The sequence below is a fragment of the Triticum aestivum genome, chromosome 1A, assembly GCF_018294505.1.
Source record: "Triticum aestivum cultivar Chinese Spring chromosome 1A, IWGSC CS RefSeq v2.1, whole genome shotgun sequence".
NCBI classification, from domain to species: Eukaryota; Viridiplantae; Streptophyta; class Magnoliopsida; order Poales; family Poaceae; genus Triticum; species Triticum aestivum.
Genome location: NC_057794.1, coordinates 432,595,213 through 432,667,301, shown reverse-complemented (window position 1 = coordinate 432,667,301; position 72,089 = coordinate 432,595,213).

Genomic DNA, 72,089 nt, shown 5'->3' with positions numbered 1-72,089 from the left:
CCGGACATTATGCCAATGAATGTCCTGAATCCCAGAATGGAAATGGCAATGGAAGATCTGGGAAGAAGCCGAACCCTTTCAACATGGGACAGGTGAACCACGTTAACGTGGAGGAGGTTGAAGAGCAGCCGGATGCAGTAATCGGTAAGTTTTTGGTTAAGTCATTTACTGCACTCGTTCTTTTCGATACTGGTGCATCGCATTCATACATATCAAGGGGATTTGTGGATAAGTATAAACTGCCAACCCAAGCCCTTAGGTCACCCATGTTAGTAACTTCGCCTGGAGCAGAATATATGGCTAGTCTATGGTGTGATCGGTTACCATTAAGAATTGGTAACCATGTTTTTCCCTCAGACCTAATAGTGTTGGAATCCCAGGGATTGGATGTGATATTAGGCATGGATTGGTTGTCAAAGTATGAAGGGAATATTGAATGCGCCAGTAAGTCAATTTTGCTTACCACCCCAGAAGGGAGAAGGATCAAGTATGTATCCCAACATGTGCCAAAGAGGACGCAAGTAAATTGTTTAACCGGAGTTGTGCAGGAGGAAGTACCAATAGTGAAGGATTTCCCCGAAGGAAAGTACAATTCATGAGCTCAGCAGAAGCCACGATTTACCCCTAGGCCGGGACGACATTTTCAGCATACCCATGGAGGAGGTAGCTCACACAATCACAATGGCCCCGAGAATGGTAATGGGAATGGAGGAAGCAACGGCCAGAACCGCACCAACCCATCAACCCCAGCCAAGAAAGACCTGAGCCAAGTCACTTGTTTTAAGTGCCAGAAGACCGGACATTATGCCAATGAATGTCTTGAATCCCAGAATGGAAATGGCAATGGAAGCTCTGGGAAGAAGCCGAACCCTTTCAACAGGGGACATGTGAACCACGTTAACGTGGAGGAGGTTGAAGAGCAGCCGGATGCAGTAATCGGTAAGTTTTTGGTTAAGTCATTTACTGCACTCATTCTTTTCGATACTGGTGCATCGCATTCATACATATCAAGGGCATTTGTGGATAAGTATGAACTGCCAACCCAAGCCCTTAGGTCACCCATGTTAGTAACTTCGCCTGGAGCAGAGTATATGGCTAGTCTATGGTGTGATCGGTTACCATTAAGAATTGGTAACTATGTTTTTCCCTCAGACCTAATAGTGTTGGAATCCTAGGGATTGGATGTGATATTAGGCATGGATTGGTTGTCAAAGTATGAAGGGAATATTGAATGCGCCAGTAAGTCAATTTTGCTTACCACCCCAGAAGGGAGAAGGATCAAGTATGTATCCCAACATGTGCCAAAGAGGACTCAAGTAAATTGTTTAACCGGAGTTGTGCAGGAGGAAGTACCAGTAGTGAAGGATTTCCCCGAAGGAAACTACAATTCATGAGCTCAGCAGAAGGCACGATTTACCCCTAGGCCGGGAGGACATTTCCAGCATACCCATGGAGGAGGTAGCTCACACAATCACAATGGCCCCGAGAATGGTAATGGGAATGGAGGAAGCAACGGCCAGAACCGCACCAACCCATCAACCCCAGCCAAGAAAGACCTGAGCCAAGTCACTTGTTTTAAGTGCCAGAAGACCGGACATTATGCCAATGAATGTCCTGAATCCCAGAATGGAAATGGCAATGGAAGCTCTGGGAAGAAGCCGAACCCTTTCAACAGGGGACAGGTGAACCACATTAACGTGGAGGAGGTTGAAGAGCAGCCGGATGCAGTAATCGGTAAGTTTTTGGTTAAGTCATTTACTGCACTCGTTCTTTTCAATACTGGTGCATCGCATTCATACATATCAAGGGGATTTGTGGATAAGTATAAACTTCCAACCCAAGCCCTTAGGTCACTCATGTTAGTAACTTCGCCTGGAGCAGAATATATGGCTAGTCTATGGTGTGATCAGTTACCATTAAGAATTGGTAACTATGTTTTTCCCTCAGACCTAATAGTGTTGGAATCCCAGGGATTGGATGTGATATTAGGCATGGATTGGTTGTCAAAGTATGAAGGGAATATTGAATGCGCCAGTAAGTCAATTTTGCTTACCACCCCAGAAGGGAGAAGGATCAGGTATGTATCCCAACATGTGCCAAAGAGGACTCAAGTAAATTGTTTAATCGGAGTTGTGCAGGAGGAACTACCAGTAGTGAAGGATTTCCCCGAAGGAAAGTACAATTCATGAGCTCAGCAGAAGCCACTATTTACCCCTAGGCCTGGACGACATTTTCAGCATACCCATGGAGGAGGTAGCTCACACAATCACAATGGCCCCGAGAATGGTAATGGGAATGGAGGAAGCAACGGCCAGAACCGCACCAACCCATCAACCCGAGCCAAGAAAGACCTGAGCCAAGTCACTTGTTTTAAGTGCCAGAAGACCGGACATTATGCCAATGAATGTCCTGAATCCCAGAATGGAAATGGCAACGGAAGCTCTGGGAAGAAGCCGAACCCTTTCAACAGGGGACATGTGAACCACGTTAATGTGGAGGAGGTTGAAGAGCAGCCGGATGCAGTAATCGGTAAGTTTTTGGTTAAGTCATTTACTGCACTCGTTCTTTTCGATACTGGTGCATCGCATTCATACATATCAAGGGCATTTGTGGATAAGTATAAACTGCCAACCCAAGCCCTTAGGTCACCCATGTTAGTAACTTCGCCTGGAGCAGAATATATGGCTAGTCTATGGTGTGATCGGTTACCATTAAGAATTGGTAACTATGTTTTTCCCTCAGACCTAATAGTGTTGGAATCATAGGGATTGGATGTGATATTAGGCATGGATTGGTTGTCAAAGTATGAAGGGAATATTGAATGCACGAGTAAGTCAATTTTGCTTACCACCCCAGAAGGGAGAAGGATCAAGTATGTATCCCAACATGTGCCAAAGAGGACTCAAGTAAATTGTTTAACCGGAGTTGTGCAGGAGGAAGTACCAGTAGTGAAGGATTTCCCCGAAGGAAAGTACAATTCATGAGCTCAGCAGAAGGCACGATTTACCCCTAGGCCGGGAGGACATTTTCAGCATACCCATGGAGGAGGTAGCTCACACAATCACAATGGCCCCGAGAATGGTAATGGGAATGGAGGAAGCAACGGCCAGAACCGCACCAACCCATCAACCCCAGCCAAGAAAGACCTGAGCCAAGTCACTTGTTTTAAGTGCCAGAAGACCGGACATTATGCCAATGAATGTCCTGAATCCCAGAATGGAAATGGCAATGGAAGCTCTGCGAAGAAGCCGAACCCTTTCAACAGGGGACAGGTGAACCACATTAACGTGGAGGAGGTTGAAGAGCAGCCGGATGCAGTAATCGATAAGTTTTTGGTTAAGTCATTTACTGCACTCGTTCTTTTCGATACTGGTGCATCACATTCATACATATCAAGGGGATTTGTGGATAAGTATAAACTTCCAACCCAAGCCCTTAGGTCACTCATGTTAGTAACTTCGCCTGGAGCAGAATATATGGCTAGTCTATGGTGTGATCAGTTACCATTAAGAATTGGTAACTATGTTTTTCCCTCAGACCTAATAGTGTTGGAATCCCAGGGATTGGATGTGATATGAGGCATGGATTGGTTGTCAAAGTATGAAGGGAATATTGAATGCGCTAGTAAGTCAATTTTGCTTACCACCCCAGAAGGGAGAAGGATCAAGTATGTATCCCAACATGTGCCAAAGAGGACTCAAGTAAATTGTTTAACCGGAGTGTGCAGGAGGAAGTACCAGTAGTGAAGGATTTCCCCGAAGGAAAGTACAATTCATGAGCTCAGCAGAAGCCACGATTTACCCCTAGGCCGGGAGGACATTTTCAGCATACCCATGGCGGAGGTAGCTCACACAATCACAATGGCCCCGAGAATGGTAATGGGAATGGAGGAAGCAACGGCCAGAACCGCACCAACCCATCAACCCCAGCCAAGAAAGACCTGAGCCAAGTCACTTGTTTTAAGTGCCAGAAGACCGGACATTATGCCAATGAATGTCCTGTATCCCAGAATGGAAATGGCAATGGAAGATCTGGGAAGAAGCCGAACCCTTTCAACAGGGGACAGGTGAACCACGTTAACGTGGAGCAGGTTGAAGAGCAGCCGGATGCAGTAATCGGTAAGTTTTTGGTTAATTCATTTACTGCACTCGTTCTTTTCGATACTGGTGCATCGCATTCATACATATCAAGGGGATTTGTGGATAAGTATAAACTGCCAACCCAAGCCCTTAGGTCACCCATGTTAGTAAATTCGCCTGGAGCAGAATATATGGCAAGTCTATGGTGTGATCGGTTACCATTAAGAATTGGTAACCATGTTTTTCCCTCAGACCTAATAGTGTTGGAATCCCGGGGATTGGATGTGATATTAGGCATGGATTGGTTGTCAAAGTATGAAGGGAATATTGAATGCGCCGGTAAGTCAATTTTGCTTACCACCCTAGAAGGGAGAAAGATCAGGTATGTATCCCAACATGTGCCAAAGAGGACTCAAGTAAATTGTTTAACCGGAGTTGTGCAGGAGGAAGTACCAGTAGTGAAGGATTTCCCCGAAGGAAAGTACAATTCATGAGCTCAGCAGAAGCCACGATTTACCCCTAGGCCGGGAGGACATTTTCAGCATACCCATGGAGGAGGTAGCTCACACAATCACAATGGCCTCGAGAATGGTAATGGGAATGGAGGAAGCAACGGCCAGAACTGCACCAACCCATCAACCCCACCAAGAAAGACCTGAGCCAAGTCACTTGTTTTAAGTGCCAGAAGACCGGACATTATGCCAATGAATGTCCTGAATCCCAGAATGGAAATGACAATGGAAGATCTGGGAGGAAGCCGAACCCTTTCAACAGGGGACAGGTGAACCACGTTAACGTGGAGCAGGTTGAAGAGCAGCCGGATGCAGTAATCGGTAAGTTTTTGGTTAAGTCATTTACTGCACTCGTTCTTTTCGATACTGGTGCATCGCATTCATACATATCAAGGGGATTTGTGGATAAGTATAAACTGCCAACCCAAGCCCTTAGGTCACCCATGTTAGTAAATTCGCCTGGAGCAGAATATATGGCTAGTCTATGGTGTGATCGGTTACCATTAAGAATTGGTAACCATGTTTTTCCCTCAGACCTAATAGTGTTGGAATCCCGGGGATTGGATGTGATATTAGGCATGGATTGGTTGTCAAAGTATGAAGGATATATTGAATGCGCCAGTAAGTCAATTTTGCTTACCACCCCAGAAGGGAGAAAGATCAGGTATGTATCCCAACATGTGCCAAAGAGGACTCAAGTAAATTGTTTAACCGGAGTTGTGCAGGAGGAAGTACCAGTAGTGAAGGATTTCCCCGAAGGAAAGTACAATTCATGAGCTCAGCAGAAGCCACGATTTACCCCTAGGCCGGGAGGACATTTTCAGCATACCCATGGAGGAGGTAGCTCACACAATCACAATGGCCCCGAGAATGGTAATGGGAATGGAGGAAGCAAGGGCCAGAACCGCACCAACCCATCAACCCCAGCCAAGAAAGACCTGAGCCAAGTCACTTGTTTTAAGTGCCAGAAGACCGGACATTATGCCAATGAATGTCCTGAATCCCAGAATGGAAATGGCAATGGAAGCTTTTGGAAGAAGCCGAACCCTTTCAATAGGGGACAGGTGAACCACGTTAATGTGGAGGAGGTTGAAGAGCAGCCAGATGCAGTAATCGGTAAGTTTTTGGTTAAGTCATTTACTGCACTCGTTCTTTTCGATACTGGTGCATCGCATTCATACATATCAAGGGGATTTGTGGATAAGTATAAACTGCCTACCCAAGCCCTTAGGTCACCCATGTTAGTAACTTCGCCTGGAGCAGAATATATGGCTAGTCTATGGTGTGATCGGTTACCATTAAGAATTGGTAACTATGTTTTTCCCTCAGACCTAATAGTGTTGGAATCCTAGGGATTGGATGTGATATTAGGCATGGATTGGTTGTCAAAGTATGAAGGGAATATTGAATGCGCTAGTAAGTCAATTTTGCTTACCACCCCAGAAGGGAGAAGGATCAAGTATGTATCCCAACATGTGCCAAAGAGGACTCAAGTAAATTGTTTAACCGGAGTGTGCAGGAGGAAGTACCAGTAGTGAAGGATTTCCCCGAAGGAAAGTACAATTCATGAGCTCAGCAGAAGCCACGATTTACCCCTAGGCCGGGAGGACATTTTCAGCATACCCATGGAGGAGGTAGCTCACACAATCACAATGGCCCCGAGAATGGTAATGGGAATGGAGGAAGCAACAGCCAGAACCGCACCAACCCATCAACCCCAGCCAAGAAAGACCTGAGCCAAGTCACTTGTTTTAAGTGCCAGAAGACCGGACATTATGCCAATGAATGTCCTGAATCCCAGAATGGAAATGGCAATGGAAGCTCTGGGAAGAAGACGAACCCTTTCAACAGGGGACAGGTGAACCACGTTAACGTGGAGGAGGTTGAAGAGCAGCCGGATGCAGTAATCGGTAAGTTTTTGGTTAAGTCATTTACTGCACTCATTCTTTTTGATACTGGTGCATCGCATTCATACATATCAAGGGGATTTGTGGATAAGTATAAACTGCCAACCCAAGCCCTTAGGTCACCCATGTTAGTAACTTCGCCTGGAGCAGAATATATGGCTAGTCTATGGTGTGTTCGGTTACCATTAAGAATTGGTAACTATGTTTTTCCCTCAGACCTAATAGTGTTGGAATCCCAGGGATTGGATGTGATATTAGGCATGGATTGGTTGTCAAAGTATGAAGGGAATATTGAATGCGCCAGTAAGTCAGTTTTGCTTACCACCCCAGAAGGGAGAAAGATCAGGTATGTATCCCAACATGTGCCAAAGAGGACTCAAGTAAATTGTTTAACCGGAGTTGTGCAGGAGGAAGTACCAGTAGTGAAGGATTTCCATGAAGGAAAGTACAATTCATGAGCTCAGCAGAAGCCATGATTTACCCCTAGGCCGGGAGGACATTTTCAGCATACCCATGGAGGAGGTAGCTCACACAATCACAATGGCCCCGAGAATGGTAATGGGAATGGAGGAAGCAACGGCCAGAACCGCACCAACCCATCAACCCCACCAAGAAAGACCTGAGCCAAGTCACTTGTTTTAAGTGCCAGAAGACCGGACATTATGCCAATGAATGTCCTGAATCCCAGAATGGAAATGGCAATGGAAGATCTGGGAAGAAGCCGAACCCTTTCAACAGGGGACAGGTGAACCACGTTAACGTGGAGGAGGTTGAAGAGCAGCCGGATGCAGTAATCGGTAAGTTTTTGGTTAAGTCATTAACTGCACTCATTCTTTTCGATACTGGTGCATCGCATTCATACATATCAAGGGGATTTGTGGATAAGTATAAACTGCCAACCCAAGCCCTTAGGTCACCCATGTTAGTAACTTCGCCTGGAGCAGAATATATGGCTAGTCTATGGTGTGATCGGTTACCATTAAGAATTGGTAACTATGTTTTTCCCTCAGACCTAATAGTGTTGGAATCCCAGGGATTGGATGTGATATTAGGCATGGATTGGTTGTCAAAGTATGAAGGGAATATTGAATGCGCCAGTAAGTCAATTTTGTTTACCACCCCAGAAGGGAGAAGGATCAGGTATGTATCCCAACATGTGCCAAAGAGGACTCAAGTAAATTGTTTAACCGGAGTGTGCAGGAGGAAGTACCAGTAGTGAAGGATTTCCCCGAAGGAAAGTACAATTCATGAGCTCAACAGAAGCCACGATTTACCCCTAGGCCGGGAGGAAATTTTCAGCATACCCATGGAGGAGGTAGCTCACACAATCACAATGGCCCCGAGAATGCTAATGGGAATGGAGGAAGCAAGGGGCCAGAACCGCACCAACCCATTAACCCCAGCCAAGAAAGACCTGAGCCAAGTCACTTGTTTTAAGTGCCAGAAGACCGGACATTATGCCAATGAATGTCCTGAATCCCAGAATGGAAATGGCAATGGAAGCTTTTGGAAGAAGCCGAACCCTTTCAACAGGGGACAGGTGAACCACGTTAACGTGGAGGAGGTTGAAGAGCAGCCAGATGCAGTAATCGGTAAGTTTTTGGTTAAGTCATTTACTGCACTCGTTCTTTTCGACACTGGTGCATCGCATTCATACATATCAAGGGGATTTGTGGATAAGTATAAACTGCCAACCCAACCCCTTAGGTCACCCATGTTAGTAACTTCGCCTGGAGCAGAATATATGGCTAGTCTATGGTGTGATCGGTTACCATTAAGAATTGGTAACTATGTTTTTCCCTCGGACCTAATAGTGTTGGAATCCCAGGGATTGGATGTGATATTAGGCATGGATTGGTTGTCAAAGTATGAAGGGAATATTGAATGCGCCAGTAAGTCAATTTTGCTTACCACCCCAGAAGGGAGAAGGATCAAGTATGTATCCCAACATGTGCCAAAGAGGACTCAAGTAAATTGTTTAACCGGAGTTGTGCAGGAGGAAGTACCAGTAGTGAAGGATTTCCCCGAAGGAAAGTACAATTCATGAGCTCAGCAGAAGCCATGATTTACCCCTAGGCCGGGAGGACATTTTCAGCATACCCATGGAGGAGGTAGCTCACACAATCACAATGGCCCCGAGAATGGTAATGGGAATGGAGGAAGCAACGGCCAGAACCGCACCAACCCATCAACCCCACCAAGAAAGACCTGAGCCAAGTCACTTGTTTTAAGTGCCAGAAGACCGGACATTATGCCAATGAATGTCCTGAATCCCAGAATGGAAATGGCAATGGAAGATCTGGGAAGAAGCCGAACCCTTTCAACAGGGGACAGGTGAACCACGTTAACGTGGAGGAGGTTGAAGAGCAGCCGGATGTAGTAATCGGTAAGTTTTTGGTTAAGTCATTTACTGCACTGGTTCTTTTCGATACTGGTGCATCGCCTTCATACATATCAAGGGGATTTGTGGATAAGTATAAACTGCCAACCCAAGCCCTTAGGTCACCCATGTTAGTAACTTCGCCTGGAGCAAAATATATGGCTAGTCTATGGTGTGATCGGTTACCATTAAGAATTGGTAACTATGTTTTTCCCTCAGACCTAATAGTGTTGGAATCCCAGGGATTGGATGTGATATTAGGCATGGATTGGTTGTCAAAGTATGAAGGGAATATTGAATGCGCCAGTAAGTCAATTTTGCTTACCACCCCAGAAGGGAGAAGGATCACGTATGTATCCCAACATGTGCCAAAGAGGACTCAAGTAAATTGTTTAACCGGAGTGTGCAGGAGGAAGTACCAGTAGTGAAGGATTTCCCCGAAGGAAAGTACAATTCATGAGCTCAGCAGAAGCCACGATTTACCCCTAGGCCGGGAGGACATTTTCAGCATACACATGGAGGAGGTAGCTCACACAATAACAATGGCCTCGAGAATGCTAATGGGAATGGAGGAAGCAAGGGCCAGAACCGCACCAACCCATCAACCCCAGCCAAGAAAGACCTGAGCCAAGTCACTTGTTTTAAGTGCCAGAAGACCGGACATTATGCCAATGAATGTCCTGAATTCCAGAATGGAAATGGCAATGGAAGCTTTTGGAAGAAGCCGAACCCTTTCAACAGGGGACAGGTGAACCACGTTAACGTGGAGGAGGTTGAAGAGCAGCCGGATGCAGTAATCGGTAAGTTTTTGGTTAAGTCATTTACTGCACTCGTTCTTTTCGATACTGGTGCACCGCATTCATACATATCAAGGGGATTTGTGGATAAGTATAAACTGCCAACCCAAGCCCTTAGGTCACCCATGTTAGTAACTTCGCCTGGAGTAGAATATATGGCTAGTCTATGGTGTGATCGGTTACCATTAAGAAATGGTAACTATGTTTTTCCCTCAGACCTAATAGTGTTGGAATCCCAGGGATTGGATGTGATATTAGGGATGGATTGGTTGTCGAAGTATGAAGGGAATATTGAATGCGCCAGTAAGTCAATTTTTCTTACCACCCCAGAAGGGAGAAGGATCAAGTATGTATCGCAACATGTGCCAAAGAGGACTCAAGTAAATTGTTTAACCGGAGTTGTGCAGGAGGAAGTACCAGTAGTGAAGGATTTCCCCGAAGGAAAGTACAATTCATGAGCTCAGCAGAAGCCATGATTTACCCCTAGGCCGGGAGGACATTTTCAGCATACCCATGGAGGAGGTAGCTCACACAATCACAATGGCCCCGAGAATGGTAATGGGAATGGAGGAAGCAACAGCCAGAACCGCACCAACCCATCAACCCCAGCCAAGAAAGACCTGAGCCAAGTCACTTGTTTTAAGTGCCAGAAGACCGGACATTATGCCAATGAATGTCCTGAATCCCAGAATGAAAATGGCAATGGAAGCTCTGGGAAGAAGCCGAACCCTTTCAACAGGGGACAGGTGAACCACATTAACGTGGAGGAGGTTGAAGAGCAGCCGGATGCAGTAATCGGTAAGTTTTTGGTTAAGTCATTTACTGCACTCGTTCTTTTCGATACTGGTGCATCGCATTCATACATATCAAGGGGATTTGTGGATAAGTATAAACTGCCAACCCAAGCCCTTAGGTCACCCATGTTAGTAACTTCGCCTGGAGCAGAATATATGGCTAGTCTATGGTGTGATCGGTTACCATTAAGAATTTGTAACTATGTTTTTCCCTCAGACCTAATAGTGTTGGAATCCCAGGGATTGGATGTGATATTAGGCATGGATTGGTTGTCAAAGTATGAAGGGAATATTGAATGCGCCAGTAAGTCAATTTTGCTTACCACCCCAGAAGGGAGAAGGATCAAGTATGTATCCCAACATGTGCCAAAGAGGACTCAAGTAAATTGTTTAACCGGAGTTGTGCAGGAGGAAGTACCAGTAGTGAAGGATTTCCCCGAAGGAAAGTACAATTCATGAGCTCAGCAGAAGCCACGATTTACCCCTAGGCCGGGAGGACATTTTCAGCATACCCATGGAGGAGGTAGCTCACACAATCACAATGGCCCGAGAATGGTAATGGGAATGGAGGAAGCAACAGCCAGAACCGCACCAACCCATCAACCCCAGCCAAGAAAGACCTGAGCCAAGTCACTTGTTTTAAGTGCCAGAAGACCGGATTATGCCAATGAATGTCCTGAATCCCAGAATGGAAATGGCAATGGAAGCTCTGGGAAGAAGCCGAACCCTTTCAACAGGGGACAGGTGAACCACGTTAACGTGGAGGAGGTTGAAGAGCAGCCGGATGCAGTAATCGGTAAGTTTTTGGTTAAGTCATTTACTGCACTCGTTCTTTTCGATACTGGTGCACCGCATTCATACATATCAAGGGGATTTGTGGATAAGTATAAACTGCCAACCCAAGCCCTTACGTCACCCATGTTAGTAACTTCGCCTGGAGCAGAATATATGGCTAGTCTATGGTGTGATCGGTTACCATTAAGAATTGGTAACTATGTTTTTCCCTCAGACCTAATAGTGTTGGAATCCCAGGGATTGGATGTGATATTAGGCATGGATTGGTTGTCAAAGTATGAAGGGAATATTGAATGCGCCAGTAAGTCAATTTTTCTTACCACCCCAGAAGGGAGAAGGATCAAGTATGTATCCCAACATGTGCCAAAGAGGACTCAAGTAAATTTTTTAACCGGAGTTGTGCAGGAGGAAGTACCAGTAGTGAAGGATTTCCCCGAAGGAAAGTACAATTCATGAGCTCAGCAGAAGCCACGATTTACCCCTAGGCCGGGAGGACATTTTCAGCATACCCATGGAGGAGGTAGCTCACACAATCACAATGGCCCCGAGAATGGTAATGGGAATGGAGGAAGCAACGGCCAGAACCGCACCAACCCATCAAACCCAGCCAAGAAAGACCTGAGCCAAGTCACTTGTTTTAAGTGCCAGAAGACCGGACATTATGCCAATGAATGTCCTGAATCCCAGAATTGAAATGGCAATGGAAGCTCTGGGAAGAAGCCGAACCCTTTCAACAGGGGACAGGTGAACCACGTTAACGTGGAGGAGGTCGAAGAGCAGCCGGATGCAGTAATCGTTAAGTTTTTGGTTAAGTCATTTACTGCACTCGTTCTTTTCGATACTGGTGCATCGCATTCATACATATCAAGGGGATTTGTGGATAAGTATAAACTGCCAACCCAAGCCCTTAGGTCACACATGTTAGTAACTTCGCCTGGAGCAGAATATATGGCTAGTCTATGGTGTGATAGGTTACCATTAAGAATTGGTAACTATGTTTTTCCCTCGGACCTAATAGTGTTGGAATCCCAAGGATTGGAATCCCAAGGATCGACCGTTTGACAAAGGTAGCTCATTTCATTCCAGTGAAGACTACCTATACCAGTGCAAAGTTGGCAAAGATATACATGACCAGGATCGTATGTCTGCATGGAGTTCCAAGGAGCATTGTATCAGATAGAGGAACCCAGTTTAACTCAAAGTTCTGGAATCAGTTGCATGAGACTTTGGGAACCAGACTGGAGTTTAGCACAGCTTTCCACCCACAGACAGATGGACAGACCGAGAGAGTCAATCAGATTTTGGAGGATATGCTAAGAGCTTGTGCGCTAGATTATGGATCTAGTTGGGATGAGAATTTGCCATATGCAGAGTTTTCTTACAACAACAGCTATCAAACCAGTTTGAAGATGGCCCCTTTCGAAGCCTTGTACGGAAGGAGGTCTAGGCCCCATTGTCTTGGGATGAAGTTGGAGACCGCCAGTTGTTTGGACCGGATCTGATAAAGGAGTCTGAACAGAAAGTGAAATTGATTCGTGATAGGCTCAAGGTAGCTCAGTCCAGGCAGAAGAGTTATGCAGACTCTAAACGCAAGGAGACAGTTTACAAAGTCGGAGACCGAGTTTATCTTCTAGTATCTCCACTTCGAGGAGTTAAGCGCTTTGGAGTTAAGGGAAAACTAGCGCCATGTTTTGTAGGCCCATACAAAGTTTTGGAGCGTATAGGAGAAGTAGCCTACAAGTTGGAATTACCCGAAGGACTGTCAGGAGTTCACGACGTGTTTCATGTATCCCAGTTGAAGAAGTGCCATGCGGAGATGGCTGACATACCGCTGAGAGATACGGTACAACTGGAAGCGATTCAGTTGGATAGTGATTTGACCTATGAGGAGAAACCAGTTAAGATTCTAGAGTATGCCAGTCGAGTCACCCGCAGCAAGGTTATCAAGTTTTGCAAGGTTCAGTGGAGCCACCACACGGAGGATGAAGCCACCTGGGAACGAGAGGAAGATTTGCTGAAGGACCACCCTCACCTATTTTCGAGCCAACCCGAATCTCGAGGGCGAGATTCATCTTAAGCGGGGTAGGTTTGTAACATCCCAAATTTTCAACTTGGAATGTTATACACTAGATCATCATTTCATATCATAATTATTGCATTTTGGTTGATCCTAAAAACTTCACGCAACTCAAGGACCCTCGGAGAGAGTTGGGGATTTCGTTATTTTCATATTTGAGTTGTCTCAAATTTTGAAAATAGGGTCATTTGATTTATTTATTTTATCTTCAATTATTTCTATTATAAAAATTATGAGAGAGGGAATAAAATGACTTTCCCAAAATAAAGAAATATTGAGGATTTAACAAAAAATCAAATAAGATTTTATTTGGTTTTATTTTCTATTTTATTTGAATTTAGGAAAAATGTGCGTTTTTCAAAATTGCATTTAGGCCCCAAATAAATGTTCATCCTATGCGGCTTGATTTTAAAAGCCGGGAAAAATTTATTTCGGGATTTCTGAAGTCCGTTTAGTATTTCTTTCGTTAGTTTTCTGCGCGGAATTATTTAAAAAAAATCTGAACCGACTCCGGGCCGTACCCGAGCGGGACTCCGCCCGGGGGGCTTTTTTAAGCCGACCCCGCCGAGCCGCCGAAGCCCACCAGCCCGCCCGCTGAAATCCTAGCACCGCGCCGCCGCCGTCGCGCCCCGCCCCGCGCCGCGCCGCCTCGCCGCCGCCTCGCTGCCCGAGGTAGCCGCCGTCGCCGGCGGTTTTCCTCAGAAAACCGCCAGATTTTTTCTAGATCCACTTTTTTTATTAGAACGGTTTTTTCGGTTTAGTTATTTAGCGAGCGTTCGCTCGTTCGTTCGTTTTAACGAATGTGTTCGTCGGTTAGATCCAGATAACGAACGTTCGTTCGTTAATCTGTTCGTCATTTTTCTTTTTCTTGGATTTTCCGCAATTATTTTTTATCGCGATTTCTGATCTGATTTTCGTTTTAGTATAACTTTTCGCTGGTTTATCGGAATCAGGCGATTCAAGCGCCTGGAGTTTCGTTTCGAAACCCTCTTTCCGTTTAACCAACTTAAACAAGTTTTTGCTTCTGTAAAAATTGCCTAAGATCCAGAATAGTAAATGAAGCATGTTTCTTTTGTTGTTTGTCTTTCGTTGCTTCGTTTGGTTTGATTCTTTTTGCCAACCGAAGTTCTTAAGTTGAACTTTCTGGTTAGATCTCTTATTTGAGTTTTACCTGTGCATTAGTTGAGTACTTATCGTGTGTTTGTTTGTTTGTGATAGAGTACCCGGAGTGCGCCGCTTGTTACTTCGAATCGCTAGGTTTCCCGGATCATCAGCAAGGCAAGTAACACTTTGATCATACCTCCTACTACCCAGTTTTATTGCATTAGATCAATCCTCACACATTGCATGATTAGGATCTAATTAAATTGTGGGTTTGGGGAGTAGTTGAGGTAGAACCTATTACCTGTTTATTATCAAACCTTTGGGAGTTACTCTACGTTTGCTTATTATTGCTATGCTAGTAGACGAGGATTGGGTGAGTGTATCCATGACAGAGGTGAGCTTTGTTAATTAATGGTTTATTTAAGGTGGCAACCTAAACACACATCTAGGTGGATTGAGGCACATGGGTATTCCAGCGATTGCCTGTTTTCTTTTGGACCACCACCCAGGCTCAAAGGGATCATGAGATTATTCATACTAGAAACTTCCGTGTGCAGCCACAAGCTATTATGGGCTCTAGCATAGTTGACTAAGTGATGCGAACTCTTACAGTGGTAGACTAGCAGATGTAGGGATGTAGGTTGGTACGGTCTACCCGTTCGTAAGGTGCTAGCGCTTCTGAAAGACTATGTCTCGGTCATCTATTTCTCAAACACCATGCAGTGCGAGAAAACCAAACGGAGGCGATCGAGTCCTGTGGGGAAAAGTGCGCAAACCTCTGCAGAGTGTATAAACTAATCATGGTTAGTCGTGTCCCCAGTTATAGACATCTTGAGTATCTAGTACCTAGATTATAATGTGAATCTCAACATGTTACTCTAAAATTAATTTTGTTGGGTTTGTTTAATGATGATGTTTAATTGGGATTGAGAATGCTGTCAAACATTCTCAATGTTTAACAACCACCATGATAGTTAAATAAATTTATTCCTTTGCAGTAGGGGAAAATTGGCTTTACGCAAAACTGTAACCATAGAGCTTTCCACCAGCCAAATTTGCATATAGAATAGTTGTTTCATTCCATTACTCTCTATGTGTTACAATGCCAGCATATTCCATGTGCTGACCCGTTTTCGGGCTGCAACATTAATGTTGCAGACTTTTCAGACGATGATTAAGGAGTTTTAGGTCGTGGTTCTGTACACAGTGATGCCGTTGGAGTTGATGGACTCACTTATCTTCCAAGCCTTCCATTGTTATCGTTGTTAGATGGCCTTAAGCCATATTTATTGTAATAAGTTCTCTTTTGAGACACTCGATGTAATAAGTGTGTGATTGCTACTCTGCTATAAATCCTTCAAGTACTGTGTGGTGTCAGCATTACTGATCTAGTGATGACACCGGAGCACAGAGATTGGACCGTTTGAGGTCTGGTAGCTACACTATATCAGAGAAGTTTGCACTTATTAAGGATTGCATTGATGGGTTGTGTTTTACTATTACACATGATGATTTTGATAGATATAATATGCATGTGCTTGCTGCTACTACTTGCAATTATTATGAGAGAGGAACTATATCTCCACCTCTCTATGTTTCCAACAAGATAAAATTGCAAGAAACTATTTATACTATGCATTGGCCTTTACTTTGTGTGCATGAATTGTTCTTTTATGACATCCCATGCATAGGAAGAGAGTTAGACTTCGTTGTTGCATGATATATGTTACTTTGTGCTCACTACTAAATTATAAATCATTGTTAATTAAAATTGGTTTTGATATACCTTGGGATCCGGGTGGATCCATTACTTGAGCACTATATGCCTGGCTTAATGGCTTTAAAGAAAGCGCCGCCAGGGAGACAACCTGGAAGTTTTAGAGAGTCATTTATTTCTGTTGAGTGCTTTTATATAGTTTAAAAACAACATAAATAAAGAGGGGAACCCAAAACTTTTTCAAAAAGGAAAGTGAAAGTGAGAAAGACAAGCATTGTTGAAGTGGGAGAGCTCCTTGAACTTTGTTCATGCTCACGGCAACTTTGTGAATCTTGATTACAGAAACTTTTCAACAAAAATAATTATCCCCTTGTACAATTCCTTTGTATTATAAAAATAATGTGCCAAGGTTTGCCTTTAAGATGTTTACATTTGTTTGATGGTTTCTACGATGCAGGACAGGAACTTTGGCTGTAGTGCGCGATTTTACATTTTTAGCTGGAACGTCAAATGGTTCTGATTCTTTTTGCATTGTCTTCCTATACAAATTTTTTATTTTTCCTAATTTTGGTAGAATTTCCCAAGTATCAGAAGTTTGGTGAATGTTCAGATTATTACAGATTGTTCTGTTTTATAAAGATTCTGTTTTTGATGCATAGTTTGCTTGTTTTGATGAAACTATCGATTCATATCAGTGGATTAAGCCATTAAAAAGTTATATTACAGTAGACACAATGCAAAAACAAAATATGAATTGGTTTGCAATGGTACTTATAGTAGTGATTTGCTTTATTATACTAACGGATCTTACCGAGTTTTCTGTTGAAGTTTTGTGTGGATGAAGTGTTTGATGATAGAGAAGGTCTCGATGTGAGAAGAAGGAAGAGAGGCAAGAGCTCAAGATTGGGGATTCCCAAGGCACCCCAAGTAAATATTCAAGGATACTCAAGCATCTAAGCTTGGGGATGCCCCGGAAGGCATCCCCTCTTTCTTCAACAAGTATCGGTATGTTTTTGGATTCGTTTCGTTCATGCGATATGTGCAATCTTGGAGCGTCTTTTGCATTTAGTTTTCATCTTTATTTTATGCACCATGCTGGTATGAGGTAGTCCTTGGTTGATTTATAGAATACTCTATGCACTTCACTTATATCTTTTGAGTATGGCTTTATAGAATGCTTCATGTGCTTCACTTATATCATTTGAAGTTTGGATTGCCTATTTCTCTTCACTTAGACAACCGCCATTTGTAGAATGCTCTTTTGATTCACTTAGATTTTTTAGAGCGTGGGAATATCTTTTGTAGAAAGAATTAAACTCTCTTGCTTCACTTATATCTATTTAGAGAGATGACAGGAACTGGTCATTCACATGGTTAGTCATAAAATCCTACATAAACTTGTAGATCATTGAATATGATATGTTTGATTCCTTGCAATAGTTTTGCGATATAAAGATGGTGATATTAGAGTCATGCTAGTGGGTAGTTGTGGATTAGTATAAATACTTGTGTTGAGGATTGTGTTTCCCGTAGCATGCACGTATGGTGAACCGTTATGTAACAAAGTCGGAGCATGAGGTATTTATTGATTGTCTTACTTATGGGTGGCGGTCGGGGACGAGCGATGGTATTTTCCTACCAATCTATCCCCTTAGGGGCATGCGTAGTAGTACTTTGCTTCAAGGGCTAATAAACTTTTGCAATAAGTATGTGAGTTCTTTATGACTAATGTTGAGTCCACGGATTATACGCACTCTCACCCTTCCATCATTGCTAGCCTCTCTAGTACCGCACAACTTTCACCGGTACCATAAACCCACCATATACCTTCCTCAAAACAGCCACCATACCTACCTATCATGGCATTTCCATAGCCATTCCGAGATATATTGCCATGCAACTTCCATCATCATCATATACATGACTTGAGCATTCATTGTCATATTGCTTTGCATGATCGTAAGATAGCTAGCATGATGTTTTCATGGCTTGTCCGTTTTCTGATGTCATTGCTACGCTAGATCATTGCACATCCCGGTACACTGCCGGAGGCATTCATATAGAGTCATATATTTGTTCTAGTATCGAGTTGTAATATTGAGTTGTAAGTAAATAAAAGTGTGATGACCATCATTATTAGAGCATTGTCCCAGTGAGGAAAGGATGATGGAAGCTATGATTCCCTATGAGTCTCCGGACTTTACAAAAAAAATAAAAGAGGCCAAAGAAGCCCACAAAAAAGAGGCCAAAGAAGCCCACCAAAAAAACAAAAAAACAAAAAAATTAGAGAAAAAGAGAGAAGGGGCAATGTTACTATCCTTTTACCACACTTTTGCTTTAGAGTAGCACCATGTTCTTCATATAGAGAGTCTCTTGAGTTATCACTTACATATACTAGTGGGAATTTTCATTATAGAACTTGGCTTGTATATTCCGATGATGGACTTCCTCAAATGCCTGAGGTCTTCATGAGCAAGCAAGTTGGATGCACACCCACTTAGTTTTCAATCTGAGCTTTCATACACCTATAGCTCTTAGTGCATCCGTTGCATGGCAATCCCTACTCACTCACATTGATATCTATTGATGGGCATCTCCATAGCCCATTGATACGCCTAGTTGATGTGAGACTATCTTCTCCTTTTTGTCTTCTCCACAACCACCATTCTATTCCACCTATAGTGCTATGTCCATGGCTCATGATCATGTATTGCATGAAAGTTGAAAAGGTTTGAGAATGTCAAAAGTATGAAACAATTGCTTGGCTTGTCATCGGGGTTGTGCATGATGTGAATATTTTGTGTGGTGAAGATGGAGCATAGCTAGACTATATGATTTTGTAGGGATAACTTTATTTGGCCTTGTTATTTTGAAAAGACATTATTTCTTTATTAGTGGGCTTGAAGTATTATTGTTTTTATGTCAAATGATAGACTATTGCTTTGAATCACTCGTGTCTTAATATTCATGCCATGATTAGATATGTGATCAAGATTATGCTAGGTAGCATTCCACATCAAAAATTATCTTTTTTATCATTTACCTACTCGAGGACGAGCAGGAATTAAGCTTGGGGATGCTGATACGTCTCCATCGTATCTATAATTTTTTATTGTTCCATGCCAATATTCTACAAGTTTCATATACTTTTGGCAACTTTTTTATACTATTTTCGGGACTAACATATTGATCCAGTGCCCAGTGCCAGTTCCTGTTTGTTGCATGTTTTTTGTTTCGCGGAATATCCATATCAAACGAAGTCCAAATCGGATAAAAACTAACGGAGATTTTTTTTTGGAATACATATAATTTTTGGGAAGAAAAATCCACGGGAGACGGTGCCCGAGGGGGCCATGAGGCAAGGGGACGCGCCCCTGACCCTCATGGCCACCCCGTAAGGCGGTTGATGCCCTTCTTTTCCCGCAAGAAAGCTAATATCCGGATAGAGATCGTGTTAAAATTTCAGCCCAATCGAAGTTACGGATCTCCGGGAATATAAGAAACGGTGAAAGGGTAGAATCTGAGAACGCAGAAACGAAGAGAGACAAAGAGACAGATCCAATCTCGGAGTGGCTCTCGCCCCTCCCATGCCATGGAGGCCAAGTACCAGAGGGGAAACCCTTCTCCCATCTAGGGAGGAGGTCAAGGAAGAAGAATATGAAGGGGTCCCCTCTCCCCTTCTCTTCCGGTGGCGCTGGAACGCTGCCGTGGCCATCATCATCATCATCACCGCGATCTACACCAACACCTCCGCCATCTTCACCAACATCTCCATCACCTTCCCCCCTCTATCTACAGCGGTCCACTCTCCTGCAACCCGATGTACCCTCTACTTGAACATGGTCTACTTGAACATGGTGCTTTATGCTTCATATTATTGTCCAATGATGTGTTGCCATCCTATGATGTCTGAGTAGATTTTCATTGTCCTATTGGTGGTTGATGAATTGCTATGATTGATTTAATTTGCTTGTGGTTATGTTGTTGTCCTTTGGTGCCCATCATATGAGCGCGCGCGTGGATCACACCATAGGGTTAGTTGTATGTTGATAGGACTATGTATTGGAGGGCAAGAGTGACAAAAGCTTCAACCTAGCATAGAAATTGATGCATACGGGATTGAAGGGGGGCCAACATATCTAAATGCTATGGTTGGGTTTTACCTTAATGAACATTAGTAGTTGCGGATGCTTGCTAATAGTTCCAATCATAAGTGCATAGAATTCCTAGTCAGGGATGACATGCTAGCAGTGGCCTCTCCCACATAATACTTGCTATCGGTCTAGTAAAGTAGTCAATTGCTTAGGGGCAATTTCACAACTCCTACCACCACTTTTCCACACTCTCTATATTTACTTTATTGCTTATTTACTTACAACAGCCCCTACTTTTTATTTACGTAATCTTTATTATCTTGCAAACCTATCCAACAACACCTACAAAGTACTTCTAGTTTCATACTTGTTCTAGGCAAAGCGAACATCAAGCGTGTGTAGAGTTGTATCGATGGTCGATAGAACTTGAGGGAATATTTGTTCTGCCTTTAGCTCCTCGTTGGGTTCGACACTCTTACTTATCGAAAACTATTGTGATCCCCTATACTTGTGGGTTATCACGTGCGCATGTACGAAGAGAGAGAAGCCGAGCTCGATCGGCAGGACGACCTCGACGGCCATGAAGAGGAGCGTGATGTTGCATGAGCCAGTTCCGCATTTTATCAGCAACAGGCTAGGCGATACCAAAGCATAGAACTGCAGGCCAAGACTTATAATGTCGATGAACTTGTTTTGCGCCTCCTAGAGAAGAAGAAGGATAAGCTCAAACCAAAATGGGAGGGGGCCTTTATCATAGATGAAGTTCTCACATGAGGAGCCTATATCCTTCGTAATGCAGCAGATAATTACCTTGAGCCGAATCCCTGGAACGCTGCCCAGCTCTGACGATTCTATGGATAGTTTGGATGCATCCTTTCTATTTTTTATTTCCTTTTTCCCTTTATTCCTTTTTTCCCAGGGTATATATTCGGATCTGCCGAACTATTAGGGGTACACATCTTTAAATGTATACACCCCACTATGACTGGGGGCTTCCTTGATGAAGCTTGTTACTAAAAGCTTATGACTTACATCGTCTATGTCATTTGTTATACACAGTTTTTGCCATTATATGCAGACTTAAGTTTTTGCCAAGATAGGTTGCCTCGCTCCTGTGTTTATACCCTATGTTCCTGATTGTTCAGCTAGGGTGTAAAGGGAGCACCTCTGCGTATTGTTATAGCCGGGTAATCCGGACTTGTACCTCATACGGGCGAAGCCGAAAGCTAGCGTTCTTAAGAGAATAATTGGTTGGCAAAAAAACGATGGATCATTTAAATTTGATAACCATTCAAAATTTATATAGTATAGACTCCCCGTAATTCAGATCAAGGCCTAAGCAAGCATACTTAAGCATGCCAACCCAGGGAAAGGAACCCTTAACGGAACTATTTTCCTTGGAAGATGTTTCTTATGTTCAAAAAGTAATATAACATAACTCCCCGAACAAATTCTGTCTCTTTGAGCAATATGACTGGATTGCATGGTTTCCGGACATAGTGAATGTTTCTTACATTCCAAAATGGTATCCGAAAACACTCCACCTTCTTGGTTTGGAGGCCGAAGCCAAAAGTCTGCGATGACAAATTTTGACATATTCGGCTGGAGATAAGTTCGATGACAAAAGTACATTGATACATAGAATCGAACGCCTACTGTTTATCTATGTCATCTATAAGACTATCAAGACTACAGTCTTCTTGCGAATACTTTGCAGCTATCATCACTTGGACATATACCAACTTCACGGGAATCTCTTTTCCGTCGGGTCCCTGAGGTCCAACCCGGGCCATATGGTTCGAATCGAGTCCAGTGTAGCGCGTTTTCACCATTGCCCACGCCTCTCATGCACCTTCCCGGCATGCAGACGCCTTCCATAGCTCGAAATGGCGTCAGGCACCTTTGAACATGTTCGCCAACCCCTCCATACTTTTCGGAGGGGCATCAGATGGCCATAAAGCCTTCGCCATACTTCTCATAGCTTTCCGAGCTTGTTCATGCACCACCGATAGATCCTTAAGCACGTCGCATCGAAATCCGGATACTTCTTTAGGTCGACCGGTTAACAGACCTGCAACAACAACAAAGTTGTGAAAATCCGAACTATGGGATACTATAAATCTTGTGGATAGGTCAAAGGTCATACCGAATATGTTGCCTTTCAACTTCTTATTTTCTTTCTGTGCGGCCGATAACTGAGCCTCTAAGCTCTTTATCTCTTCATCTTGTTTATCTTTTTCCTCTTCGAGCTTTCTCTTCTGCTCGGTGTTCATTGTGGTTTTCTTCATATCCGCCAGCTCCATGGTGATGGCATTCAGCTTCGTCTGGTTTGTTTTCAGCTCCTGGGATAGCGCATGGTTCTTCTCCCTAAGAATCTACAGGTCATAATGATCCTTAAATCAGTTGGCCTAAACCGGTTCAAGTCTCGGGGGCTACTGGCATATATCTATTCTATTTGCACAAATTATTACCTACATATCCTTTGAGAATAGTTGCATAACTCCGGCAAGTCTGTCTCGAGCTGCCCGGATATATGCATCCACGGAGCTGAGGGCGGTGAATTCCTGTTCAGTAAAAATTGGAGTGTGCATGGCCTCTTTTAGTATGCAATGATTCATCACACTCTCCACCTCCGAATTCATGACGGATACATCATCCGAATCCTCGTGAGGGGGTGGATATAGTACTGTATCAGCTCTCGTCCAGATTGACGAGCCCGGGGCCGGATTAGCCGATACACGGCTGGCAGGACGTTTGCCCACGGTTTGCCATGTACTCCTCCTAACATAAAGGCGGAGGAGAAGTCTTACGATTTGATCTCATGCTTAGGCACATATCAAAAGATGCACCTCTTTGAAGAAGGATGGGGTTCGGCGGCGCTTCCGGCTTCCTTTCATTTCGAACGATCACCCTAAGTAGAGGTTGCTCTCGATGGAGTACGGCCAGAGCGCCGATCATATAAAACACATTTTAGTGTGAGGGGTAGGGTGTAAACATGGGCTCCTTTTTGAGGAAGTTTACCGAATACTTACGATGGAGAAGGGATAAATGCGCGGGTAGTCAGTCATAATTGCCACCTCTGAGCCGTCAAGGCTCGCCTGATAAAATACTCCATCATCGAACTCTATATATATCTGGATCCTCAAGGAGGCCGGGGTTTTTGTTGCAAGCGTGCTCCTCTGGGTGTGGGGAGGGACAATGAATGTTCTCGACCTCCTTCCTCCATGACTATTTTAAGACAACAAGAACAATTTGATTAGCATACCTCGATAATGAGGTGGAACAGTGCTGATAATCAGAAAAACTTACCCATTCAATGGGGTTGTGCATGAAAAGCCTTCTCGGCAGTTCAAGCGAAGGAAGTCCTCTTTCTCCCCCTTATACAGATCGGCCAGGATTATGGCCAGTTTGGCTGGGGTATTTGGGCCTTTGCATCTGTAGCGAGATGCATCGTCTTCTCCATTATAACACCATAAAGGAGTTACTCTGGACTGAAGGGGCTGAATACATTGTTTTATTGCGATGGACATAACTTCGATTATCGAGAGCTCGGAATGAGCCAGTAATCTAACCTTACTGACCAAATTCTTTACTTCCGCCCTGTCTTCCTCCTTGGGACTCCAGGGGCGCCAATTGAGGTGTTTCTTCAAAGGAGCACTGGATAATTCGGAGAGGCCGCGCTAAACTGGGTCCGGAAGGGGGATGTCCTCAATATAAAACCATTCCGAAGACCATTCTTGGGATACCTCCTTGGGAGTTCCAATAGGGTAACCCGATCCGACTATGCGCCATACTTCGGCGCCGCCCACTTTAAATATGGAACCCCCTCGATGGCTTGGGACGAGGCAAAAGAATTTTCTCCATAGTTCGAAATGTGCCTCGCAACCCGGAAACAGTTCGCAGAGAGCGACAAAGCCCGAGGTGTGTCGAATCGAACCTGGGGTGAGGTTGTGCAGTTGGATTCCGTAGAACTCCAACATGCCCCTGAGAAAGGGATGGATTGGAAATCCCAAGCCCCGTAAGATAAATGAAACGAAGCATACCCTCTCCTCCTTGTTGGGGTTGGGGAAATTTTCTGCTAGCACATCATTGCTGATCGAGGCCAATCCCGCTCGCACAGAGACTAGATCTGCGAGAGGGAGATATCCCTGCGTCTGAAGTCGACTCATCTGAAGATGGGACACGTAGAAGCTCCGCCAATCACCCTCTTGAGGTCCATGAGGGCGTGACTAAGAGCTAGGAGCGCTGGCCATGATTTGAAGTTTTTCCGTGGCTAGCTCTGATGTTCTCTGCATGATGTGGATAGCACTTGGGGATCTAACCTCTTTATATAGGCGTTGTACCAGTGTGTTCAAGGGTTTATTTGTAAAAAATATTATGGGCCGTTCACATTTGTCTGGTGCATGGAAATCGAAGCGACGATAGAAAAGGAGTCATAAAGGCACAACATGAAAGTTAGGGCCAGACTATTATCCGTCTGAGGTATAATGAAGAACCAACCTTGCAAAAGCCGAAGATAGAAGCCGGATACTGCATTATCATTTGAAGGCCAGTTCGGGGGCTACTGAGGGAGTCCTAGATTAGGGGGTCCTCGGGTGTCTGGACTATTTGATATGGGCCGGACTGATCGGCCATGAAGATAAAAGTAGAAGACTTTCCCCCGTGTCCGGTGATACGTCCATTTTGCATCATGATTTTATATCAATATTTACTGCATTATGGGTTGTTATCTCTACTCTTATAAAAGACCGAGTTGGTGATGATGGTGTGCCTGCTATCGTGTAATATAGACCTTCCGATCTATATCTGACGGTTAGAAAGCAAACTATGACAATTTGGCAAAAAGATACCCACACCTCTCTCCACACTTGCAGATAAGGACTTCTCTCATTCATCCTTTTCTCTCACAAGATAAACTACTCATACAAATGTATCTTGATGTTCCGTGCAACGCACAGGCATCTTGCTAGTTACACATTATGTCACAATACTTATGCCTATTCTCTCTTATTTTACAAGGTTTACATGAAGAGGGGGAATGCCGCAGCTGGAATTCTGGGCTGGAAAAGGAGCAAATATTAGATACATATTCTGCACAACTCCAAAAGTCCTGAAACTTCACGGGAGCATGTTTCAGAATATATAAAAAATATTGGGCGAAAGAAGTACCAGAGGGGGGCCACCCACCGTCCACGAGGGTGGGGGCGCGTCGCACCCCCTGGGCGCGCCCCTTGCCTCATGGGCCCCCTGGCAACCCTCTGATGCCCATCTTCTGCTATATGAGGTCTTTTGTGGAGGAAAAAATCATAAGCAAGTCCACGGGATGAAACTCCGCCGCCATGAGGCAGAACCTTGGCGGAACCAATCTAGGGCTCCGGCGAAGCTGTTTTGCCAGGGAAACTTCCCTCCGGGACGGGGAAATCATCACCATCGTCATCACCATCGATCCTCTCATCGAGGGGGGGGGATCAATCTCCATCAACATCTTTAGCAGCACCATATCATCTCAAACCCTAGTTCATCTCTTGTATCCAATCTTTGTCCCAAAGCCTCAGATTGGTACATGTGGGTTGCTAGTAGTGTTGATTACTCCTTGTACTTGATGCTAGTTGGTTTATTCAGTGGAAGATCATATGTTCAGATCCTTTATGCATATTAATACCCCTATGATTATAAACATGAATATGATTTGTGAGTAGTTACATTTGTTCCTGAGGACATGGGAGAAGTCTTGCTATAAGTAGTCATGTGAATTTGGTATTTGTTCGATATTTTGATGAGAGGTATGTTGTCTTTCCTCTAGTGGTGTCATGTGAACATCGACTACATGACACTTCACCATTCTTTGGGCCTAGAGGAAGGCATTGGGGAGTAATAAGTACATGATGGGTTGCTAGAGTGACAGAAGCTTAAACCCTAGTTTATGCGTTGCTTCGTAAGGGGCTGATTTGGATCCATATGTTTCATGCTATGGTTAGGTTTACCTTAATACTTCTGTTGTAGTTGCGGATGCTTGCAATAGGGGTTAATCATAAGTGGGATGCTTGTCCAAGGAAGGATAGTACCCAAGCACCGGTCCACCCACATATCAAATTATCAAAGTACCGAACGTGAATCATATGAACGTGATGAAAACTAGCTTGACGATAATTCCCATGTGTCCTCGGGAGCGCTTTCCTTTATATAAGAGTTTGTCCGGGCTTGTCCTTTGCTACAAAAAGGATTGGGCCATCTTGCTGCACCTTATTTCCTTTTATTACTTGTTACTCATTACAAATTACCTTATCACAAAACTATCTGTTACCAATAATTTCAGTGCTTGTAGAGAATACCTTGCTGAAAACCGCTTATCATTTCCTTCTGCTCCTCATTGGGTTCGACACTCTTACTTATCGAAAAGGCTACGATAGATCCCCTACACTTGTGGGTCATCAAGACTATTTTCTGGCGCCGTTGCCGGGGAGTGAAGCGCCTTTGGTAGGTGGAATTTGGTAAGGAAAATTTTATATAGTGTGCTGAAATTTACTGTCACTTGTTACTATGGAAAGTAATCCTTTGAGGGGCTTGTTCGGGGTATCTTCACCCCAACCAGTAGAGCAAAGAGTTGATCCTCAACCTACTGAACCTACTAAAAATGTTTACTTTGAAATTCCTTCAGGTATGATAGAGAAACTGCTAGCTAATCCTTTCACAGGTGATGGAACATTACATCCCGATTTGCACTTAATCTATGTGGATGAAGTTTGTGGATTATTTAAGCTTGCAGGTACGCCCGAGGATGTTATCAAGAAGAAGTTCTTCCCTTTATCTTTGAAGGGAGAGGCATTGACACGGTTTAGGCTATGTGATGATATGGGTTCATGGAACTACAACCGATTGAAATTGGAATTTCATCAGAAGTTTTATCCTATGCATCTTGTTCATCGTGATCGTAATTATATATATAATTTTTGGCCTCGCGAAGGAGAAAGTATCACTCAAGCTTGGGGGAGGCTTAAGTGAATGTTATATTCATGCCCCAATCATGAGCTCTCAAAAGAAATGATTATTCAAAAAATTATGCTCGACTTTCTCTCAGTAATCGCTCCATGCTCGATACTTCTTGTATTGGATCTTTTATGATGAAGACTATTGAATTCAAATGGGATTTATTGGAAAGAATTAAATGTAACTCTGAAGATTGGGATCTCGAGAAAGGTAAGGAGTCAGGTATAACACCTAAGTTGACTGTGTTAAATCTTTTATGGATACCGATGCTTTCCGTGAATTTAGCACTAAATATGGACTTGACTTTGAGATAGTAGCTTCTTTCTGTGAATCCTTTCCTCATGTTGATCTCCCTAAGGAGAAGTGGTTTAAATATAATACTCCCGTCGAAGTAAAAGTAGTTGTGCCTATTAAAGTTGAAGAAAAGACTATCACTTATAATGATCCTGTTGTCCCTACTGCTTATATTGAGAAACCACCTTTCCCTGTTAGAATAAAGGATAATGCTAAAGCTTCAACTGTGGTTCGTAAGAGTAATACTAGAACACCTACTCCGTCTGAGAAAATTAAAGTTGAACCTAGTGTTGCTATGGTTAAAGATCTCTTGGCCGATAATATTGATGGACATGTTATTTACTTTTGTGATGAATCTGCAAGGATTGCTAGACCCGATACTAAAAATGTAACATCCCAAATTTTCAATTTGGAATATTATACACTAGATCATCATGCATATCATATTTTCTTGCATTTTGGTTGATCCTAGAAATTTCACGTAGCTCAAGGACCCTCGGAGAGAGTTGGAGATTTTGTTATTTTCATATTTGAGTTCTCTCAAATTTTGAAAAGAGGATCATTTGATTTATTTATTTTATCTTCAATTATTTTCCGGTGTCAAAATATATGAGAGAGGGAATAATATGACTTTCCCAAATTTAGGAAAAAATGAAGATTTAATAAATAGATCAATTTTGGTTTTTGCCGGAGTTTTATTTGCGTTTTATTTGGATAGGGAAAAATGCGCGTTTTCAAAAATTGCATTTTAGGCCCGGAGAAAAGTTCATTTTGTTCGGCTCATTTTTAGGAGTCGGGGAAAATTTACTTTAGAATTTTTGGAGTTCGTTTAGATTTTATTTTCTGCGTTTTTCTGTGAGCGAAACCGTTTAAAAAAAGGAACTCCCGCCAGGCCAGCCGGGCCAAAGGCCCAGCCAGCCGGCCGCCCCAGCCTCCCTGTGCGTGCGCCAGGCACAGCCAGCGCCCCAGGCAGCCGCCGCCTTTGCTCCCTGGCCGAGTCCCAGCGGGACTTAGGTCGGTTAGCCCCTCTCCTTTCCTTTGTTTTGTTTTCCTATTCCTAGTCTATTTCTTGTCCCCTACCCCAAGTCTCCTCTCCCCTCACCTATATAAATACCCCCACACACCCCCCTCTAAAACATCAAATCAAAAGCCCTCTCCTCCCCAAGCCCCACACCACCCCGCACCTCCCCAAGCCCCGCACCACCCCGCGCCCCTCACCCCGTGCCCTAGCCGCCGCCGCCCTGCATCACCGCCGCCGCCGGAGCCCCACGCCTGAACCTTGCCGAGGTAGCCGCGCCTCTCTTTTCTTCCTCGGATCGTTTTCTTCTAATCGTTCTGATTCTTTTTCTTCTCTTCTTATTCGTTTTCTTTTCGGTTCTTATCTAAACCGTTCCGGTTTTCTAGATCGGTTTTTCGTTCGGTTTTCTTCTCCGAAACCCTAGATCGGATTCGTTTTCTTTTCCGATTTAGTTTCCTTGGACCGTTCGCTGGACCGTTCATCCTAACGAACGTGATCACCGGATTCTTCTAGGTTAACGACGCCCGTTCGTTTAATCGTTCTTCTTTTTCTTTTCGTCGGATTTATTCCGCGATCGTGATCTCAGATCCGATCTTCGTTCTAGTCTTTCTTCTCGCTCATTTATCGGAATCAGGTGATTCAAGCGCTTGGAGTTTCGTTGCGAAACCGCCATTCCGTCTAATCAACTTAAACAAGTTTTTGCCCCGGTAAAATTTGATCTAGTTTCAAATTGCTAGAACCGAGTTGTTTTCTTCCGCCGTTTGTTTTCTGTTTCTTTGTTCGGTTCATTCTTTCTTTGCAACCGGAGTTCTTAAGTTGAACCTTCTGGTTAGATCTTCTATTTGAGTTTTACCTGTGCATTAGATGAGTACTTATTGTGTGCTTGTTGTTTGTCTGCGATAGATCACCCGGATTGCGCCGCTTGTTACTTCGAAACCCTAGGTCTCGCGGATCATCAGCAAGGCAAGTAACACTTTGATCATACCTTTTCTACAACCCATGTTTTATTGCATTAGATCAATCCTTTCACATTGCATGATTAGGATCTAATTAAATTATGGGATGGGAAGTAGATGAGGTAGTACCTATTACCTGTTTATTATCAAACCTTTGGGAGTTACTTCTACGTTTGCTTATTATGCCATGCTATGCTAGTAGACGTGGATTGGGTGAGTGATATCCATGACAGATGTGAGTTGATAATTTTAATGGTTTATCTAAGGTGGCAACTTAAACACACATCTGGGTGGATTGAGGCACCTGATGTCTATCAGGACTTGCCTGCTTTATTTTGGACCGCCACCCAGGCTCAAAGGGATCATAAGATAATTCATGCTAGAAACTTCCGTGTGCAGCCACATGCTACTATGAGCTCTGGCATAGTTGACTAAGTTGTGCGAACTCTTATGGGGTGGACTAGCAGATGTAGGGGTTGTAGGTGGTACGGTCTACCCCACATGTAAGGTGCTAGTGCTTCTGAAAGACTATGTCTCGGTCATCCGTTTCTCAAACACCATGTAGTGCGGGAAAACAAACGGAGGCGATCGAGTCATGTGGGGAAAAGTGCGCAAACCTTTGCAGAGTGTACAAACTAATCATGATTAGTCGTGTCCCCGGTTATGGACAACTTGAGTATCTAGTACTTGAATATCATTGTGAATCTCAACATGTTACTTCTAAATAATGTTGTTGGGTTTTAATTACTTTTAATTGGGATTGAGAATGCTGTCAATCATTCTCAATGTTTCACAACCACCATGATAGTTAAATAAATTTATTCCTTTGCAGTAGGGAAAAATTGGCTTTACGCAAAAACCTTATAACCATAGAGCTTTTCCACCAGCCATATATGCATATAGTATAGCTGTTTCATTCCATTACTCTCTATGTGTTACTTTGCCAGCATATTCCATGTGCTGACCCGTATTAGGGCTGCAACTTCTTATGTTGCAGACTTTTCAAACGACGAGTAAAGTGCTTTTAGGTCGTGGCCCTATACTCAGTGATGCCGTTGGAGTTGATGGTCCCATTTACCTTCCAAGTCTTCCGCTGTTTTCGACACTATATGGCCTTAAGCCATATTTATTGTAATAAGTCTCTTTGAGACAACGATGTAATAAGTGTGTGATTGCCACTCTGCTATAAATCCTTCGATGTACTATGTGGTGTCAGCATTACTGATCCAGGGATGACACCTGAGCACAGAGATCAGACTGTTTGAGGTCTGGTCGCTACAAAAAATAAACATAGACCTATTGTAGTCATGCCTGTTATTTCTGTTAAAATAGGAGATTATTGCTATCATGGCTTATGTGATATGGGTGCTAGTGCAAGTGCAATACCTCATTCCTTATATAAAGAAATTATGCATGATATTGCATCTACTGAGATAGAAGAGATAGAGTTTACAATTAAGCTTGCCAATAGAGACACTATTTCCCCAGTTGGGATTGTTAGAGATGTTGAAGTACTATGTGGGAAAGTTAAATACCCTGCTGATTTTCTTATTCTTGGTTCCCCACAAGATAACATTTGTCCCGTTATATTTGGTAGACCCTTCTTGAATACTGTTAATGCTAAGATAGACTGCAATAAGGATATTGTTTCTATTGGTTTAGGGGATATGTCTCATGAGTTTAATTTTGCTAAATTTCGTAGACAGCCCCATGATAATGAATTGCCTAGTAAAGATGAAATTATTGGTCTTGCTTCTATTGCTGTGCCTCCTAGTGATCCTTTAGAACACTATTTGCTAGACCATGAAAATGATATGTTTATGAATGAAAGAAGGGAAATAGATGAAGTATTCTTTAAACAGGGACCTATTTTGAAACACAACTTGCCTGTTGAAATCCTAGGGGATCGTCCTCCACCTAAGGATGATCATGTATTTGAGCTTAAACCTTTACCTGATACTCTTAAATATGCTTATCTTGATGATAAAGAGATATATCCTGTTATTATTAGTGCTAACCTTTCAGAGCATGAAGAAAAGAAATTATTGAAAACCATGAAGAAGCACCATGCTGCTATTGGATATACTCTTGGTGATCTTAAGGGCATTAGTCCTACTCTCTGCCAGAACAAAATAAAATTGGAGAAAGATGCGAAATCGGTTCTTGATCACCAACGATGGTTAAATCCTAAGATGAAAGAAGTGGTAAGAAAAGAAATACTAAATTTTCTGGAGGTAGGTATAATTTATCCTGTTGCAGATAGTCAATGGGTAAGTCCTGCCCATTGTGTCCCTAAGAAGGGAGGTATTACTGTTGTTCCTAATGATAAAGATGAATTGATCCCACAAAGAATTGTTACATGTTATAGAATGGTAATTGATTTCCGCAAACTAAATAAAGCTACTAAAAAGGATCATTACCCTTTACCTTTTATTGATCAAATGCTAGAAAGATTATGCAAACATACACATTTTTGCTTTCTAGATGGTTATTCTGGTTTCTCTCAAATACCTATGTCAAAAGAGGATCAAGAAAAGACAACTTTTACTTGCCCTTTCGGTACCTTTGCTTATAGACGTATGCCTTTTGGTTTATGCAATTCACCTGCTACCTTTCAAAGATGTATGACTGCTATATTCTCTAACTTTTGTGAAAAGATTGTTGAGGTTTTCATGGATGATTTCTCTGTATACGGAACTTCTTTTGATGATTGCTTGAGCTACCTTGATCGAGTTTTGCAGAGATGTGAAGAAACTAATCTTGTATTTAATTGGGAGAAGTGCCACTTTATGGTTAATGAAGGTATTGTCTTGGGGCATAAAATTTCTGAAAGAGGTATTGAAGTTGATAAAGCTAAGGTTGATGCTATCGAAAAGATGCCGTGTCCTAAGGACATTAAAGGAATAAGAAGTTTCCTTGGTCATGCCGGTTTTTATAGGAGGTTCATTAAGGACTTCTCTAAAATTTCTCGGCCTCTAACTAATCTCTTACAAAAAGATGTTCCTTTTATTTTTGATGATGACAGTGGAGAAGCATTTGAAATACTTAAGAAAGCTTTGATTTCTGCACCTATTGTTCAGCCTCCTGATTGGAATTTACCATTTGAAATTATGTGTGATGCTAGTGATTATGCTATAGCGGCTGTTCTAGGACAAAGAGTTGATAAGAAATTAAATGTTATTCAATTTGCTAGTAAAACTCTAGACAGTGCTCAAACAAATTATGCTACTACTTAAAAAGAATTTTTAGCAGTTGTGTTTGCTTGTGATAAGTTCAGACCTTATATTGTTAATTCTAAAATAACTGTTCACACTGATCATGCTACTATTAAATATCTTAGGAAAAGAAAGATGCTAAACCTAGACTTATTAGATGGGTTCTCTTACTACAAGAATTTGATTTGCATATTATTGATAGAAAGGGAGCTGAGAACCCCATTGCAGACAACTTGTCTAGGCTAGAGAATGTTCTTGATGACCCACTACCTATTGATGATAGCTTTCCTGATGAACAATTAGCTGTGATAAATTCTTCTCGTACTGCTCCATGGTATGCTAATTACATTGTTGCTAAATTTATACCACCTAGTTTTACATACCAGCAAAAGAAAAAGTTCTTCTATGATTTAAGACATTACTTCTGGGATGACCCACACCTTTATAAAGAAGGAGTAGATGGTGTCATTATACGTTGTGTACCTGAGCATCAAAAGGAATAGATCATACGCAAGTGTCACTCCGAGGCTTATGGAGGACACCATGCTGGAGATAGAACTGGACATAAGGTATTGCAATCCGGTTTTTATTGGCCTACTCTCTTCAAGGATGCCCATAAGTTTGTCTTGTTTTGTGATGAATGTCAAAGAATTGGTAATATTAGTAGACGTCAAGAAATGCCTATGAATTATTCACTTGTTATTGAACCATTTGATGTTTGGGGCTTTGACTATATGGGACCGTTTCCTTCCTCTAATGGTTATACACATATTTTAGTTGTTGTTGATTATGTTACTAAGTGGGTATAAGCTATTCCAACTAGTAGTGCTGATCATAACACCTCTATTAAGATGCTTAAAGAAGTTATTTTTCTGAGGTTTGGAGTCCCTAGATATTTAATGACTAATGGTGGTTCACATTTTATTCATGGTGTGATACGTCTCTAACGTATCTATAATTTTTTATTGTTCCATGCTATTATATATTTCGTTTTGGATGTTTAATGGGCTTTATTATACACTTTTATATTATTTTTGGGACTAACCTATTAACCCAAGGCCCAGTGCAAATTGCTGTTTTTTTTGCCTATTTCAGTGTTTCGCAGAAAAGGAATATCAAACGGAGTCCAAACGGAATGAAACCTTTGGGAGCGTGATTTTTGGAACAAACATGATCCAGAGGACTTGAAGTGGACGTCAAGAAACCACCGAGGAGGCCACGAGGCAGGGGGCGCGCCTACCCCCTCGGCGCGCCCTCCCCCTCGTGGGCCCCTCGTGGCTCCACCGACCTACTTATTCCTCCTATATATGTTCATATACCCCGAAAACATCCAAGAGCACCACGAAACCCTATGTCCACCGCCGCAACCTTTTGTACCCAAGAGATCACATCTTGGGGCCTTTTTCGGAGCTTCGCCGGAGGGGGCATCGATCATGGAGGGCCTCTACATCAACTCCATGGCCCCTCCGATGATGTGTGAGTAGTTTAATTCAGACCTTCGGGTCCATAGCTATTAGCTAGATGGCTTCTTCTCTCTCTTTGGATCTCAATACAAAGTTCTCCTCGATCTTCTTGGAGATCTATTCGATGTAACTTTTTTTGCGGTGTGTTTGTCGAGATCAGATGAATTATGGGTTTATGATCAAGTCTATCTATGAAAAATATTTGATTCTTCTCTAAAATCTTTTATGCATGATTGGTTATATTTGCAAGTCTCTTTGAATTATCTGTTTGGTTTGGCCTACTAGATTGATCTTTCTTGCAATGGGAGAAGTGCTTAGCTTTGGGTTCAATCTTGCGGTGCTCGATCCCAGTGACAGAAAGGGAAATGACATGTATTGTATTGTTGCCATCGAGGATAAAAATATGGGGTTTATATCATATTGCTTGAGTTTATCCCTCTACATCATGTCATCTTACCTAATGTGTTACTATGTTCTTATGAACTTAATACTCTAGATGCATGCTGGATAGCGGTCGATGTGTGGAGTAATAGTAGTAGATGCAGGCAGGAGTCGGTCTAGTTGTCATGGACATGATGCCTATATACATGATCATGCCTAGATATTCTCATAATTATTCGCTTTTCTATCAATTGCTCGACAGTAATTTGTCCACCCACCGTAATACTTATGCTATCTTGAGAGAAGCCACTAGTGAAACCTATGGCCCCCGGGTCTATTCTCCATTATATTAATCTCCCGTCAACAAGTTATTTCTGGCACCGTTTATTTTACAATCTTTACTTTCAATCTATATCATAAAAAAACCAAAAATATTTATCTTATCATTATTATCTTTATCAGATCTCACTCTCGTAAGTGACTGTGAAGGGATTGACAACCCCTTTATCATATTGGTTGCGAGGTTCTTATTTGTTTGTGTAGGTACTAGGGACTTGCATGTAGTCTGCCTACTGGATTGATACCTTGGTTCTCAAAAACTGAGGGAAATACTTATGCTACTTTGCTGCATCACCCTTTCCTCTTCAAGGGAAAACCAACACAGTGCTCAAGAGGTAGCAAGAAGGATTTCTGGCACCGTTGCCGGGGAGATCTACGCACAAGTCAAGACATACCAAGTACCCATCACAAACTCTTAACCCTCACATTACATTATTTGCCATTTGCCTCTCATTTTCCTCTCCCCCACTTCACCCGTGCCGTTTTATTCGCCCTCTTTCTCCGTTCCCCTTCTCTTTTCCAGTTCATCTCTTTTCGCTTGCCTCTTGTGTGCTTGTGTGTTGGATTGTTTGTCACAATGGCTCAAGATAACACTAAATTGTGTGACTTTTCTAATACCAAAAATAATGATTTTATTAGCACTCCGATTGCTCCTCTTACCGATGCTGAATCTTGTGAGATTAATGCCGCTTTGTTGAATCTTGTTATGAAAGATCCGTTTTTCGGCCTTCGTAGTGAAGATGCCGCTACCCATCTAAACAACTTTGTTGATTTGTGTGATATGCAAAAGAAGAAATATGTGGATAATGATATTGTTAAATTTAAGCTATTCCCATTTTCGCTTAGAGATCGTGCTAAAACTTGGTTTTCGTCTTTTCCTAAAAATAGTATTGATTCATGGAATAAGCGCAAAGATGCTTTTATCTCTAAGTATTTTCCTCCCGCTAAGATAATAACTCTTAGAAACGATATTATGAATTTTAAGCAACTTGATCATGAACATGTTTCACAATCTTGGGAGAGGATGAAATTAATGATACGTAATTGCCCTATACATGGTTTGATTGTTTGGATGATTATACAGAATTTTTATGCCGGATTGAATTTTGCTTCTAGAAATCTTTTAGATTCGGCTGCGGGAGGCACTTTTATGGAAATCACTTTAGGAGAAGCTACTAAACTCCTAGATAATATTATGGTTAATTATTCTCAATGGCACACTGAAAGATCTACTAGTAAAAAGGAGCATGCAATTGAAGAAATTAATGTTTTGAGTGGAAAGATGGATGAACTTATGAAATTGTTTGCTAATAAGAGTGTTTCTTCTGATCCTAATGATATGCCTTTGTCTACTTTGATTGAGAATAATAATGAATCTATGGATGTGAATTTTGCTGGTAGGAACAATTGTGGTAATAACGCATATACAGATAATTTTAATCCTATGCCGTTTCCTTAGTAATTCCTCTAATAATTATGGTAATTCCTACAACAATTCTTATGGAAATTATAATAAGATGCCCTCTGATTTTAAATCTAATATTAAAGAATTTATTAGTTCGCAAAAGAGTTTCAATGCTTTGATTGAAGAAAAATTGTCTAAGATTGATGAGTTGGCTAGGAACGTGGATAGAATTTCTCTTGATGTTGATTATCTAAAACTTATATCTACTCCACCTAAGCATGATATCAATGATTCTCTCAAAGCTATGAGAATTTCCATTGATGAGTGCAAAGAAAGAACCGCTAGGATGCGTGCTAAAAAAGATTGCTTTGTGAAAGTGTGTTCTTCTAGTTTCCATGATAATAATGATGAAGATCTAAAAGTTATTGATGTGTCTCCTATTAAATCTTTGTTTTGCAATATGAATCTTGATAATTATGGGACTGGAGATGAGTCAACTTTAGTTAGAAGGCGTCCCAATGATTCAGAGTTTTTAGATCTTGATGCAAAAATTGATAAAAGTGGGATTGATGAGGTCAAAACTTTACATTGCAATGACCCCACTATTTTGGATTTCAAGGAATTTAATTATTATAATTGTCCTTTAGTAGATTGTATTTCCTTGTTGCAATCCATGCAAAATTCTCCGCATGCTTATAGTCAAAATAAAGCTTTACTAAACATATTGTTGATGCTTTAAAGCAATCTTATGAAGAAAAGATCGAATTGGAAGTTTCTACCCCTAGAAAACTTTATGATGAGTGGGAACCTACTATTAAAATTAAAATTAAAGATCATGAATGATATGCGTTGTGTGATTTGGGTGCTAGTGTTTCCACGATTCCAAAAACATTGTGTGATGTGTTAGGTTTCCGTGATTTTGATGATTGTTCTTTAAACTTGCATCTTGCGGATTCCACCATTAAGAAACCTATGGGAAGAATTTATGATGTTCTTATTGTTTCAAATAGGAATTATGTGCCCGTGGATTTCATTGTCCTTGATATAGATTGCAATCCTTCATGTCCTATTATTCTTGGTAGACCTTTCCTTAGAACGATTGGTGCAATTATTGATATGAAGGAAGGGAATATCAGATTCCAATTTCCGTTAAGGAAGGGCATGGAACACTTTCCTAGAAATAAAATTAAATTAACTTACGAATCTATTATGAGAGCCACTTATGGATTGCATACCAAAGATGATAATACCTAGATCTATCCTTGCTTTTATGCCTAGCTAGGGGCGTTAAACGATAGCGCTTGTTGGGAGGCAACCCAATTCTATTTTTCTTCCTTACTTTTTTGATTCTGTTTAGTAATAAATAATTCATCTAGCCTCTGTTTAGATGTGGTTTTATGCTTTTAATTAGTGTTTGTGCCAAGTAGAACCTTTGGGAAGACTTGGGGAAAGTCTTTGCGATCTTGCTGTAAAAAACAGAAACTTTAGCGCTCACCAGATTTGCTGCCATTTTTTACTGGAGAGTGATATTTAGTTAATTCTTTTTTAAGATGATTAATAGATAAATTCCTCACGTCCAGAAATTTATTTTAGAATTTTTAGTGTTACATAAGTATTCTAAACCTACATATTACTACAGACTGTTCTGTTTTTGACAGATTCTGTTTTTTCGTGTGTTGTTTGCTTATTTTGATGAATCTATGGCTAGTAATGGAGTTTATGAACCATAGAAAAGTTGGAATACAGTAGGTTTAACAGAAATATAAATAAATAATGAGTTCATTACAGTACCTTGAAGTGGTGTTTTGTTTTCTTTCTCTAACGGAGCTCACGAGATTTTCTTTTAAGTTTTGTGTTGTGAAGTTTTCAAGTTTTGGGTAAAGATTTGATGGATTATGGAACAAGGAGTGGCAAGAGCCTAAGCTTGGGGATGCCCAAGGCACCCCAAGGCAAAATCCAAGGGCAACCAAAAGCCTAAGCTTGGGGATGCCCCGGAAGGCATCCCCTCTTTCGTCTTCGTCTATCGGTAACTTTACTTAAGGCCATATTTTTATTCACCACATGATATGTGTTTTGCTTGGAGCGTCTTGTATGATTTGAGTCTTTGCTTTTTATTTTACCACAATCATCCTTGCTGTACACACCTTTTGAGAGAGAGATACACATGAATCGGAATTTATTAGAATACTCTATGTGCTTCACTTATATCTTTTGAGCTAGATAATTTTGCTCTAGTGCTTCACTTATATATTTTAGAGCACGACGGTGGTTCTATTTTATAGAAATAATTTATCTCTCATGCTTCACTTATATTATTGTGAGAGTCCTTTAGAAGAGCATGTTAATTTGTTTTGGTTATAAAATTAGTCCTAATATGATAGGCATCCAAGATAAAAACCTTAAAGTGCATTAAATACTAAGAGAAGTTGGATACTTGATAGTTGTTTTGAGATAAAAAGGTGGTAATATTAGAGGTGTGCTAGTTGAGTAATTGTGAAATTGAGAAATACTTGTGTTAAAGTTTGCAAGTCTCGTAGCATGCACGTATGGTAAACGTTGTGTGACAAATTTGAAGCATGAGGTGTTCTTTGATTGCTTTCCTTATGAGTGGCGGTCGGGGACGAGCGATGGTCTTTTCCTACCAATCTACCCCCCTAGGAGCATGTGCGTAGTGCTTGGTTTTGATGACTTGTAGATTTTTGCAATAAGTATGTGAGTTCTTTATGACTAATGTTGAGTCCATGGATTATACGCACTCTCACCCTTCCATCATTGCTAGCATCTTCAGTACCGTGCATTGCCCTTTCTCACCTTGAGAGTTGGTGCAAACTTTGCCGGTGCATCCAAACCCCGTGATATGATACGCTCTATCACACATAAGCCTCCTTATATCTTCCTCAAAACAGCCACCATACCTACCTATTGTGGCATTTCCATAGCCATTCCGAGATATATTGCCATGCAACTTTCCACCGTTCCGTTTATTATGACATGCATCATCATTGTCATATTGCCTTGCATGATCATGTAGTTGACATCGTACTTGTGGCAAAGCCACCATGCTTAATTATTCATACATGTCGCTCTTGATTCATTGCATATCCTGGTACACCGCCAGAGGCATTCACATAGAGTCATATTTTGTTCTAAGTATCGAGTTGTAAGTAAATAAAAGTGTGATGATCATCATTAGAGCATTGTCCCATGTGAGGAAAGGATGATGGAGACTATGATTCCCCCACAAGTCGGGATGAGACTACGGACGAATAAAAAAAAGAGGCCAAAAAAGAGAAGGCCCAAATAAATAAATAAATGAGATAAAAAGAGAGAAGGGACAATGTTACTATCCTTTTTCCACACTTGTGCTTCAAAGTAGCACCATGATCTTCATGATAGAGAGTGTCTTATTTTGTTAGTTTCATATACTAGTGGGAATTTTTCATTATAGAACTTGGCTTGTATATACCAATGATGGGCTTCCTCAAATGCCCTAGGTCTTCGTGAGCAAGCAAGTTGGATGCACACCCACTTAGTTTCTTTGATGAGCTTTCATATATTTATAGCTCTAGTGCATCTGTTGCATGGCAATCCCTACTCCTTGCATTGACATGAGTCGGTGGGCATCTCCATAGCCCATTGATTAGCCGCGTCAATGTGAGACTTTCTCCTTTTTTGTCTTCTCACACAACCTCACACTACAAAAAAATACACTTCCGTGATCATACGTGTTTGTCACAGTAGGTCGCATTTTTTGTCATGCATGTACATCCATGACAAATTTATGACAGAGTCAAGATAGTCATACTTGTGCTGTCGTAGAAGTGTTCCATGACATTACCAAAATTATCATCACGGAAGTGTCCACTTCCATGACGATAAATCACGCGTCACAAAAGAGCTTTCGTCAAGGGTGACCGACACGTGGCATCCACCATAATGGAATGCCTTTAAGCTATCGGGTCAGATTTTGGATCCGATAACCCGTTAACAGTCCCGACCAATGGGGATTTTCCACGTGTAAAATCATCATTGGCTGGAGGAGACACGTGTCAGGTCCGCGTTGGCATAGGTGTCACTCATCCAATGTGCGAGACACGCCTATGATATGTTGACATGTGGACCGGCCCATCAAGTTTAAATGGGCCGGCCCAACTGAAGGCCCACAAGATTTTGCGGACCCTAATGGGTCGACCCAGCTAAAGGCCCATGAGATTTTGCAGACCATAATGGGCTGGCCCAGCTAAAGGCCCACAAGATTTTGTGGGCCATAATGGGCCGGCCCAGGTAAAGGCCCACAAGATTTTTGTGTGCCATAATGGGCCGGCCCAGGTAAAGGCCCACAAGATTCTTGCGGATCATAATGGGCCGGCCCAGCTAAAGGCCCACGAAATTACGCCCACATTAATGGGCCGGTCGAGCTGTAGGCCCACAAGATTTTGAGGACCCTAGTAGGCCGGCCCATTAACTGGCTGCCATGTTTTGGGCCAAATGCCGGCCCATATTTAATCCGGTCCATTAATGGCCTGCCACGCTCCGAGCCTAATAGTGGCCCATATGAAATCCGGCCCGTTAAAAGCCTACCACGTTCTGGGCCAAATTACGGCCTAGATCAGGTCCGGCCCTTTAAGAGGATTTGGGCTCAATTATGGCCTGTATTAGATTCGGCCCGTCAACTAGACACTATGCTTTTGGGCCCACTTGCTAAAGGCCCACTTAGTAATTCGGCCTGATATTAGTTTTGGCCTATTAAGGGCCCGTTTAACATTTCGGCCCTATATTAATTTCGGCCTGTTAAAAGCCCGTCATATAGTTGGGCCTAACTACGGCCTGGTTTGCATCCGGCCTGCTCGCAGCCGATATCTGATTGGGCCAAACAAGGACGGAGACAATTTTGTCCTGTTAAAAGCCCGTGATTTGATTTGTACAATCATGGGTCGGGGTTCATTTCGGGCTGCTGCCGGCCCGTGAGCTGTTCGGCACGTTTCAGGCCCAACCTATATCGTGATTGCATGACGGGTTGATTATGTACCGTAATTTTACGGTTTGGCCGGTTTACTGCGAATACAGGATATACATAAAGTAAAATAACTGCAGCATCGTGAATAAGAAAAAACCTAGACTATACAATAAAGAAATTACGGCATATTACATCCACTGGGCATCAAAGTTTGCCACTATGATAATAAAGCACAAGCAGACAACAGATTACATACACTGGGCATCAAAGATCGCCACCAGTGCAAATAAACATGCCGACAAAATAATATACAAAACAATAGCACTTCAATAGAGTTCAAGAAAGGTTAGCCCTGCTGGGGAGCTGCAGCGCAAGCAGCTGAGCAAGATGATGAGACTGCGCTTGTTCAACACTTATATCTTCCTCACTCTGAAAGATAAACAAGCAGACAGATGACAGGTTTTGCACATAAAAGTATCAATGATGACAATTCATCACATTTCTTACTGACGAATAAAGTGACACAATTTAAAATTGCATTAACACAATATGGTATTGTTCAGGTCAAGACATGGCAGGAAATGACATTGTGAAGGAGTTGGCAGCTTCACGACACCACTGGATTACAGATCAAGAACTCGTAAGTATCAATGGTTAGTGTGTTGTCAATTTATACCATTTCAGATTGGCAAATAAAGAGACGGTTTAAATAATAGTAGAATGATATGACATTGTTCATAGTTAAGACATTGCAGAATATGACATTGTGCTGTAGTGGGTAGGTTCACCACACCACTAGATTACGGATGAAGAACAGAAGCATACATGCAGTGCAAAAGAAGATCACTTGCTCTGTATAGTTTAATTTACATGGTATGAAGAAGGAACTTGGTTGTACAACTGAAAACTTAAATTGAGAAAGGACAAACTTTTGTTTATGAACTACATAATAAACTTTAAACAAGCAATTTGATGCAAACACCAAAAATAAACAGCTGTTGCAGTCATGCCTAACCAAATATATACAACAAAGTTTGAAGGCTTGAGATGGACAAACTTACATTATTGGTGAAGACATGCTCTATAAAGGCCTTGTCCATGCTGATGGGGGGGGGCAATTCAAGAAGTTTACCACAGAATCTTCTTCAAAAGCATTGCCTTTATTCTACATTTTGTTAAGAGTAAATATAGATGTGATAATATACGAAAAAATGGAGAATATTTAAGATAAGATGAAGAGTGATGCTACATAACCAAGTAGCTATAAATGTAAGTGCAGCGATACAGGCAAAAGGTACAGCCAAGAGCAATGCACAACTAAACTTCTTCAGTACCAACCTTATGGTAAGAGTAAATATAGATCTGATGTGTAGAAAATGGAGGGCAAAGGAAAATAAGCTGCAGAGTGATGGTACATGAACAACTACCTGTCATTATAAGTACACTGATAAAGGACAGCATGTACTTACAAGAACAATGCAGAGCTAAAAAAACATTGGCATTGGATATATTCTACACTAATGTAACCATTCATACAGATCAGATAATTTGGAGCGAACAATTGATAAGCAAGCTATCATGCATACTGCTGTCACATAATGAACCAGGTATGTATGCAAGTATAGTGATACAGGACAACAGGTACTAACAAGAGCAAAGCAGTGGGCAGCATATTTGCGATATCCTGTCGTTCTTGTCAAACCGGAATTCTTCTTCGAGCAGATTTCCTGCAAAAAAGATCCGTAAGGCACATGCGGAAAAGTAGAAGTTCAAATTGTCATGTGATTTCATAGACAGTACCTCATCCTGGGAACGAGACCAGTGCATAACAAGGTTTTTCCATTCAATGTCTTCTAAATTTAGCACATGAGACTTCACCGGAAATTCGTTTATAGACTTGCCATCAAAGTGTGATTTCCTCAGGTAACACCGATACTGCTGCAATGCTTCCTTGAAAAGCACAAGCAAGCTTTGCTCGTCATGACTATCCAGATTGACCCTCGCCTAGTTACAACAATGTAATGTAAATCATTGATGTGTTCAATCAGCAGAAAACAGGAAAATAATAACCATGAATAATAGCACTTACACGTAAGTTGGACAGGAAGATGTGAAAATGGTGTTTGTCTTCACAATAATCTTCCCATGATGGGAATATATGCACGTAGTCCCTAACAACATTGAAAGCATTGTCTTTTAAACTGGGAATAAATGGAATGGGGTTCCAATCTGCAGGAATTGGCCGTCTCTGCAGTTGGGATAGGTCTTCGGCCGGTGGACTTGCTGTACTTTTTGCTGGAGTGGGATTTTTCTGTGGTACAGCTGGTGCTATGGCAAATGAAATCGGTATACCTTTTGCTGGAGTGCAGGTCCTGTGTGGTGGGGCTAGTGGTGTGGCCAGTGAAGTATGGGTACAGTCTGCTGGAGTCGGTCCTACGTTTTGTGTCACTGGTTGTACAGCCAATATAAGTGGGGTGATGTCTGATTTCTCCGGCACCACCACGTTTTTCAAGGACTTTGCTGGTGCTCCTTCAGGTTCGGCAATCACCCTCTTCCTTTTTGATGTCTGATGCACAAGAACAGCATTTGAGTGGAAAAACATGGTATGATGACAGATGGAATATGTATTGATAATGGATGGGCATGGCATCTCGACATATATGATGAGTAAACTAAGCAGATGGCGGTGCAACAAAGTAGAAGAAATGCAAGACAACATATGCAAGATACCCGCAATCAATAAAACATTGCCAAATTAGAACAGGCACCTTGATGGGTGAACATGACAGGCCATCTGCCTTTGACTCCTCGAGGTTAGAGTAGTCATTAGGATCATATTCTGAACAAGAATCAACAGGTGGGGAGCGTATGAGTTTCATTGCATCCAGAATGGCACTCAATGCCTTGGTGCCAATTTTGTAAGTCATTGCAGTGTTTAGCTTCAAGAGTGGACTACTGCTAGTGCGACACAAAGCAGCTACACAGATCATAGTGTAGATATAATGGGAAAACCTTAAGCATCAGAGTAAAATCAGCAAAGTGGAACTTGCTGGAATATATGTGCTAGTATTGCTGGTACGTCTAAAAAGGCTTCGGATACCAGCTCTCTTCAAGTGAAGGTGTGGTACTGTTAATATCAGTGTAACTCTCAAAGGCGACACAGCTCCCCGCATTTCCTTGCTATTCTTATAGGATTCAAGGGCAGGCCACTACAAATCATATTCCTATGTTTACAAGATCCTACGAATCAAAGAGGCTCAAAGTGTCCATCACAACCGACCGTGTAGACCTCTACACTGCAAATGTTGTTGCTCAACTTCAGTACAACGAACATATTGTACTACTATCATACTCCCTCCATTCCAAAATATAAGTCTTGGTAGAGATTTCCACTATGGATCACATACAGATGTATCCAGATACATTTGAGTGTAGATTCACTCATTTTGCTCCATATGTAGTCCATGGTGGAATCTATACAAATACTTGTATTTAGGAACGGAGATAGTACATATTAAAGAAGAACGGAAGAGGAACATGGTAAAGAAGAGAAAGCAGATTTTGGATAATAAAATGTTGGTTGTGCAGTGCCCACACATGATGAACCAGAGTGCATTAAGAATGCAACTCCCATCTGTCTCTCGTCCATTTCAGGCAGTTGGATGAAGATCCTACGTCTCCTAACCCTTCTTCTTCCTCGTCTCTATTCTTCCCATATAGAACACCGCACGGGCCGCCGGCCGGACTACCGACCCCCACCGCCTGTGTTCCTCCGCCACCCCCACCCTCACCCCCGCCCCAACCCCCACCTGCGTCGAGTTTTCTTATTTCGGCGAGGCCCCACAACCACCCGAGCCCCTTCGATCTCATCGGTGAACTCCGGCGAGCTCTCAAAAATCGACTTCCCCAATTTTGAAATTTAGTCTACTACGATTTAACTAGTGTGGAATATAAAAGGGGAAAACCATAAGCATTGGGAGTATAGTGTTGAGCGTGCCATGGCGGATCTGAAGGTGCAAACCGGACAAAGGCAACTTCACAACCAAGACAAGAAATCAGAGTAAAGCAGTGGCGATCTATTTTCTTACTGCGATAAATAAGTTGAGCAGATATGAAAGAGTACCGCCTCTGGTGCGGCGCCGTGTACGCATCTGCTGAGAATTTGACGGTGCTGCGGTAGCGATGGCTGTCGGCGGCGTGGAAGCAGATCTAGGAGGGTAGACGGTGGCGGCGGGGCGTGGTGGACGAGACGGTCGTAGGAGCGGCGCCGGCAAGGTGGACGACGGTGGGGATGAAGCGAGAGGAAGGGATGCAAGGATCCCAGTCCGAAGCTGTGGATGAGAGAGGTCAATCTCTTGTAATGGACGGCGGCGTCGGGGTATCAGCTCTGGCATGGTGGAGGAGGACGGTGGTGGATGGGGTGGCGAACGGAGGAGGGTGGGGCGGAGAGGGTGTTTTGGTGCCCACGAAGTACGAATGGGGAAAAGGGAGGTAGAGAGGAAGGGGGGAACCATGTATTCAGGGCGCGCTTGTCTCAAATGTGAGGAAATTTACAAACTTAGCCCCCATTTCAAATTTCTACTACTACATCACACCAACATTAGTCGGTTGGGGATAGGACGGTAATCTCGCATACACCGAATATTTGCCGACGAGAGTTTGTTTTTGGCGCCCACCGTGTATGAATATGAATCGGGGAGGGAGTCGATTTCGGCTGAGGACACACTGTGTTTTGGCGCCCATCGTGTATGAATCCGGGTGAGAGGAGGTTACGTCACGTTTGGGTGAAATTACAAACTACCCCTATCGAAACCTATAGAAATCCAGCATATAGGCTTTGCATGGCAGGGATAGGCAGTAGTGATTTCCATCTCGCAGATTTTGGTTTCGGGCGGTTACTGTGACTTTCCCCGCTTCGTTCAAATTTTGCAGAGTGCACGTTTACCGTGCCAACTCAATTCGAATCCCGTTTGTATTCTATTTTTTCGGGCGGGATCCATTTTGAATTGGAATTACATTCTATATACATCATTTTTTATATATACTTTTAAAAGCACAACAAAGAATTCTGCTCCTTTATATGTATAATATGATTTACAAATACAACGATCTCGAAATCTTAAGGTTGAATTCGAAAAAATTTAACCAAATTATGTTCTACTAAAATGTATGGATCAGTAATATCTACATATTAAATAACATAGATGTGCGTGAATTCATATGAGTATGCATGTTTGATAGATCAATTTTGGTTCGAGTATGGATTACATGTATCATCATCTCGAATTCAAATATTTGAATCCCTTTTTTGTTCACTCCTTCCACGCCCATCTCTCTTGCATGCATGCTCCTTCAGGTAGCTATCACTCTCTTTTCTCCAGCTCACCCGCATGCTCACTTCATGTTTATCCTATCCTCGCAAACATGGCCTCTCGACGTCTCCCTTGAGAAGTGTAACACTCTCCCTATCATTATACATTACACGGTTTTCATTATCTCTCACATCTCTACTGTTCTCTGGTATCACTCGGTACCTAAGCTTTCTTTTTCACCGCCACACACACAGTCTCCACTTGTCTTTCACTTTGTCTTTCTCTCTGTGGGATTCTCTCACACACCTTATATGTCTCTACATATGACTCATACCACTAAAATTACTCTCTCTCTCTCTCTCTCTCTCTCCTGTAGACACAACATTTGTTGCGGTCTCCTTTTTGTCTCCATCCCAGACTGACATTATTCATTTGTTTATCGATCAGACAACCCCGACTACCGTCTCCTCTCTCTCTCTCTCACAGACACGGACACACACACACAACTCCTGCTTCCACTCCCCTTCCCGACAACCGTCTCTCTCACACACACACAAAACTCTCGCTTTCGCACCCCAACTCGTATTTCTCTCACAAACATTTATCTACTAGCTAGAGTCTAGATAGGTTTATACACCCGCACACTCGTGCTTCCACCATCGCATACATGTCTCTCTCTCGCTCCTTGTATCTATGTAGATTTTTCTTCCCTTCTTGAGACACGCCCTCTCGATCGTGCACACACACTATCGCCTTATTTTAAGCTGATGCCTATCACACACACACTCCTTGTGTCTTTGTCACACATGCACTCCATCCTCCTCCACTCTCCCTCTCTCTCACACACATATGGGCTTTTTGCAACAATAGCAAGATGCCCATGCGTTGCACGGAACAGCAAGATGCATTTGTATGAGTAGTTTATCTTGTGGGGGAAAAGGATGAACGAGGGAAGGCCTTATTTGCAAATGTGGAGAGGGGTATGGGTATCTTTTTTGCAAAATTGCCATGGTTTCCTTCCTATCCGTCGGATATAGATCGGACGGACTATATTGCAGGATGGCAGGCACACGATCATCACTAACAATGCTTTTTATAAGAGTAGGGATAAAAAATAGAGTTGGTGATGATGGTGGTCCTGCCATCCTGCAATGTAGGTCGTCCAATTTATATTTGACGGATAGGAAGGAAAATATGGCAATTTACCCGCACTCTTTACCACATTTGCAGATAAGGCCTTCCCTTGTTCATCCTTTTCTCCCACAAGATATTGATGTTCCATGCAACGCACGGGCATCTTTCTAGTAAGAGTAGAAATTAGACATATACCACTTCTCGAATCTTGAAACCAACAACATTCCTCCCTTATCTCATCAAACCGCCAAAGGAATATATTTTGAGTGAAACATAACATATTTTTAGTGATATACGTATTTCAAAACTAGACTTTTTTCTATCAAATCGGTGAATATGTATTAATCTACTTTGATCGTGTGGCAACGCATTGGCACATTGCTAGTAGTTATTATAATTTTTTGGACACCAGACAAACAGTGGAGTACATATACGAAGAGAAGAGGCGCATGCACGCAGTCGGCCTCTCACTGTCTCGCACACATGAGTGTTACGTAAAGGCGACGTTAACAAATAAACCCTAAAACCCTAGGTGCACGATTGCTGCATTCGCGGGTACCGGGTACGTGGTGGAGCACCTTTGTAGGAATAATCAGCTGAGCACGCCTCCTCGCCGTGTAATTGCTCTGACACGGACGCGACCTCTCATAGCGCAGACATTGAACTGGCACGCCGGCCAAGAGGGCCGCACTTGCTGCAGGCCCGGCTGAGCACGCCTCCTCGCCGCGTGCAACCAGCTTAAGACTGCCCCGCCTGCAGGCATTTTAGAACACAAAAAATGACTAAAATATAATTAATTTATGCATGGTCTTGACTTGTTGTGCTCGCACTGGTAGCAGGAACTAGTAGAGGATTTTCTTTATTTATAACTCTCCTCACATTTTTTTGGCTTTGAAGTGAATCATGGTTGTGGACATTATGTATGAATGTGCAGATATCTGTAAACATGAGTTTAATGTGGAAGTTGAACTTGGAATGTCGGGCTTGCGCGTGAACTATACCATGTCCAATGCTTCGTCTATTATTGTTTGGAAAGTAATTGTTGTTATTACATGACCCGAAAAAATACATTTTGTGCCACATCAGTAGATGCACGGACATCACAACAGGCATGCTGACTGGATAAACATTTGAACCTAGCTATTACGAAGGAAATTTTGTATTGACAACAGTTTTAGATAGCAGGAGATGCCTAGCCTGCTCTACCTCTACTAGCTTATTTCTGGCTTCTTCCATCTCTTCTTTGGCTTGGGTGAAGAGAGCATCTGATTGCTCTTTTCGCTTCTTCGGGAACTCAGCTACATTCTCAAGGGCTGTTGCATGCTTTCTTTCAGCCTTTACTAATGCCATGAGGACACGAATAGCTGACGACTCCACCTGGCTTGTGTGTAATCCAGCATCATCTGGGAATTTGCACCTTATGTCTAATCTAGCATCATTAGGGAACTGGCACCCTGTGTGTAATCCAGCCTCATTTTGGAAACAAGATCTCGAGGTTGACCATACTTCCCTCCTCGCAGGAACTGCATCCTGACATGCAGTTACTTCTTTATTAGATCAATACTCATAGCAACCTAGATCCATTTAGTAGAAGCCAGATAAACAGAACTCGGAGAAGTGAATTCAAAAGGAAAAAAACAGACTACAAGGTGAGAACACCCACTTCCTACATCAAGCTAAAAATGAAAGCATTAGGACGATTAAGACTCTTCTTATTACACATCGAAGAACACCACGCTTAAGAGAAACAGAAACTACAACATATACACATCGAAGAACACGAGGCTACACGAAAGTAATTGAAAGGGTGTTACTTACCAAAGCTCGTTTTACAGGTTCGGTGCAGCCCCTCTTTAAATTGCCACGCTCCTTGAAGATGTCCCAAATATCCCGGGTTTGGTCTTCGTTGCTCCTCTGCATGTTCGCACTCGTGGTTTTAAAATCTCAACATGGTAAGAAAAATATACTACTGGTAATACTCGCGCATCTTGTGGGCAACATTAAAGCACTCGTCTGCCATGTTAGAGCATCTCCAATAGAATCGCAATGCGCGGTGCTTTAAAAATCTCAACATGCTATCTCTACTCTATTCTCTACTATTATATTTATTTTATATTTAATATTTATCTCCACTTCCTTTACTGTCTACTTTTTTCTCTATGCTTTTTTTTCTTGCAATATAGGCCGTCTGATTTATATCTGACAGATAGGAAGGAAACAAATGGGAATTTTGCAAAAAGATACCCATACCCCTCTCCAGATTTGCAAATAAGGCCTTCCCTCGTTCATCCTTTTCTCCCACAAGATAAGCTGCTCATACAAATGCATGTTGATGCATGCAATGCATGGGCATCTTTCTAGTTCTAAAAACCTTTCCATCATTTGCTACACTACTGGTTGCAGATGAAAAACCTACCCAAGCACTGCGCGATACAGGAGCGACGCACAATTACAAGCTGATATTCTGTTGGACAATGGAGGCCATAACCAATTACTTTTACAGGAACAATAGCACCCAGGAAATTTGAAGGGTAGGTATGAACAAAATTGGAACTGCACATGTACTGCTAAGTGATTCAATACACACATTACCAATCGAGGAGGAGAACGATGGTCACGGCGGCCTCTGCGAGTCATGGTCGGCAACGGGAGTCAGTTCATTGTCCACGACGGTGGTACTTCTGCGCTTGGCGTCGGCTTCCAGGAAGCAGATCCGAGACTGTGGAAGACGATGCCGAGGAAGAGGCTCCGTGTACGATGACGATGGTGGACCGGCTCCAGTGCGGCGTATGAGGTCGTCGATGAGGCAGATGCGCTGCGGTGGACGAGTGCGCTGATGTAAAGGGGAGGAGCACGAAGGTTGCGGTGCCGTGGAGAAGTCTATTTTGCGGTGGGGATAGAAAATGGGGAGTATTCAGGTGTACTACTCTGGGTGCCGGGGTGGGTTGGCTGGGTAGGGTGAACCTGAAGTTACGAAAACAGCCCCCTACCAAGCGTCATCCGTAGGCCTGTTCCGAAGGCTATGATGGTAACTTCCCACTGCTCGAATCAGGGTCGCGGGAGATTTTCCTGCCGACCTCAAAATTTTGTGACACTGGACTCCCCGTGTGGCGTGTTGAGTGATTCGGCTAAGCAACTAGCGAGTAGTAGTAGTAAACTCTGCATATTAGGTTTGACCGAAGTCAAACTTCCTAAAGTTTGACCAAGTTTATAGAAAAATATAAACATTTACCATAACAAATATGTATGATGTGAAAGTACATTCAATAATGAATCTAATGGTATTTATTTGTTATTGTATATGTTAATATTTTTTGTTATAAGCTTTCTGAGAGTTCACAAAACTTGACTTTGACCAGTGCTAATATGCGGACTTAAAAATAAACGGAGGGAGTACACATTTTTTTTCTTAGTTTGTAGTGAACTAATCATTTGTTGAAATTGTGAAATAAATATATTAGGCTATTGACTTTGAATGTAATGGTCTATACAATTCAATAGTTACAATCATTGTCTAATCCCAAGATGTATACAAGGTCTATAGTACTTCACAACATGCTCAAACTCACATAACCCAGTCAAATGAGGATCTAAATGCATTTCATAGTTATTACTTTGTAGGATGCAACAAAAACAACCATAACTCTACATCAGCCATTATAGAAGCAACATTTTGACATATCCCAATGTGTGAATGAAATGTGCAGAGAGAGCTTTTGAAGATGGAGCAGATAGGGCGGGAAAGATTGTATGTATGTGGACGAGAGAGTAGGAGAAAAACCTAATGAGAGAGAGAGAGAAAGAGAGAGGAAGAAGTTAGGTCTGTGAGAAAGATGGATACATGTAATATACATGAGATGTGTGTGCATCTGGATTCTGTATACATGGAAGGAGAAGAGACAACATGTTTGATGAGAGAGCTAGAAAAACATGGACGAGAGGGGAAGGATCTCGTGGGTTGAGGGATTGACAATTTTGTGTGGGGGAGAGAGGGATTGGTAATTTTGTGCAAGAGAGAGAGAGGGTGGGGGGAGGAGTCAGTCAGCCATCGTCACATCACCCTGCTTCCAAATGGCCCCGCATTCTCTAGCGCGGTGTGGTCACCGTTTTTGATCTGCTCAATGCCCTCTTTGAAGATTGAGGTGTTGTGCATGTTGGGGTGCAAAGAAGCACAAGCGAGAGTGGTCGTCGTATAACCTTGGATGGAGATGAATTGTGTGCTCGGGGGAGTGTGTGTGTGTGTTGTGATGTGTGTGTCTCTGTGTGTGTGTCAGATATTGAGAGAAAACAAACCTAAGGAGAGAAATGGGTATTCACGAAGAGATTGTGCGGGCCTTGAGGTGGGCAGGGGCCGGGTGAGGGTGTCAAAATGTGCGCGTTGATGCATGTGTTGCATGCGACTGTGCGAGGGACGGACGAATCGAGAGAGATGCTTGTTGTGTTACTGATGCTCCTCTCTCTGTCTCTCTCTCTCTCCCTCTCTCTCTCTCACACACACACAAGTAAACTAGAAGACTGTTCTCTCATGTATACACAACGTATGGGCATCTGTCTATGTCTCACGCATGCATGATCATTTGCACATTCACACCTCTCTATGTCTGTATCACACGCACACCATCTCCACATTGCCCTTCCGCCACAACACACATATGGACACATACACACGTTCTCTCTTAGTCACACACACAAAATCAGTATTAAAAAAACTAGGGCGCACCTAAAATGTCCAAATCCAAATAAACACGAGCTGGAGCTCAATTCAAATATATGGAAATATTGCAGCGTCAACAACTTTCACAGGAAAAAAGTTGAGTAATATTCGAGGATTGTTTTCACACACACAATAAGGTTCGGTGGATGTCCTTCGAGCACGACATGGTGACGCACCGTTCGATCGACCGCGCGGCCGCGGTTCACGCGCTTGCACAGGATTCAGTATCGTGGGTGTGGTACTAACTAATAAAAGCGTTGCCTAAGTGTAATGTTTACGTGTACTAGTACAGTTTTCTTTTAAGTTTTACCAACCTTATATATAAAACTAAAGTAAGCTCCCACACGTGCACTCATCAATATGTCGCCGCCGTTGTTGCGCATGCCAGCGCCCGCCTGCTCCGGCCAACAATTTCTCGCCCATCACCATCGTGTTGCCGCCATCCCTGTTCCATGAAGCCAAAGTCTCGCCCGCTCATGTCGTCTGTAGTCCCTCCTCGCGATGCCGCCGCGCTGCCAAGCATGCGAGCAGCTGGTGGAGCCGCGTCTATGCACGCAGTGTATGAAGAGGAGGACGAGCACGTGCTCCAACACGCCGGCGAGGAGGAACTAGCGTGTCATTGTCGTCTCCGCCCGCGCGGAGGAGGTGCGCATGGTGGCTGTCGCAACGGAAGCCGGTCGCGCGCACGTTGAGCCCGCAAATGGGGTGCGGACGCGGAATCTACCTTCGAGACCTTGAATGCCACGTGGATCCTGCAATCTGAAGGAGCAATTTGGGTCAGTCGACTCATGTGAGCCGTTTGATGCAACATGGATGGCTAGAAGGGCTTCTTCCACCTCTTCTGTCGTCTTCTTCCTTCGCTCCGTCGAACTTCTTTCACAAATTGGCTGACCCAAATTATACTACTAGTACGAATGTATTAAGTACAGTAGGAACACGAAGATACGAGCAGTAGTACCAACTGCAAGAAGAACAATAGTAAGACATAGTACTAGTACTATTGTACGTACTAAAGAGTTCAAATAACGAGAAAGAACATAAACATAGTTCTGCTGGGGCCTCAGCACAACACACCCTTGAAAATAAACTAAGCAACTAGTCCGCTTGACACTACAGTAGAACCAGCATGAGCGACGACACTGCCACCTACTCGGAGTCTGAGTCCACGTCCTCGACTTCGTCCTCGTCCCTCTTCCTCTTCCTCTTCGCCGACGCTTCTTTGCTTGAACCGGACACTGGGCTCTACTTCTTCATCCAACCCTTGTAGATATTTAAACAAAGGTAGGCATCCATTGCTGCATACAGGATGTGATCTTCATCTAATGTCTTCGACTCCCATGCATGATGAAACTCGTGATGAGGTTTCTTCAGTTTAGCGTACGAAGGATCAATCATGGCTGCTGCCAGGGTCAGCATTGAAGGTTGAGAGGAGGACACCAGGCTTGCCTTCTGGGGATCGAAGGGCTGGCCTACAACGAGACCTATCCAACGCAGGACATCCCTGTCATTCTTAAAGCCTACAGTAACAAATTTCACTCTTTTGTCCTTGAGGAAGTTCTTAAAATCCTGGCACTCAACGTCGGCATGGCATATGTGGTAGACCAAGCAAACGTTATGTACGCAAACCTGGATCACGGCGGGCTTCTTCCTCTCTTCGTACTTTAGATCCTTCTCTTGTCCCAGTACTGTGGTGTACTCAACATCTAGCCCAGCGACCCACTCATCCGTTGAACTGTTGAACATGCGTAGGAAGCGAGCAAGCCATGCTTTCACCATTTCAGATCCACGCGTGTAGATGACGATGAACTGATTGCCGGTGATGGCTCTAACCTGGTACTCAGCAGCGACCATGGAGATTTGGGAGGCCATGGATTTTGGAGGAGGGTTAGGAGAAGTTGAATTGTTGTACCCTGCAAAAAACTGGGAGCGAACTAATGTGAAAGGACGGGACGACTGGGAGCGAACTGTTGTAAGGTAGAAGATGGGGACAAGTAGGGCGTGCAAACGCTATGGGGTTGCTGGCATGCCTGATGGATAAACGGCTGCAAGCCCCCAAAGAGTTCTCGAGAACTATGCGGGACCCACTAGATGTCATGTCTACTAGACCCATATCGTAGGCCTGACGGTATAGCTTCTGCCTGTTTGCACGCCATGCCGGCGCGTGGATGTAACTTCACTTAATTTCCATCAAACGTCGCGCCTCCCATGACCTTCACCTCCCTCGCGCGGTCGCGCCCTTTGAGACTTCGACCGGCTATAAATGAGCAAAAAATTTGCCTTTTTTTAGACAAGCAAATTTGTTGCCACATCAGCATGTTTGCTATTCCCGTGTGCATGTTTGCTATTCCCGTGTGCATGATACCAGCTAAGATACCACCATTATGGCCAGCCTTAATCATCGCATGCAATAATTTAGTGCACCTTGAAATATGAACATGTGTGGGGCGTGTATGTTTTTAAATGACTTGAGACTATACCTAGCCCGGCATGCAAGATGACTTATTATGCACCGTTCCCCATGTGTGGAAACAATATGCCTGCCAAACTCTCCTTCTCCCTCCGACGGTCCCACCACTCCACCCCATGTGAAAAAATCTGCATGCATGACTCTCCTCCCCCCACGCTCGTCTAATCTGTTGTGACCAGCAATATTTCCACCCCTTCGCTCCCACGTAATTTACTCCAACAAATATGCCCACGTAGTTGTTACTTAACTTTAGGTGCATTGGGTCACTGACATATGGGCCCAACAGGGGTCTGGCCCACATGTCAGTGACGCAACTGGACCAGCAATTAAGTCAGTGCAGTTCAGTCCATATCTTACGTAGGTGTGCCATTGCTCGCTATAAATACTGCGCCTCCCACGACATCGCTATCTCCTCCCCCTCGCATTCACGTTCATCGCTATCTCCTCCCCCTCCCTCTCACGTCGACCACCATGGCATCGCCCCTCCCAAGCCCTAGGAGCCCCTCGCTGCACCGCGCGGATGGTCACGCGTCACCGTTCCGTTCCTCGCCGCCACTAGTCGAGGAGGACGCGTCGGTGTTCCGCTCCTACCGCTACGCGTCGCGTCGCCGTCCCATTCCTCCCCGCCACTAGTCGAGGAGGACGCGTCGGTGTTCCGCTCCTCAACACGACGCGACGCGTCGTTGTTCTGTTCCTCGCCGCCACTAGTCGAGGAGGACGTGTCGGTGTTCCGCTCCTCGTCGCGACGCGTCGAGGTGGACGCGTCGGCGGTCCCAATCTCACCAGCACGCGTGCCAGAGGACGCGTCGGCTCCCCGCTACGAGGAGAATGCCGCGCCGCCCGCCGAGCCCCCCAGCCTTGAGGAGCTTTGGAAAGAAATGGATGTCGCCTTGTGGGAGGCTTTGCCTCCAGCAGAGCGAGCCAAAATAGAGGCGGAGAAGAAGGCCGAGGAAGAGAAGCGCACCATGGAACAAGCTGCCTGGGAGGCCTATGTCGCGTCCGAGAGAGTCGGGCGATTGGCTCTTTGGCAGAAGGCTCGTGCGAGGGCCGTGAGGGTGGCGGTGGACCCCGTGCCGAGCCCTGAGTATAGTCGGGCCCAAGCGCCTCATCTACGCTTGGCGATACGTGGACCGAGTGCACGATTCCAGCGAGGAGGAGTACCTGTTGGCGCCGGATCACCACACCGGTGAGATCGCACTCGCCCGCCGGCAAGCCGCCAATCAGCACCTCGCGAGTTGCGAGGCTGAGGAAGAGGCATTGTGTCGGCGCGCTGGGAAACGGCCGCGCAGCAGGGCACTCGTGGCGCACCGCAAGCGCTCCTGCGAGCGTCGTGGCTTTTAGGAGGAGTATAATTTTTGTTTCGTAAGGCGATCTCATTAGTTTTGGGATGCAAATGATAAATCCCGAATGTTCAGGAATTTTTAGCGTCCTTAATTAAGTATGTAAAAGGGAAAGTTTGGAAACCTTGTGTATTTGTATGCATTTTGCAAGTACGTGCATATAGCACAAACTTTACTATATACTATCGCACTACACGTCTCTCTCGATATATGCTTGCAGACTGTGCTACTCCCTCCGTCCAGGTAAATAAGTCATCTTTGGTTGTGCACTGTGACCAAGAAGGAGGGACGACTTATATACCTAGACGGAGGGAGTACTACTATTACTTATGTATGTGCAAATGCATGTTTTAACATTACCATGCGGTTTTTGTAAAAGTAGAAAAACAGCACTAGTCAAGCTTGTGAAACGATTCAATGCAAAACAAATGCAAAAATGCTCGTTTGATTGTTTACTTTTAGCTTCCTTCTCTGTGGTTATTTCTCTGTCGTACTTTGTACGGAGTATCTCACTGGTTGGAAAGGCATGCAAATTCCCAAACCGCTTCTTACACACTGTATCGAATTTTTTGCCTAACAAGTTGTGCCGTGCAATTGGAATTCCAACTTGAGTACTACTACTAGTAGGAGTACCAGGGGCCAGTTCTTTTAGGCTTCTAGATTAGTAATCCCATAACTACTACCTCCGTCCTGGTTTATTGGTCCCCATTGTAATCTTTGTCAAATTTTGATCATAAATTTAACTAATGAAATGTTAGTGCATGTCACATGCACTACTCCATCCGTCTAGGTGAGTAAGTCATCTTAGGTTGTGCACCGTGACCAAGGAGGAGGAGAAAACGAGAAACATTAATGTTTATTTGCTAATTAATAGTATTGCATGCAATGAACTAATCACTACATGTCGTGTTTGATATCTCAAGTCATTAAAAGCATGCACACTCTTTATCTCTTATTGGTTGATATGTCAAGAAACAAGAAACGAGGTAGAAGTTAATGCATCGCGCCTAAGTGTTTTGGGATTATTTGGTTTTTGTAAGACAGAGGGATTACAATGGTGAGGAATAAACTAGTTAAATCTTTGGTCAAAATTTAGCACAAATTACAATGGTGAGGAATAAACTAGGACAGAGTAGTAGTTTAGAAGCCCAAATAAATGAGTGAGGCGCCTTATTGTTACTCTCCACTGTGACTAGTCTTGTGGGAAAAGCTGGGGAAGCCGCCAAAAGAACTGGCCCTAGGAGTAGTAGCTAGGGATCGAGTGTACGAGATGAACCGGAGTAAGTAAATGCAGAGAGATGAAATGCAAAAAAGACGGAGGGATGTGATGGTTGCTTGTCCGTTTATTTTACCAGGCCACTTATTACTGGGAGTGGTTGGGTTTTGTGATATGACGGCTTTACTGCCGCGCCACGAGCGGGGTGAGAGGTGAGACTCCCGTGCAGCGCCGCCCTCTACACTTGTACTACATCGTTCGTGGTTTATTAGTTCCCCATTGAATTTGACTGAAGATTTAACTGACAAAATGTTAGTGCATGTCAACAAAAGCTATATCGTTGGATTCGTATTTGAACATAGTTTTGAATGATATAATTTTAGGTGACATGCATCAGCATTTATCATACTATATATAATGTTAGTTCAGTTTTTGGCCGTACTAATCTATAGTAGTAAGGTGCCCATGCGTTGCACCAAAGAGTGAAATGCATTGATTGGGGAGTTGTTTATTTTGACAAAGGATGTGGGGGTCATCTCATGTGTAACGGGTATCGATAGGTTTCTTCGGATATTATTTCATCTCTAGAGCTGACAAACATCCGGGTGAAATAGATAAAAAGGTATCTTTTGCAAACAAAAGCGTTCAACTGTTCAACCTGCATCCAAAACTTGTGAAGAAATAACACTTATTGTGCTTTGCAAGAAATGATCTTTAAGAATTAGTTTTGGAGTATCGATTGTTATACATGTTGGATACAGATGACATGGCACTTTCTTATAGTCAACAGTTGGCTATACTATTAAGTAATATTAACCATGCCCTTATACACCTAGACGGAGGGATTAAATCAGGATGACTTGCAAGCGGGTAGAGGAGATGTAAGAAATGCTTCATCGTAAGTCTTTCACCAGTACTGTAGTAAAAATTCATACATGGAAGATTCTAGACTAAACCATAAACGGATACACTTTTATTCATGCACGATACTCCAATAGAGCAAGATCCTGCATGGAAGTCTCCACATGCTTAGACAGCGGATTACATTGAGCGAAGACTAATGATCAACATTTAACTTGAAAATGCAGATGTCCAGGTGAACCTCCTTGGAGTCCCCATGCACATTGTTGGAGTTCAAATAACACCATGGGTTTTCCATGTCCACATCGGCGGGAAGGTCTGATATGTCTCCGTCGTATCTATAATTTTTGATTGTTTCATGCCAATATTCTACAACTTTCATATACTTTTGGCAACTTTTTATACTATTTTTGGGACTAACATATTGATCCAGTGCCCAGTGCCAGTTCCTGTCTGTTGCATGTTTTTGGTTTCGCAGAATATCCATATCAAATGGAGTCCAAACGGGATAAAAACGGATGGAGATACTTTTTGTAATATTTGGAAAATTCCGGAAGAAAAATCCACGCGAGACGGTGCTCGAGGTGGTCACAAGGCAGGGGTTGCGTCTACCCCCCTGGGCGCGCCCCCTACCCTCGTGAGCCACCCGTAAGGCGGTTGACGCTCTTCTTTTGCCGCAAGAAAGCTAATTTTCAGGAAAAAAATCACGGTGAAGGTTTCAGGCCAATTGGAGTTATGGATCTCCATATATACACGAAACGGTGAAACAAAGCGAGGAGAGAATGCAGAAACAGAGAGAGACAGATCCAATCTCGGAGGGGCTCTCGCCCCTCCCACGCCATGGAGGCCAAGGACCAGAGGGGAAACACTTCTCCCATCTAGGGAGGAGGTCAAGGAAGAAGAAGAAGAAGAAGAAGAAGAAGAAGAAGAAGGGGGGCCCTCTCCCCCTTGCTTCCGGTGGCGCCGGAGTGCCACTGGGGGTCATCATCATCACCGTCATCTTCACCAACAACTTCACCGCCTTCACCACCAACTCTTCCCCCCTCTATGCAGCGGTGTAACCTCTCTCTTACCCGCTGTAATCTCTACTTAAACATGGTGCTCAATGCTATATATTATTTCCCTATGATGTATGGCTATCCTATGATGTTTGAGTAGATTTGTTTTGTCCTAATGGCTATTTGATGATCAAGATTGGTTTGAGTTGCATGTTTTACTATTGGTCCTGTCCTATGGTCCTCTCCGTGTCGCGCAAGCGTGAGGGATTCCCGCTGTAGGGTGTTGCAATATGTTCATGATTTGCTTATGGTGGGTGGCGTGAGTGACAGAAGCACAGACCCGAGTAAGTAGGTTGTTTGCGTATGGGACAAAGGGGACTTGATACTTTAATGCTATGGTTGGGTTTTACCTTAATGAATCTTTAGTAGTTGTGGATGCTTGCTAGAGTTCCAATCATAAGTGCATATGATCCAAGTAGAGAAAGTATGTTAGCTTATGCCTCTCCCTCAAATAAAATTGTAATAATGATTACCGGTCTAATTATCGATTGCCTAGGGACAAATAAATTTCTCGTAACAACAAACTCTCTACTAAACCTAACTTAGTTGTGTCTTTATCTAAACAGCCCCTACCTTTTATTTACTTGCTCTTTATTATCTTGCATACCTATCCAACAACACCTACAAAGTACTTCTTGTTTCATACTTGTTCTAGGTAAAGCGAACGTCAAGCATGCGTAGAGTTGTATCGGTGGTCGATAGAACTTGAGGGAATATTTGTTCTATCTTTAGCTCCTCGTTGGGTTCGACACTCTTACTTATCGAAAACTGTTGCGATCCCCTATACTTGTGGGTTATCAAGGTCCCAGCTCGGCAGAGTCCAAGTATGCTTGGCGTAGCCAGTGTCGCCGCCCATGTACCTCCGAGGGGTAGTAATAGTGAGCACGCACGCGAACATAGGCCTCATGTCAGTGTCAGCATCAGCGGCGTCACCCCTGACGCACACTACAGAGATGTGGCGGCGGCCTGCGCGGGCCTCGCCGGTGGCCACGATCAAGAGGAAGACGCTGTCGTCCTCCTCCGAGACTAGCAGGCGGTGCTGATCCTCCGGCGACTCCGGCATGGTGAACGGGTAGCATGTCTCGTACTTGATGTTCTTCACCAAGGGCCAGTAGTGATTGTCGCACGCCTGCGTCAGGTGATGCACGATGTCCGCCGGCGAGCCCCAAAATGGCACCGGGCACTCATAGCAGTAGACGAAGGTCTCCTTGGAGGCATCGACCAGGCCGTCCATGAAACGGGAATGGTTGTAGGGGACGTTCCGCCAGTTGAATATATGAGCAAGTTACTACGAGATTTACTACAAAATAAATCATGACGGCTATAATAGAGATTAAACTAATCATGCGCACTAGCATAGTAGATGAATAGATCGAATCTAGGACACAGACTAGAAACATGAATACTACCACGTTTTCGAACAGGAAGGACAGAAACACATACGGTGCAACGGGAGCAGCACCATTGGCGTTGAGGTTGTCGCCCATGTCGTTGAGGAAGAGGTTGCTGATATGTCTCCAACGTATCTATAATTTTTGATTTCTCCATGCTATATTATCTACTATTTTGGATGTTTATGGGCTTTATTATACACTTTTATATTTTTTTTGGGACTAACCTATTAACCTAGAGCCCAGTGCCAGTTTCTGTTTTTCCTTGTTTTAGAGTATTGCAGAAAAGGAAAATCAAACGGAGTCCAATTGACCTGAAACTTCATGGAACTTATTTTTGGAAGAAAAGCAACCCGGGAGACTTGGAGTCCACGTAAGGGAAGCAACGAGGAGGCCACGAGGCAGGGGGCGCGCCCACCCCCCTGGGCGTGCCCTCCACCCTCGTGGGCCCCTCGTGGCTCCCCTGACGTACTTCTTCCGCCTATATATCTCCATATACCCTAAAAACATCCAGGAGCACAATAGATCGGGAGTTTCGCCACCAAAAGCCTCCGTAGCCACCGAAAGCCAATCTAGACCTGTTTCGGCACCCTGTCGGAGGGGGCAATCCCTCTCTGGTGGCCGTCTTCATCATCCTGATGCTCTCCATGACGAGGAGGGAGTAGTTCTCCCTCGGGGCTGAGGGTATGTACCAGTAGCTATGTGTTTGATCTCTCTCTCATGTTCTTGAGGTGATACGATCTTGATGTATCGCGAGCTTTGCAATTATAGTTGGATCCTATGATGTTTCTCCTCCCCCTCTACTCTCTTGTAATGAATTGAGTTTCCCCTTTGAAGTAATCTTATCGGATTGAGACTTTAAATATTTGAGAACACTTGATGTATGTCTTGCCGTGCGTATCTGTGGTGATAATGGGATACCACGTGATTCACTTGATGTATGTTTTGGTGATCAACTTGTGGGTTCTGCCCATGAACCTATGCATAGGGGTTGGCACACGTTTTCGTCGTGATTCTCCGGTAGAACTTTGGGGCACTCTTTGAGGTCCTATGTGTTGGTTGAATAGATGAATCTGAGATTGTGTGATGCATATCGTATAATCATACCCACGGATACTTGAGGTGACATTGGAGTATCTAGGTGACATTAGGGTTTTGGTTGATTTGTGTCTTAAGGTGTTATTCTAGTACGAACTCTAGGGCTGTTTGTGACACTTATAGGAATATCCCAACGGATTGATTGGAAAGAATAACTTTGAGGTGGTTTCGTACCCTACCATAATCTCTTCGTCCGTTCTCTGCTATTAGTGACTTTGGAGTGACTCTTTGTTGCATGTTGAGGGATAGTTATGTGATCCAATTATGTTAGTATTGTTGAGGGAACTTGCACTAGCAAAAGTATGAACCCTAGGCCTTATTTCCACGCATTGTAATACCGTTTACGCTCACTTTTATCATTTGTTACCTTGCTGTTTTTATATTTTCAGATTACAAAAACCTTTATCTACTATCCATATACCACTTGTATCACCATCTCTTCGCCGAACTAGTGCACCTATACAATTTACCATTGTATTGGGTGTGTTGGGGACACAAGAGACTCTTTGTTATTTGGTTGCAGGGTTGCTTGAGAGAGACCATCTTCATCCTACGCCTCCTACGGATTGATAAACCTTAGGTCATCCACTTGAGGGAAATTTGCTACTGTCCTACAAACCTTTGCACTTGGGGGCCCAACAACGTCTACAAGAAGAAGGTTGTGTAGTAGACATCAAGCTCTTTTCTGGCGCCGTTGCCGGGGAGGTGAGTGCTTGAAGGTATCTTTAGATCTTGCAATCGAGTCTTTTTGTTTATTGTTTTATCACTAGTTTAGTTTATTAAAGAAAACTACAAAAATATGGAATTGAGTTTGTCTCATACACTTCATCTTTTTAATATCTTTTGTGAGTATGATGGAAAGGAAAATTGTGCTCAAGTGCTAGAAGAAGAAATCTATAAAATGTTTGGCACTAAATCTTTGAATAAAGAGCGTGATTGCAATGTTGTTAGTACGAATTCTTTGAATATCCATTTAGCTAATGATATGCAAAGCCACAAGCTTGGGGAAGCTATGTTTGATGAAGATGATATTTTTTGTCCCCCAAGTTTTGATGAGCAAATTTATTATGATGGAAGCATGCCTCCTATTTATGATGATTATATTGATGAAAGTGGATTTGGAGAGGTCATGACTTTATTTAGTAATGATTCCACTATTTCAGGAGAGGTTCCAATTGATTATGAGAACAAAGTTGCTATTTATGATGATTATTGTGATGACACGTATTCTTTAAAGAATAATGATAACCATGAAACTTGTCATCTTCATCTTAATTTTCAATCACATGATAGTTATTTTGTTGAGTTTGCTCCCACTATTATTCATGAGAAGAATTTTGCTTATGTGGAGAGTAGTAAATTTTCTATGCTTGTAGATCATGAAAAGAATGCTTTAGGTGCTGGTTATATTGTTGAATTCATTCATGATGCTACTGAAAATTATTATGAGGGAGGAACATATGCTTGTAGGAATTGCAATAATATCAATTTTCCCCTCTATATGCTTAAAATCTTGAAGTTATGCTTGTTTTGCCTTCCTATGCAAGTTGATTCTTGTTCCCACAAGTTGTTTGCTCACAAAATCCCTATGAATAGCAAGTGGGTTAGGCTTAAATGTGCTAGTCACATTCTTCATGATGCTCTCTTTATGTTTCAATTCTTATCCTTTATGTGAGCATCATTGAAATCATCATGCCTAGCTAGAGGCGTTAAACGATAGCGCATGTTGGGAGGCAACCCAATTTTATTTTTGTTCCTTGCTTTTTGCTCCTGTTTAGTAATAAATAATTCATCTAGCCTCTGTTTAGATGTGGTTTTATGCTTTTAATTAGTGTTTGTGCCAAGTAGAACCTTTGGGAAGACTTGGGGAAAGTCTTGTTGATCATGCTGTAAAAACAGAAACTTTAGCACTCACGAGAATGGCTGCCATTTTTATTTGGAGATGATATTTAGTTAATTATTTTCGAATATGATTAATAGATAAATTCCTCACGTCCAGCAATTTATTTGAGAATTTTATGAGTTCCAGAAGTATACGTTTGATCCAGATTACTATAGACTGTTCTGTTTTTGACAGATTCTGTTTTCGATGTGTTGTTTGCTTATTTTGATGAATCTATGGCTAGTAAAATAGTTTATAAACCATATAGAAGTTGGAATACAGTAGGTTTATCACCAATATAAATAAATAATGAGTTTATTACAGTACCTTGAAGTGGTGATTTATTTTCTTAGACTAACGGAGCTTGCGAGTTTTCTGTTAAGTTTTGTGTTGTGAAGTTTTCAAGTTTTGGGTAAGGATTCGATGGACAATGGAATAAGGAGTGGCAATATCCTAAGCTTGGGGATTCCCAAGGCACCACAAGGTAATATTCAAGGATAGCCAAGAGCCTAAGCTTGGGGATGCCCCAGAAGGCATCCCCTCTTTCGTCTTCGTTCATCGGTAACTTTACTTGGAGCTATATTTTTGTTCACCACATGATATGTGTTTTGCTTGAAGCGTCAATTTATTTTGTTAAGATTTGCTTGCCGTTATTTAGAAAAATGTTTTGCATCTTTTATTTCAATAAAAGTGGCATTGATAGCCTTTACTATGCCTATTTTAGAAGTCCACATGTTATTTGAAAACAGAAAGTTTACCGCTGTTGCAATAATTCCCTAGAAAAGTCAGAATGTGATAAAATGTTGAAACCTTTTGCATATTAAGCTCTGATAAATTTACTACAGTGGTAATTTTCTTTCATAATTTTTGGAGCTTGGGAAGTATGGATGTTGCTGCATTCTTTATAGACTGTCCTGTTTAGGCAGATTGCTGTTATGTTTGCATATGTTTGCTTCTTTAATGATTCTATTTGAGGATAGGACTATTAAATATGCAGAGGCCTTTAGTATGCAATGTTGAATAATAATTTTAGTGATTTGCTACAGTAGAGTATGATAAGCTTTTTGCAATCGTTTATACTAACTTATCTGACGAGTCCTTGTTGAGTTTTGTGTGGATGAAGCTTTTGAGATTTAGGGAGACCGTGATATGAGAGGAATTAAGGAGACACAAAAGCTCAAGCTTGGGGATGCCCAAGGCATCCCAAGATAATATTTCAAGAAGTCTCAAGCATCTAAGCATGGGGATGCCCCGGTTGGCATCCCACCTTTCTTCTTCAACAACTATCGGTTAGTTTCGGTTGATCCTAAGTTTTTGCTTCTTCACATGATGTTTGCCAATCTTAGAATGCCATTTTCTTTTGTTTTGCTTGCTGTTTGAATAAAGTATCAAGATCTGAAATTCTTAAATGTTAGAGAGTCTTCACATAGTTGCATAATTATTCAACTACTCATTGATCTTCACTTATATCTTTCGGAGTAGTTTATTGTTGCTCTAGTGCTTCACTTATATCTTTTAGAGCATGGTGGTAGTTTTATTTTGAACAAATAGATTAACTCTCATACTTCACTTAGATTATTTTGAGAGTCTTAAATATCACGGTAATTTGCTTAAAAAATCCTAATATTCTAGGTATTCAATATTAGTAAAAACTTTCATATAAGTGCATTGAATACTAAGAGAAGTTTGATGCTTGATGATTGTTTTGAGATATGGAGGTAATAATACCAAAGTCGTGCTAGTTGAGTAGTTGTAAATTTGAGAAATACTTGTGTTGAAGTTTGCAAGTCCCGTAGCATGCATGTATGGTAAATGTTATGTAACAAATTTGAAACATGAGGTGTTATTTGATTGTCCTCCTTATGAGTGGCGGTCGGGGACGAGCGATGGTCTTTTCCTACCAATCTATCCCCCTAGGAGCATGCGCGTAGTGCCGAGGTTTTTGATGACTTGTAGATTTTTGCAATAAGTATGTGAGTTCTTTATGACTAATGTTGAGTCCATGGATTATACGCACTCTCACACTTCCATCCTTGCTAGCCTCTTCGGTACTGTGCATTGCCCTTTCTCACATTGAGAGTTGGTGCAAACTTCGCCGGTGCATCCAAACCCCGTGATATGATACGCTCTATCACACATAAACCTCCTTATGTCTTCCTCAAAACAGCCACCATACCTACCTATTATGGCATTTCCATAGCCATTCCGAGATATATTGCCATGCAACTTTCCACCATTCTATTTATCATGACACATTCATCATTGTCATATTGCTTAGCATGATCATGTAGTTGACATAGTATTTGTGGCAAAGCCACCTTTCATAATTCTTTCATACATGTCACTCTTGGTCCATTGCATATCTCGGTACACCGCCGGAGGCATTCATATAGAGTCATACTTTGTTCTAGTATCGAGTTGTAATCATTGAGTTGTAAATAAATAGAAGTGTGATGATCATCATTTTCTAGAGCATTGTCCCAAGTGAGGAATAAAAAAAGAGAAGCCCCCCCAAAAGGAAGGCCCAAAAAAAGAGAAAGGCCATAAAAAAGGAGAAGGCCCAAAAAAATAAAAAATGAGAGAAAAAGAGAGAAGGGACAATTCTACTATCCTTTGCCACACTTGTGCTTCAAAGTAACACCATGATCTTCATGATAGAGAATCTCTTGTTTTGTCACTTTCATATACTAGTGGGAATTTTCATTATAGAACTTGGCTTGTATATTCCAACAATGGGCCTCCTCAAGTGCCCTAGGTCTTCGTGGGAAAGCAAGTTGGATGCACACCCACTTAGTTTCTTTTGTTGAGCTTTCATACATTTATAGCTCTAGTGCATCCGTTGCATGGCAATCCCTACTCCTTGCATTTACATCAATCGGTGGGCATCTCCATAGCCCATTGCTTAGCCTCGTTGGTGTAAGACTTTCTCCTTTTTTTCTTCTCCACATAACCCCCATCATCATATTCTATTCCACCTATAGTGCTATATCCATGGCTCGCGCTCATGTATTGCGTGAAAGTTTATAGGTTTGAGATTACTAAAGTATGAAACAATTGCTTGGCTTGTCATCGGGGTTGTGCATGATGAGTGCATTCTTGTGTGACGAAAATGGAGCATGACTAAACTATATGATTTTGTAGGGATGAACTTTCTTTGGCCATGTTATTTTGAGAGGACATAATTGCTTAGTTAGTATGATTGAAGTATTATTATTTTTATGTCAATATGAACTTTTGTCTTGAATCTTATGGATCTGAATATTCATGCCACAGTTAAGAAGAATTACATTGAAATTATGCCAAGTAGCACTCTGCATCAAAAAATTATGTTTTTATCATTTACCTACTCGAGGACGAGCAGGAATTAAGCTTGGGGATGTTGATACGTCTCCAACGTATCTATAATTTTTGATTGCTCCATGCTATATTATCTACTGTTTTGGATGTTTATGGGCTTTATTATACACTTCTATATTATTTTTGGGACTAACCTATTATCCTAGAGCCCAGTGCCAGTTTCTGTTTTTCCTTGTTTTAGAGTATCGCAGAAAAGGAAAATCAAACGGAGTCCAATTGACCTGAAACTTCATGGAACTTATTTTTGGAAGAAAAGCAATCCGGGAGACTTGGAGTCCACGTAAGGGAAGCAACGAGGAGGCCACGAGGCAGGGGGGCGCGCCCACCCCCCTGGGCGCGCCCTCCACCCTCGTGGGCCCCTCGTGGCTCCCCTGACATACTTCTTCCGCCTATATATCTCCATATACCCTAAAAACATCCGGGAGCACAATAGATCGGGAGTTCCGCCGCCAGAAGCCTCCGTAGCCACCGAAAGCCAATCTAGACCTGTTCTGGCACCCTGTCGGAGGGGGAAATCCCTCTCCGGTGGCCATCTTCATCATCCCGGTGCTCTCCATGACGAGGAGGGAGTAGTTCTCCCTCGGGGCTGAGGGTATGTACCAGTAGCTATGTGTTTGATCTCTCTCTCGTGTTCTTGAGGTGATACGATCTTGATGTATCGCGAGCTTTGCTATTATAGTTGGATCCTATGATGTTTCTCCTCCCCCTCTACTCTCTTATAATGAATTGCGTTTCCCCTTTGAAGTAATCTTATTGGATTGAGACTTTAAAGATTTGAGAACACTTGATGTATGTCTTGTCATGCGTATCTGTGGTGACAATGGGATACCACGTGATTCACTTGATGTATGTTTTGGTGATCAACTTGTGGGTTCCGCCCATGAACCTATGCATAGGGGTTGGCACACATTTTCGTCGTGATTCTCCGGTAGAACTTTGGGGCACTCTTTGAGGTCCTATGTATTGGTTGAATAGATGAATCTGAGATTGTGTGATGCATATCGTATAATCATACCCACGGATACTTGAGGTGACATTGGAGTATCTAGGTGACATTAGGGTTTTGGTTGATTTGTGTCTTAAGGTGTTATTCAAGTACGAACTCTAGGGCTGTTTGTGATACTTATAGGAATAGCCGAACGGATTGACTGGAAATAATAACTTTGAGGTGGTTTCGTACCCTACCATAATCTCTTCGTTCGTTCTCCGCTATTAGTGACTTTGGAGTGACTCTTTGTTGCATGTTGAGGGATAGTTATGTGATCCAATTATGTTAGTATTGTTGAGGGAACTTGCACTAGCGAAAGTATGAACCCTAGGCCTTATTTCCACGCATTGTAATACCGTTTACGCTCACTTTTATCATTTGTTACCTTGCTATTTTTTATATTTTCAGATTACAAAAACCTTTATCTACTATCCATATACCACTTGTATCACCATCTCTTCGCTGAACTAGTGCACCTATACAATTTACCATTGTATTGGGTGTGTTGGGGACACAAGAGACTCTTTGTTATTTGGTTGCAGGGTTGCTTGAGAGAGACCATCTTCATCCTACGCCTCCTACGGATTGATAAACCTTAGGTCATCCACTTGAGGGAAATTTGCTACTGTCCTACAAACCTCTGCACTTGGAGGCCCAACAACGTCTACAAGAAGAAGGTTGTGTAGTAGACATCAGTTGCTGAGGTCGGGGAAGAAGTCATCGTCGGTGAAGTCGTCGTTGCTAGCAGTCGCGAGAGTGTGCTCCCCAAATTTCAACAGTGCCCGCCGAATGGAGCGCAGGAGGGAGTGGCTGTAGGGGACGTTGCAGCCGCCGAATGGAATGCAGGAGTAGCCCACGAAGCAGTAGATGGTGCTCCTCCCTAGTCTCTATTCTTATCTCTATCTCTACTACTCTTCTTTGTTTTTTATAATATGTTAGTTGTAGTTGTCAAATCGAATAGTAACCCCTCCGTTAAACCCGCATGCAAACCGAGAAACCTACTCCGGACCGCGGGAGGAAAATTGCCGGTTGCCGTCGGAGAATAATAGAGTCACGTCCAATCCATTTGAGTTAATTGCGTGTATGATTCTCCCTCTATAAAAAGTTAATTGCATCCTTAATCTTGTATTCTAAGTACTCTGTGGGTTCCACTATCAGTACAGTGTACATGACTTGTAGGCTGGCTACAGATTCATACAGAAAGTTAAAAAGAAACAAATCCATGACTTGCAGTATTGGAGTTAGCACCGATGGCGGTTTGTAGTCATTCCACGCTCGGGCATTGAAGTTTGTAACTATTTTAGATTAGAACATACAACTCCGGTGCTAGTAGTAGAGCAGAGTACTACTCCACTACTACTACTCTACTCAAGCAAGTTAGGGCATAGTAGCAGATACTATAGGGAGCACCAGTACTGTGATCACTCAAGCAAGTTGTTTGACTTTGATATGACCCTACGCTGCTGGTATGTGTCTCGTAAGTCAAGCGGCGTGTTATAGTCATCATCACCTGTCCACTTCCCGCAGCACATATTCGCTTCTCCATGTTTGTCCGCTCTTCCATCCCCGCTAAGGCGCCTCCCCCCCCCCCCTCGTCCGAAACCCAAGCACTAACAATGGCAGAACCGAGCAGCGTCCGCCGAAAGAGTGGCTGGAATTCGCTCCCCATAGAGGTAACCAAGCTCATTGTTTCGCATGTGGACAATCTCAATACCATGCCGCTCACCGCGTGCTCGCCGGTGCTGTACCGTTTACTCAAAGCCCTCGGGCCGGAACTTTGTAAGCCAGCTCCTTGCTTGCTGATGCCGCCTGATCTTCAGAAACGGCGTGTCACACAGCATAACAATCGTAGGGTGGCGAGCATCAACCCCCTTGACTGCGATCTGATCCTTGTCAGCCTCAACTACATTAACGGTATGTACTGGGTCGGCATGAACACATCTTGGATGGTGCTCGTCGACGGTTGTGGCAGCTGGATGCTCGTGCAGGTCTACACCCGGCGATTGATCCCCCTACCTTCGATTAACACTTCACTGCTTTGGCACCACGGCCCAGAATACTCGGAATCTTACAGTAGCCAACATGATACCAAGTTTCATTTGCTCAAGGTTGTAATCTGCCAAGTGCCCACAAGATCTGCGAATTATAAAGACTTCAGGCTAATTGGATTCTTCAACTGCAGTCTCGCCTATCTCACAGGTCACTGCGGTAAGTGGATAAATCTGCACGTCCATCGCAGGATCATACATCCTCCATGGTTCTCTGATGCCATTGAACACAAGGGCTTCATTTACGCTGTCGACTCCTTCTATGGCTGGACGTATTGCTGGCCTACTCCAGTCATCGCTACAAATGGATGTTACAGCAGTAAGTTACTTTCCTATGATATCATGATGGCCTGCTTATATTACTGTCAACATTTGCTGAAAAAATATTCATGCTCATAACATGTTTTTCTTAAGATTGACTAAATCAAGAGCCCTTTTTTTATTTGACTCCAACTTGATATGATGTTGTAGGCCGTCTGGTGTCCCTACCCTTCCTAATCCCAGAACCTTTCAAAGAAAAGCGGCATGGCAGTTTCAGGTGGTTCCTGGCTCGATCAGACGACGGCGAAAGATTGATGATCGTTCGCACGTACCGGGCGTGTTATTTCGTGGAATACAATCATAGTCACTGCAAGGTCTTTGAGCAGGATTCGAGCTTCTTTGGGCCTTCAGGAATTTTTGACTGGAGGCTGGTAAGTAGCCTTGGTACACGCTCTCTATTTGTCGGACTGAATTATCCGATTAACCAGGAGATAAACGACGGCAAGGATCATGATGGCAACGCGGTTTCATTCATCAGGCAAAATTGTGTGTACACAGTGTACCATGCGTCTCTACATGCACCATACCCTGATATGTGTCGCCATGCTCTGCAGCCCAAAGTAGGAGAGAGGGTCGCAAGTATCAGACTTCGACCTGCTAGCTGGAGTTTTCCCCGCCAGGCACCCATCTGGTTCAAGCCTTCAGCAAATCTCCACAGCTTAATAAATAGTAACGTCTAACTGAGCCAGTTAGTTAGATGCGTACACTTGGTGTAGTAGGATCTTTATTTCGTTCGATGCATACACTTGTTCTTTTTTGGTAGCCCTTTTGTAATGATGGCTAATGTTTGGTTTGGAAGAAAGAGTTGTGTCTTCACTCCTCTGGCCTGCTTATTGCTTCTGTTGCACCCCCAGCCCTGGTTGCTACTGCTGCTATTTTCAATGTACAATCAGTAGTATATTTCATCTGTTGTTTGAATAAATGTGTTGTTAGAATGACAAACACAATGTTTTGGAAGTCGTTGCACGGTTTGATCCTTTAGTGCCCCGTACCGTACGTGGCACATACTATTTTTCGTATGGAACACATTTTCCACTTGTTGATAACATGCAGCCCACTGATGAAGGCCCAATAGAGAAGCCCATAATTAACTGGAAGGGAGGCTCTCACATGAATCCGGCCCAGGTACATGCTCATGGTCCCCTAAACATAAATAAGTAAATAAATAAATAAATCTAAATGCTGATGCACTAGTTCTTTGGGAAAATAGGTAGCCCAGTATTTCTTTTTGAAGAATACCCAAGCTAGGCCTATTTGTTTTCTCCGAATTACTGGGCTACAAATCTGTCAAGACGAGGAGGGATGCATTCCGGCCTGGCTTAAGAGTATGGTCAATGTCTGTTAAAAGTAATATCAAAAGGGGTTGAAAATTCCAAAAAAATTATAGCAAATGGGATATAAGTTTCTTTTTTTGTTTTTGTCTTCACTGATATCTTATATGTATTTCATTGGATTTAACATGACATAGTACTAATTTATTTTTCAATTTGTTTTAGTATGGCTATTAATTTTTGGATTAAGAATATTTCGTTCCCTAGCAAAAATTTGCGAATTTTCAAAATTTCCCACATATTTAGTTAATTTTTTCACTCTGGTACTGACCAGAAAATGGCCAGTAATTCTAAAAATGG